The sequence below is a fragment of the Nelumbo lutea genome, chromosome 1, assembly GCF_056320005.1.
Source record: "Nelumbo lutea isolate HS-2025 chromosome 1, American lotus-T2T, whole genome shotgun sequence".
Lineage (NCBI taxonomy): Eukaryota > Viridiplantae > Streptophyta > Magnoliopsida > Proteales > Nelumbonaceae > Nelumbo > Nelumbo lutea.
The window spans coordinates 84,960,856-85,032,944 of record NC_142684.1 but is presented as its reverse complement, the minus strand read 5'-3'; the positions used below and the strand labels follow the sequence as shown (position 1 = coordinate 85,032,944).

Genomic DNA, 72,089 nt, shown 5'->3' with positions numbered 1-72,089 from the left:
TAGGTCGCAGGCACCGCAAATAGGGGAGCGTGTACGACCGTCGGTATAACCGTTCGTCTATTATGACATACTTGGCCGCCTGGCGCTGCACCCTTTTGGCGGCATTGCGTTCTACAGGGAGGGTTTCGTCTATCAGGAAGCTCGCGAGTGGATCGATCCAGCTCGGCTCTGCTTCTAAGATGGGAGCGACCTCCTCTGTCCCCCCGAGAATACTAGGCCGAGGTAAGTTATCTATGTACACGGTTCTCTTATTGTTGTGACTCGTGCTGGCTAACCGGGACAGGGCGTCGGCCTCAGTGTTTTCGAACCTCGGGATTTGCCTGATGATTTGTGACCGGAAGTTGAGCAGGGCTTCTTTTACTTTGGCCAAATATACGATCATGGAGAGATCGCGTGCTTCGTACTCGCCGGTAACTTGGTTTACCACGAGCTGAGAATCACTGCAGATGACCAAGTGTTTTGCCTTTAACTTTCACGCTAGGTCCAGCCCCGCGATTAGTGCTTCGTACTCTGCCTCGTTGTTGGATGTCGCGAACTCAAAGCGTAGCGCGTACTCTACTTATGTGCCGCTCGGGCCGCACAAGACTATTCCAGCTCCTCTGCCCTACCGGTTCGAGGAACCATCCACGTGAAGGATCCAGGGCTCCTCATCCCAATTCGCTCTTCGCCTGATCAGGAGAGATGCCACACTGGATGCTACTTCACGAGGTTCGAACTCTATGTGCTCAGGAGCTCTGGGTTCGCCGCAAATGGGGACCTCGGGCTCGACCTGCGGGGCTTCGTGGCTGAAAGTGCACTCGGCGATAAAATCTGCCAGAGCTTGGGCCTTGATAGCGGTTCTCGGTTTGTACTGGAGATCGTACCCGCTGAGTTCGATGGCCCATTTCGTCAGTCGACCGGAGACTTCGGGTTTGAGTAAAACTTGTCTGAGAGGCTTGTCAGTTAGGACGATGACTGTATGAGCCTGGAAGTACGGGCGGAGTTTCTGAGCTGCTATTACTAGGGCGTATGCTAGTTTTTCTATCTCCGGGTACCTTGCCTCTGCTCCTTGCAAAATCTTACTAACATAATATATGGGTTGTTGGACCCGGTCTGTTTCCTTTATTTGTACCGAACTGACCGCCTCGTCGCTCACCGAGAGGTACAGTTGTAAGACCTCGCCCACCTCGGGCCGGGCTAAGGTTGGTATACTAGCGAGGTAACCTTTTAGTTCGTCGAACGCGAACTGGCAGTCCTGGGTCCATTCGAACCCTTTGCCTTTGACTGCCTTGAAGAAGGGTAGGCAGCGGTCTGCTGACTTGGATAAGAAGCGGCTTAGAGCGGTTATGCGGCCGTTTAGCCTCTGGACCTCTTTTACTTTCCGAGGTGGTTTCATATCTAGAACGGCTTTTACTTTGTCCGGGTTGGTCTCAATACCGCGTCGATTGACAATGTAGCTTAGGAACTTGCCCGAGGTGACGCCGAAGACACACTTGTTGGGATTCAACTTCATTCTAAAGTGTCGCAGGATTTGGAAAACAGAATCTAAGTCTTGTATTAACTCTTGTGAAAACTGAGTTTTGACGACCATGTCGTGTACATAGCACTCTATCTTCGTACCAATCAGAAGCCGAAACAGCTTATTTACAAGTGTTTGGAAGGTTGCCCCGGCGTTTTTTAGTCCGAAGGGCATGACTTTGTAGCAATACAGGCCGAACTCGGTAATGAAGTTGGTTTTTTCCTCGTCGGATGGGTCCATCCTAACTTGGTTGTAGCCCGAGTAGGCGTCCAGGAAGCTTAGCAACTCGTTTCCCGAGGTCGCGTCCACTAGGCGGTCAATTCTAGGGAGGGGGAAGCAGTCTTTCGAGCAAGATCGGTTCAGGTCGGTATAGTCGACGCACATGCGCCACTTGCCGTTTACCTTTTTTACCAACACCGGGTTGGCCACCCAGCTCGGGTAGTGGACTTCCCTTATGAAGTTTGCTGCGAGGAGCTTCTCAACCTCCTCGTCAACCGCTCTCCAGCGTTCTGGGGCTAAGTTGTGTTTCTTCTGTTTAACGGGTCTGACAGTTCGGCTCGTAGGGGATCTTCGATGGAAGCTCCGATGCTTAGTGTGCGAGCTGGGTCCGTAGCTGAAGCCTGGATTGCGACTGTTTCCTCCGTGGGCGAAGCTCGCTCCTCACCTTGCTCCACCGGCCGCTCCAGCTCGAGGTCGTCGGCCGTCTTGGTTTTTCCCTTTAGGGCGGCAACGTAGCACTTGCGGGACTCGAGCTGGTCGCCTCACGCTACCCCTATACCGAAGTCCGTAGGGAACTTCATGGCCAAATAGTAGGTGGAGACCGCCGCCCGTAGGACATGCGTGATCGGGCGCCCTATTATGGCATTGTATGGGGAGGGGGTCGCGACTATCAGGAAATCATGGTTGAGTCTGACCGCACAAGGCCATGTGCCGACTTCCACAAGGACAGTTATTTTTCCGAGGGGCCTAACTTCCTCTCCGCTTACAAAATTTCTCAAGTATCCGCGACGGATGAGTCCCTCTATCTCGTCGCGGAGGTTATTACACTGTTCGGTGCTATGACCATGGTCTCTATGGAAACTACAATACAAATTCTTGTTTCTATCGTTCGGATTTCCCTTCAGGCGAGGTGGCCACCTAACGTACGGAGCGTCTTTGATCGTCATTAAGATATCTGTCCGCCTCGTGTTCAACGGCGTGTAGTCCGTCCGAACTGCAAAGGGGGCCCGGAAGGACTGGTTCGGCTTCGGCTCCCGGATCGGGTTTTTTCTACCCACTGGGTTGGGAAGCTCACCTTCTCCCTTTCTTTTCTCGTTCCCCTCTTCGGTTCGTTGGTTGATCTCTTCCTCAGTCCTCATGAACTTATCCGCGAGTTTGAGGAATTCGGCCACGGTCGCGGGCTGGTTGACCACCATGTGCCATTTGAACTCTTTGTGCGTCACCCCTCTTTTGGCCGCCGCGAGCTGCACTGCGGGGTCCAACCATGGTATTTGCAAGCATGCCTCGTTGAATCGCTTGATGTTGCCCCGAATAGACTCTCCTTCTCTTTGGACCACTCTGAAGATGCTTTCCTCTGTTCTGGGGCACCGTCGGCTGGTGACGAAGTGCGTGGTGAAGACTTGCACGAACTGGGCCCAGCACTTTATCGACCCGGGGGCCAGGTTCCTGTACCAAGTGCGGGCTACCCCCCTGAGGGTGGTGGTAAAGGCCACGCACATGCACGATTCGCTAGCCCTGGCGAGGTGCATTTGCGACTGAAAGGCGTCAACGTGGTCGTTGGGGTCGAAGGACCCGTTGTACTTGTCCAGAGGTGGGAGTTTGAAGTCTCTGGGTAAGGGGACCGCCAGGAGTTCCGATGCGAGGGGGGAAGGAATGGAGAGAGCCGGGGTAGCCCCTACCTCGTCCGAGCTCGTGGCTTTGCCTCTGACTTCCGACAAGGCGCGGGTGGCGGTCTGCGGCTTCGCCGGCGCCTTCGCCGTTGAGCGGGCCTTGTGCTGGCGCTGCTGGCCTCTGTGTTACCGACCTCGATGGGCCCGGAGTGCTGGTAGTCCGCCGCCAGGGCGCTGAATCGATTTTCGGTGAGCGGGAGCTCGAGCTTGGAGCGCCGGGGTGCCGACCTCGCGGGCGAGGTTCCCGACCCACCCGCGGGTTGCGAGGCGGGGATGACATTTCTCTCTCTTCGGCCTGGGGACGAGGCCTGACTGTTGGGGTGGTTTTGGGGCCGGGAGGCCTTCGCCTGGCGGGGGCGCCCATCCTGCGGGGAGGCCTTGACCGGCCTCGAAGCAGTGTGGCGAGGTGGAAGTAGTGGTTGGTTCAGTGGCAGTTGGGGGAACTGCTGTTGGTATTGATACTGGGAGATGTTGTGCAACACTTGGTGCTGGTGAAGCTGGTGTTGCTGGAACTGTTGCATTTGGGCTTGCATTGCCCGCATGCACTGCACCAGCTCCTCCAACCGGTCTTGGCTAGCTGCCAGGGGGACGGCAGTTGGTTCAGTGAAAGTTGTCTCAATGGGGAGATGAAAGGGGGCGTTTGTGGTAGGAGGGTTTACGGGTGCCACTGCTTGTGGCGTGTTCAGGATGGGGATCCCATCCACCGAAAGGGGGATGGTGAACTGTCCAATGCACACCACGGGGACCTGAAGTTGCTCACCAGTGGCGTTTGTCTCCGTGCCCCGTCCGGTGTTGCTGGAGGAGGCCATGAGTATTGGGATTTTTAAACAAGAAAGGGGGGTATCGAAGTTTGGAGGGAGGCTTTTTGAAGCGTGTTTCCACAGACGGCGCCAATTGATGGAGCGCGATCCGGCTGGTCTTAGTTGTCCGCTGCCTTGCTTTCGAACGAGGTAGCAGGGATCCTGAAACGGGAGAGATGGGAAAGCTCCGGGGGGAACCCGGTGTAGAGGCTCCGAAGCTCAAGTTAGAATCTTTCAAAAGCAAGGTAATACCAGATAGCGCAAAGTTTTTGCATACCTCTCTTATCGGGGGGGCAGGGGGCTCTTATAGTCGCTTCGCGTACTCGCCCCGAGGCCCTTGTCAGATCGGGTATGATTACTCTGGCGCTTGTCAACTCGGCTGTCGTCCCTTCTGTTGAGACAGAACCGTCACTGCCTAACCGTCACTGCTTAACCGTCCAACTGGAGATGGCGGCGTCAGTGGCGGTGGTAGGTGGCCGTTTAGAGTGCAGCTGCCAAACGTCAGATCCCAAGTCAGTCAGGCGTGGCACCCTCGGGCACGGAATTCCCTGGTGCCAGGCGTGGTACGACTTGTTTGGCTTTGGTGCCTAGAAGATGATGTGAAGTGCTGAGCGAGGCGGTCTTGAGCTCGGAGGTATCCCGAACTGTAACAAGGTGGGTCAGTTCGGCGAAGTCTGTCCCGAGCTGTTACAAGGTGTCAGTTCGGCGAAGTCTACCCCGAGCTGTTACAAGGTAGTTCGGCGAGGTCTATCCTGAGCTGTTACAAGGCACAGTTCGGCAAAGTCTACCTCGAGTTGTTACAAGGCGGTCAGTTCGGTAAAGTCTACCTCGAGCTGTTACAAGATGGTAGTTCGGCGAAGTCTACCCCGAGCTGTTACAAGGCGCAGTTCGGCGAAGTCTATCCCGAGCTGTTACAAGGTGGGTTAGTTCGGCAGAGTGTGCTCTTGCCGCTTAGGCTTGACCCCTTTTGCCGAGCTGTCGTTTCTGCCACGTGTCTCATAATAAAGAGGTCGGACCAAATTTTCCTTCATTAGAGACCATCAAGAGTTGGCCTCAAAATACCCCTCGTCAAATGTAATTTGCCTTTTTATTAGTGGAGCACGGTAGTTGAATCAGCAGTGGCCGTCTTTACAATCGTAGATAATAATAATTATAGTAGGGATGTCAATTGGATGGGATTTGGTCTAATCCAATATGGCCCAATATGAATCCATTACAAATAAATCAGGTTCAATCCAATTTAATGAATATTTTGGACTATTTTGGATTGATCCAATTTAATATCTGAACTATCCAATCTGTTCAAACTGATTTCAATCTATATCGTTTCCAACCCAAATTTGATCAATTGACACTTGTATTCTTAACTTCTATCAATAGACCAGATATTGATTCAATCTGGCCAAATCCAATATAAATTTATTACGGATGGACTAGGTTTAATCCAATCCAATAAATATTTTGAATCATTAAGTATCGACTGATCCAATTGATCTGTCCAATAATTTTGATTGGAACACTGTCCAACCAAAAACCAATTGCATTGGTACCCTATAATAGATTCGGTATTATATCCTCTCTATTGCATGTATGATGGGCTGCAACTATGCCAATGTTTAGATTTGGACAATCAAGGAGGATTCCTTAGGCCCAATAACATTTTACTCAAGTTGCAACTTCATTCCAAAATCCAAATCGACTTTGTGCCTTTTTCTTTCGGTAAGGCTTTTATTGGGCCAAGTGATAGTCATAAATGTAAATTAATCTAGCTTGGGTCAATCCTCAAGCCCCATGTTGGTCCAGCCATGCATGAGATGTATTTTACTTCCATAGTTCCATATGTTGATGGAGCTCGTGCATTCCTCGTGCTGACTCAAACCCGACCCACCCCTAAATTCAGGCAAATCGAGTCTATTTATTAAGGATCTGTTTGATTTTTAGTAAGAATCTGAATTGGAATTGAAATGGTCTGTTACTATAATTTGTTTGATTTACATAACAATCAAAATTTATTCCAAAATAAAAAAGAAAAAAAAATGATCATTTCCTCAAATGGGGGATGCCATTCTATAAGGAATGGAAATCGGATTCCGATTTCATCCATCCAAACAGTTGAGCCATTTCAATTTCAATTCCAGACCTCTATTATCGCAAACCAAACAGGTTCTAAGATAGGCAGCAATGACATGTGTCAGCAAAATGATCAGAATGATACAAAAGCCTAGGCTCCCACAGTCCCATTCCATCAACAATAGATTGGAACTCGGGTTTAGCCCAATACATTCTAGGGGCTAAACTTATTGGCGTGCATGACTAAACCGACATCAATCAAAGCCTAGCCCATTGACAGGATGCTCATGGAGTCATGGGTTCAATGTTCAAAGTAGGCCTGAATTTGGCCTATTCATTCTAAACAAGCCCAGTCTACTGTCAGCCAATGAGCCGAACCCATCCCCATGCCAATCGGCCCATCGGCCCAATCCTACTCTTGTATATAGAGTTAGAGTTCACTATCACAGAGGTTTTACAAGTACTCATGTAAGTTGGTGTAACTACAAAACAATTCATGTGATAATTGATGATTTAAGGCTGTATTTGGTTTGAAGGAAACGGTATAAGAAGTTAATGGGGTCGTTTTACCCTCCAATAATTGCTTTGACATGTGGCGTTGTGAGGAACATTTTATTGCGCCACATCACAACACATGGCAGTACAATGCTTGATAGCACCTTGGATCACTAGTGGCCGCCTGACCCGGGTATATTGATGACCGTCGACTTCTGACCTGGAACGCGCCCTAATAGTGTTGCTATTGGGAGATGTTCCCAATACATGGCGGAGATGTGCTGTGAGACGTTGTGGGGCACCTCCTTGTGGGGTGCAGATGTGAACTCTTCAGAAGGAAGTGGGTCCTAAGCAGTCTTCAAGAATTGCGAATGTTCCATTCCAACTGCTTGGACGTGCCTACTAAGACCTACCACATTGCTCACCCTTCACCCCCACGTTGCAGCTTAGGCATGACCGCATGAGTTCTATATAAAGGTAAGCAGTTGGTGCCAGAGACCATCTATTGCACTATGATTCTTGCTCTACCATTTTTACTTAGAGGTGTAAATTAGGCCATGCTGCCCGTGGCCCGGCACGATGGTCTGCAGACCATGCCAAGCCCGGCATGACCATGCGAGTCGTGTTGGGCCTAGGGTTTTAGGTCCATGGGCTAGCACGGCATGGCACGGTTGAGTAGGCTGCCCGTAGGCCGGCACAACTCATATATATTTTATATAATATTATATAAATTATAATTATATAATAATATATACTATATAATATATTAATAAAATAAATATTTTTTATTTTATTATACTAATTTATTTAATTATTATATATATAAGCAAATGTATACACAAAATTCATATAAGATTAAAATTTTAAATTTTTTGTCATTTTTTTAAATAAATAGCTTTGGCCTGACCTGGCCCAAGGCTCGGCCCATGGGCCAGCCCGGCCTATGGCATGGCACGGGCCTAGGCCATGGGTCGTGCCGAGCCAACCCTCAAAAGTTTCATCGGGGAGGGCGGCACAACCCACTTCACACCTCTATTTTTACTACCTTGGGCATCTCAATATACACTGACTTAAGTGTCGGGTCCATGGCCCAGGATCAAGGTTTGAAGTATCGGAACGCCAAGTGTATCGGAAAGACAATTTTAAGAGACGTATCGAGATACACCTTCGATACGCATGCGTATCGGAGAAAAACTAAGATACGCTTGAAAATACTATAAATACTTTAATAAATCATAAAAATATATCAATAGCACTAAATATAAGACCTCAATGAGGTGTATATACATTAAATTAATATATCTTAATGGTTTTATGAAGAAATATATTGCAGTTAATTATAATTTCATTAAACATATGCTTAACTAAAATTTATAAATTATAATTCTTAAGTTTTAATGTTTTATGGGATGGGAAAAACCCAACTCTCCTATCCAACCATAAAACATGCATTGGCACAACTTCTAAGTGAAAATATAATAATAATTATTTATTATTTATTTCCAAAAATTTTTAAAAATAAATAAACATGATATAATATATTCAAAAAATAGTTATTAAAGAAGAAATTTCAATTGCTTTGTGGATATGATAGACCATCCATAGAATTATAATATATTCAATCATTGTGATCAAATGATAAAATATAATTAATTAATTTTTTATTTTTTAATTCTAAAAATATAAAAACAAAAAATAATTAGTAAATAAGAAATTTCAGTTGGTCAGTGGATATGATAGATCATCCACATAGTTATAATATATTCAATTTTTGTGATCACATGATACATAATAATTAATTATTATTTATTTTTTAATTATAAAAATATAAAAATTAAAATATTAAAAAAAACTAAAAAAGAAATTTCAATTGCTCTATGGATATGATAGATAAAACCATAGATCTAAAACATATTTAGTCTTTATTTTTTTTTATTAATTTATATTTTTCGCAAATATCTTCGTGAAATTTTCATAAATTTATTAATAACACAAAAAAAATATGATTTTGAATGTAAGAAATGTAGATCAACATAAATTTAAACATTTAAGAAAAAAAATCACAAGATATTATAAAAATTTGAAAAAGCCTACCTATTTTTGCCATATTTTTTCAAATTTTGAAAAAAAATAAAAAAAAAATTAACGATTCACACTTGTTTCTTGCAATTTTTTTTGCAAATCTAGCACTCTAGGAATGAGGTTTGGAGTTTTAGAGTCATTTGGGGGTTAAAAAAGGCTTATTTCAGGGAAAAGAAGCTTGCTTTCTCCTCATTATTTTTTCTTTTTTTTTTTAGTTTTTGGACGTATTTTTTTCATCGATACGCTCCGATACACCCCCGATATGCCTCGACATGCCCCCAATATGCCTCGATATGGGTCTGATACGCATGAAAAAAGACGATATGTCCGGTTTCCATGCGTATCCTGTATCTGTTTTTCAAAGATACGATACGATATGCCCCATATCGGGAATATCGTATCAAAATTTTAAACCTTGTCTAGAATGCCTACTCGGGCCCTCTAATTGTTGTCTCTTTTGTATATTCTACCACCAAAGTCCACATCTTAGCTCAAGGGTCCCATTGCATAAGGGATCAAGTTCACTTTTGATCTTCATTAAAACTCGTAGAAGTTTTGTACAAATTTCCTACATTTTCCTTTAAACCAAACACGGTCTATTGACTTTGTTTTTATAATCATGTTGATAAACTTTTTGTTTCAAATATATATGATTTGATATTATGTTTCATAAAGCATGCAATTATTTAATTAACATTTTATTGTTTTATTTTTTATTTTCACTTGTGCAATAAACTTAAATCCATTTAAAATGTCATTCATAGGAGCAAGGTGCCAACCAACTAGTTGATAAGGTCTCCTACTGGTCTCGTAGTAGAGACTTTAGATCAAATCCCACCTGCACCTCAGTTAGGGGATGGGCTACCCCCCATTGTGTAGCCCTTCACAAGATATAAAAAAAAAAAAAAAAAAGTGCGACTATAGGAGCTTTCAGCCACACTTATGAGATGTTATATAGTAAATCTGAGTATGTGTGCAATTAGGGTACAACTTGAGGCCAGATTGACTCAACCGGAAATTTTACATGGATTGGGCTTGGATTTTTTGTCCTCGGGCAGGATTTGGGCCTAAGACTTTAGGCTTTTTCTTATTTGTTGGGTTAGACTCGGGTGTAGCACGTAGGTAATTTGAATCCAGCCCAACTATATGCATTCATAAAAATACATACATGTATTTACATATATATACACACATATTTGCATAAATGCATGCATAAATGCATGCATATATGTGTAATTTTAGAGTAGGTCCATTTACTAACCCGAGCCTGCCCCTGGCCCAAGCCCAACTAGAATGCATCAAATTACAATATGGGATAAAGTTTGAGTTAAGATGATTGGACTTGACCTTAGGCCTAAATCTTAGGGTGAAGGGATGAGAGATCCATCCCATGGACGCCCAAAGATTGCGGAATAAGGGGCGAATTTCAAAAATTTTTCTCTCTCTTCAACTGGGAATCACTTTCCCTATTTAGAAAATCATATTTTCAAGGATCAATCTTGAACCTTAAACTGAACCAGATCTGAACCAAAAGGAATAGGAGAGAATTATACCTGATACGGAGAAGTAATATCTCCCAACGAAGGTGTTCACACCCAAGGAAGGATCCAAAGACTGCTCCCACTGAAGATGGCGCAGTGCAGGATGGAGCAGAATCAGCAGTGTTCTTCCCTAAGAACTCTGTCATTCGCAAGAATCAGTAGAATGGTACGTGAGCACAACTTCCTCTTCAATCATTTCTCAAAGAACTGATGTCAAGATCCAATCTTGACTTCTCCCACAACTGGAGATTGAACTGGCAAACAGGGCGACAAGAACAGGGAAGCGGCAAGAGAGTATTCGCAGGGTGCAGAATTCTCTCTTCTTGATTTCAGCACTAAAGAGGATCTGATGTATCTCTTCTCAAGGCTGCCGCCCCCTCCTTCTTTTTGTTAACTTAAAAGATCAGCTCCTAATCCCATTAGGAGGTGCTTATCCAAATCATATTTGGATCAGTCTTCTCTTCTAGTGATAAGGATAAACCCTTATCTTATCTGCAGATTAGACCAGCTTTCTCCTAATCCCATTAGTAGGTTTCTAGATCTGAATCACATTCAGATCTGGACTCTCTGAGTAGATAGGATTAAGACCCTATCCTATCTGCTAATCCATCTCAGAATTCGCCCCTTTAATTAACTAAATAAATAGCCCAGTTCGAAATGGGCTTTAAGCCCATTAAGCTTATGTGCTCACTTAACCTTCCTAATTGCTGCCCAGTTGGGCTTCCTTGTATGGCGTGGGACTCAAGCATTGATCTACACATCAACCACATGGGTTCGGCCCAGCCTTTGTTACAAGGCCTGGTCGAATACACTGTTAAAGACAGTGCACCCCCTGAAACCCATCAAATGGGCTCTATGGGCCCAACACTTACTCTAAGTGGTCCCTGGGCCAAGCCACTTTGTAACACCCAGGGACTGTGGGCAGATGCAAGATTAGCCCATCAGGTATTATCCTCAATGGTCTTACACTTAACCTCTCAGCCCTTAATGATCATACACTGCCCGACAAGAGAGGACCTCTCCCTCGGCTGCAAGGAACAGTGTTGCACTCTCCACTTATATGGATCCCGGGAATTAAAACCTTTTTGCAAACATTTTAGAAACCATAATGTATATACTTTTATATCTCATATAAAATATACTTTGCAAAACAAATCTCAACGGTTGAAATCGACTGCTGGCAGTCTTGGTTTCCAACAGCGAGAGTGCATCCTCGATCATTACCTTTGTCCGACAAAGGGGCTGATCCTGTCACTATGATCACCCACTCAGATGAATTCTTGGATTGTCTCAACATACCCAGGTTTTGACCCCCGCTAAGGATCTCACTGATTGGTACATCAAAGACAGTCCAATCCGACACCTAGTGCAGTATCATAATCGAGTCTAAGGGTCGGGTGTAACTTTCCAGTTTTGCCCATCAATCTCCAAGGTCCAGGGCAATACTGGAAATCTGGTCCAGTTCAAAAATTCAATTGATCCCACACTGTATGTGCCTAGGGTCTCACCCCGGTAGTTAAGACAAGCCACCCTAACCGACTTGGTGGCACCACAGTGTCAGCCTTGTCAGGATAGGTCTCCCCAGACCGACCCACTGGCTGTGAACATTCTAAACTAACACGAGTCTCAATAAGTGTCCAATTTAAGGGTATTACACAGAAACATAACAAGGGAACATGAATCAAATATGCACTTTTATTCATTTACAATAAACTCATAAAGTACATCAATTTTGATTGAAACTAAGGGCATACAAAACTGTCTAACATAGGGTTGGGCCTAGGTTGACCATAAACTTGACCCAATCCACCCGACTTGCACCCTTGCATGCAATACATGAGGGCCTTGTTTGTGTGTTATGGGTTTTTGTTCTCCACTATCACTAGATCCCATGCTAAATGAAATTACCTGATCCTCCCCTGACTTTGGATGGTCACATATTACTTATATTGATATAATGTGTATAGTATTTACCACGGGATAGAAAACTCTACCTTTCACTATGTGGAAGTTGACATAAGCAAGTCATAAAGTGGAAGGCATGCCAATTCAACATTACAAGGGATTATGGGGGTGGGGATTAGAAGTGGATTAGAGTCGAGTTGAGTAGAATATTTGGCTATTCAAGCTGGACTCACTAGAAAGCCATGAGGCTCGAGCTCGATCAAGCTAGGGAGTTGAGCTCGAGTTTGGTTCAATTCAAAAGCTCGTAAGCTCGAACTCGACTATGAGTCAAGCTTCTCATAAAATAAAAAAATTATAAATACAAACAAATTAATTTTTTATTTTACATATAAAAACATAAAAAATGTATATTTAGGTTCGAGCTTGGCTCGATTAGAAACAAACCTATATATTGGGCTCGAGTTTGGCTCGAAGCTAAATTTAGATTGAACCAAATCTAGCTTTTTCATAAGCCAAGTTTGAATAATTTGTGAAAGGCTTGATTCATTTCCACCCCTAGTAGGGATAGGGCAATTTGTAGGCACTTTAGATATACTACCCACAAACTGCTCTCACATACCTACTAATGGAACACCATCATTGTTTATTGAGAACATTTCCCCATGATGACGAAAGAGATATTCCCAATGTGCAATTGTAATGTTTTGTGAGTAAGAATGTCGGAACAACTTGTGGGTAACATATTCAAGACTGGGTGGAGGAGATGCTATGACTATATTCAGAGGGATGCTAAGTGTTCAACGCAGCTATTGGGTCAATGGAAAACATGTTTTTGTTTTAAAAAATATATATTTTTATTGATTAATAAAGCTTAAAAGTATAGATACTTATAGTTTGACATTGAATTTCTACATATACCTCCATGGGGCCATGATGTGTGGCAATTAAAAATATTTACTATATTTCAACTTTTTGGGATAACGTGGATTTTAGTTTATTTTATAGCCAATTCAATTCACAAAAGTGGTTACTGTTTCAAACAGCTGGCATCTTATTTTTTTTTTAAAGAAATAGCCTCTCAAAGGTGTTTACTCGTACTTTCAAACAAAAGCTTCATTCTCATGGCACGTGTTTACATACTAAAAAAAAGCATAAACTTCAAATTTTAGTTACCTACACCCTTAAAAAAGGCTACTAGTAATTACTTCCAGTAAAAATAAAAACAAAAAACAAAAACAAAAACACAAACAAAAACAAAAAACAAAAGAAAAAGAAAAACTCATTTCAAATAATGGGGGATTCATAAAAGTGGGTTATTATTTAGAAATGAAGCTTGATTTAATTTCTTAAATTAAATAACAAATTTACATATAAAAAATATAAAATAAAATAATAACCTAAATTTACAATATAAAAGATATGTGTCAAACAAAATTTATGAGAATACATGAATAAAAAGGGGGAAAGCATAAGATAAAAAGACATGTTTTTATGAGGGTTAAATTTCCTTGATTATCAAAATTTACATTGATTTTTTATGGTTATTTACCTTTCATCCAAACGACTACGAAATTGGACTGAAGTGTAAAATTCCTCGGATACGGTATTTACACCTTAAACAAACACAAGGTTTTTGTTTCGAATCACTTGAATGGGAATGTGGCCAATGTAGACTTGTTCATGGGTCGGGTAGCCCGATGGGCTGGCCCAACCCAACTCATTCTAGGTCGGGATTGAACATGACTTTAGGCCTGTGGATTCGGGCCTAAAACACCAATCTGACATTTTTTTTAGGGATGGGCTCAAATTTTCTCAAAAAAGCTTGTCTTGAGCTCAAACCCTACTTGATAATATATTATATAATAAAATATATTTTATTTAATAAAATATATATACTATATATATATTTTTGTTCCTCTTATGTTTTTTTTTTCAAATAATAGTGATCATTTATTATTTTTGGGTTTTGAGAACTTTTAATAAAAATAAAACATTTTTATTGAATAAAAAAAAATGTTTTCAAATTTATGGCTGTACTTGGACTCAGGCCCGTGCTTCAAACTTTTATACGAGGACCGGGCTCGAACTCAAGACCTAGGCCCAATAGTCGGGCGATGCTCGGGCTTGGGCCTGCATGTATTCGAGTCGGCCCGGCCTGTAAACTGGTATAATCGTCTAGACTCTAGACCAACGGCCCGCAATGGGAGGATGCCTGCATGTGAGCAAGCGTCTCGTGTTAGGAGACAGGTGTCATCAGATCATAATGTGGAGAGGGTTGTGGGTAGTGTCTCAACCACTTTGAGTAGCCTCGAAACAGTCTTCGGTGGACGTACTTACCTACTTGCTTACCCCCTTCAAACCCTTAAAACGCCATTAGTATTTTTCTCCATTGCAGGCGCTCGACAAATGTCCAGGTAGATGGGGGCGAAGCAGAGACCAAACAGGCGGAAATTGAAAAAACCGACACAATTTCATCGGGTTGTTACAGTAGTTTAAGACTTAGGGTTAAAGTTCCAACATTGCACTTCCTATTGCAATAAGAATCCGAATTTCAGGGTTACGGTTTGGGATTCTCGCTGGGATGTCTGATTACGATAGTCGATATGATGGTAATGGCGACGCCTATAGACCATCCGGTTCTTCTGCAGAGAACAAGTGGGCTGATCATGGAGGATCCTCTCCTTACGATGTATTCGATGATCCGGACTCGCTAAATAAGGTTGGTTTCGCCTGCCCTTTCATTTTCAATTTTATGTTTTCGTTTATTATTATTATTTTTTTATTTTTCTTAATCATGCTTGTTTCTTGCTGCGAGTCAACAGAAAACTCAGCAATAGGTAGAGTAGCATCACGCAAATAATATAATACCTTACAATACTCCAGAACGAACAAGAATTGTAGAACTACATAGTTATTTCTATCTTGTATACTTCATTTGGTTGTATATTCAATTTCGTTGAGTAAATACTAATGTTGTTGATTCCGCAACCGCAAGATGATGAGTTTGGGTTGGGTCCAAGTACAAAGGGAAAATTCTCCATAAAACAACAACTAACTTCTGCACTATAACTCAAGTGAGGATCAAACTATAGTGATGCTAAGGAAGAAGATACGAGAAAAAAAAAATAATAATAACAGTAAAAGGTCAAGCCCAGCAAGAATTATCAATAGAACCTCTTCTATAATATCAGGATTTAATAAGGCACTGGGGTCTTCCATTATGAATAAAGAAAGGTAAAAGAAATAATTATTTTAATTTGATGGGAAGCCCCAAGGAGCATAAAGTCTGCTTCAGTCATTGTGGTAAGAGCAGCATCTGCAGGGTGTTTGGATAGTCATTTACTTAGCATATTAGTTTGCATAAGAACAAGAAGTTTAGGTGCAACAAACATCAGTTTTTACTAGAGGCCTCGACAGCAATAGAAGAAGTCCTTTTGTTTTTTGTTTCTTTTTAATTTCTTATACTTCCTAGAAATTCAATTCTAGTTATTTCTTCCTTCAGTTCCAAAATCCCTGTTTAACTCCCTTTAGCCGTCTTTGTAAGCTCTGGTTTCTTCATGAAATTCAACAACTCTTAATAACTTCTGCTGTTCTTTCCAGGTCACCCCATTTAACTGATTTCTTGAAAAATTAGTAAGTTTAGTTTACTCGAGGGGTGTCTTGTATCAAACTGGTAATTTTAATTGGTGTTTTAAGCCTAGAATCCAGCCATGCAATCTGGTTTGGAGGATTCTTGCTTTACTCAGCTTGTCCTACTCCTTCATGTACTTGGGAGCACTGTACCTGTTCCAAGTCTCTCCATGTATTCCCCTTTCCTTTTGAAGTGCATTAATGAGTGCTGTTCTATACTAATAATTGATTTGTGCCAACATAACGTGGTAATATGATAAGGCCCAGCCTAACATGAGCAGCTTGGCCCAGGTAGATAGATACCAGGGGAGGTTCCAATAGCAAACAAGTTAACAGCAAAGGAGCTCCAAACCTGATAGCAGGCCTGATGGGAGAAGGGCCTATGTTATAATTGTGATGAGAAATTTGCACTGGGTCATTGGTGCAAAGCCCAACAAGCTCACCTCTTACAAGTGGAGGAGCTGACAACAGTGTTGGACCCAACTCGCCCTAGAAGAGTTGGACAGACCACCGGAAGATAGAGAACCGGGATAGTATGAAATTTCCTTGCAAGCTCTAACAGGACTTCCTTTGCCCCAAACATGTGTTTTGGGCTCATTATGGGCTGGGAAATCTCTATATTGATTGATAGTGGGAGCACTTCAAATTTTATAACTGCTGACCTGGCCAAGAAACTGGGCCTAGCTGTTTTCAACCCACTACCCCATTCTCAGTTCATGTAGCAGATGGTAACCAGATTGCTCCACCGGATGTGTTTTCAGAACCCTCCAACCTTCCACCACACCAGGTCCATGACCACCAGATACCTATTACAACCAGGGGCACACCTGCTAATGTCTGCCCGTATAGATATTCGCCTTATCAATAGACTGAAATAGACAAAATGGTCCAAGACTTGTTGGATAAGGGTTTATACAACCCAGTAGAAGCCCCTAATCTTCCCCAATTTTGTTGGTGAAAAAGAAGGATGGATCTTAGATGTTCTGTGTTGACTATCGGGTGCTGAACTAGATTACTATCAAGGATAGATTTCCCATCCCTTTGATAGAAGAATTGTTTGATGAGTTGGGACAGGCCCATTTCTTCTCCAAACTAGACCTACAATCTGGGTATCATTAGATCCGAGTTTATGGGCCTGACATACACAAGACGACCTTTTGGACTGCAGATGGTCATTATGAGTTTGTGGTTATGCGATTCAGCTTAACCAATGCACCATCAACATCCCAAAGCCTAATGAATGATATTTTTTGTCTGTTCCTAAGGAAGTACATCCTGGGTTTCTTTGATGATATACTAGTGTACAACGCAAATTGGACCCCTTCACATGGAACATTTGAGAAGCACTCTTGAACTACTACGATGCCATAAGTTGTTTGCCAAGCCCACTAAGTGTTCATTTGGCCAGACTCAAATTCAGTACCTGGGCCATATCATGTAGGCCGGAAGAGTGATGACAGATCCAGAGAATGTTGAGTGCATGTTACAGTGGCCCGGACCCACTACAATTAAAGGCCTAAGGGGGTTTTTAGGTCTTTCAGGTTATTAACAGAGGAGATATGGAGTGTTAGCTGAGCCCTTAACTCGCCTTCTCAAGAACAACAGTTTCACTTGGGATGACCAGGTTGAGAGAGCATTCCCTGATATGAAGGTAGTCATCACCTCACCTCCAATGCTAGTCCTTCCTGATTTTAACAAGGAACTCACTGTGGAGAGTGATGCTTTGGGCAAGGGTATTAGGGCTGCGCTGATGCAGCAAGGCCAGCCCATTTCTCTTCTTTAGTAAGGCCTTAACACACCAGGCCCAACAAAAATCTACTCATGAGAAGGAATTAATGGCCTTGGTGCTGGCCATTCAGAAGTGGAGGGCCTATTTAGTGGGTCAGCGGCTCATAGTCAAGATCGACCATCAGAGTTTGAAATACCTCCTCAATCAGCATGTTTTATGTCCAGACCAGCAGCATTGGGTCACCGAACTCTTGGGGTATGATTTTGTGATTGAATATAGGCCTGCCATTCTAATCAAGCTGCAGATGCTCTATATAGAAAAGAACTGTAGACAATGGCAATCTCTAAGCCAACTTATCTCTTATTTGAGCTGATTAGACAAGAGCCACAGCAAGACCCAAAGCTGATGAGCATCAGGTCCAAGCTGGAAGTGGACCTAGCTTCAGTACCAGGGAATGCAAGCGTGGGCCTTGACTTATTCTTTCATGTCCGAATGGTAGTGGCTCAACCCTTGGCCCATATACAACAAATCATTGCATTATTTCATGACTTGGCTATAGGGGGGCATTCAGGCATTTTGAAAATATGTAAGAGAATAGCTGCCCATTATTATTGGCCATGAATGATGAAGGGAAGGGAGATCCATCATATGGATGGCCGAACCTTGCAGGGAGGTTGGGCGAAATTTCAAAAATTTTCTTTCTCTCTTATGGGAATCTTATTCCCTAATTTAGAAAACTACATTTTCAAGGCTCATTCTTGAAACAAACTGGACCAAATTTGAAACCAAAAGGAAGCAAGTAGGGATGTACCTAATACGGAATAACAATAACTCCCAACGTAGGTGTTCACGTCTAAAGAAGTGACCAAAACCCGCCTCCACTGAATATGACACAACTTATGGTGAGGCGGGATCAACAAAGTGGTTCTTCAACAAGAACCCTAATTCTTCAGCAAGAATCATGCAAGGGGTTGGTGAGCACGATTTTAATTTGTTTCTTCTAGCAAGAAACAATATCAAGAACTATTCTTGATCAGATCCAAAAGTGGAAATCGAACTGGGTAGGGGCGGCAAGAACTGGAGGAGAATTATGCAGATTGCTGAGTGCATAAACCGATGAATTCGCCCCCTATTTATAGCCTTCTTTGGATCAGCTTCCTAATCCAATTAGGAAAGAGTTTCTTGATCCAAATCTGATATTTGGATCTGGACTCTTAAATGGATACGACTTATCTTATCCTTTAGCTAATCTTGATCAGATTATAAATCAGAATTTGCCCCCTTTTAATTAACTCACTTAAACCTAGTTCGAAATGGGCTTTAGTCCCATTTAGTCACATAGCTCACTTTCCCTTTAAATGCTGACTAGCTTGGCTCTCTTTGTATGGCGTGGGACCCTAGCATTGATCTACACATCAGCCACATGGGTTCAACCTAGCCTTTGTTATAAGGCCTGACCGAATTCACTACTGAATACAGTGGACCCCTGAGTCCATCAGTATGTGCTCTTAATGGGCCCAACATTTACACTAAATGTCCTTGGGTCCAGCCACCTTATGAAGGCCCAAGGACTATGGGTAGATGCAAGATTAGCCCATTAGGTATAACCCTCAATGGTCTTACACTTAACCTCTTAGCCCTTAATGATCAAACACTGCCCGACAGGAGAGGACCTCTCCCTTGGTTGCAAGGTACAGTGTTGCACTCTCTATTCACATGGATTCCGAGAATTAAAACATTTTGTGAAACTATAATATATATGTATATCTCTATATAAATATATTTTGCAAAAACAAATCTCAACAATTTGAAATCAACTGCCGGCAATTTAGGTTTCCATCAGAGAGAGTACATTCCCTGATCATTCACTTTGTCTAACAAAGGGGCTGATCCTGTCACTATGATCACCCACACAGGTGAAGTCTCGGACTACCCCAACATACTCAGTTATTGACCCCCTTTAAGGATCTCACTGATTGGCATATCAAAGACAATCCAATCCAACACCTAGTGCAGTACCATAATTGAGTCTTGGGGTCCGGTGTAACATTCTAGTTTTACCCATCTATCTCCAAAGTCTAGGGCAATACTGGAATTTGGTCCAGTTCAGGGTTTCAAGCAAACCCACACTGCATGTGCCTCAGGTCTCACCCTAACAGTTGAGACAAGCCACCCCAACTCACTTGGTAGCACATCAGTGTCAGCCTTGGCAGGATAAATCTCCCCAGATCTATCCAACAACAGTGAAGATTCTAAACTAACACGAGTCTTATGAGTGTCCAGTTTAAGGGTATTATACAGAGACACACCAATATAACATGAATCAAATATGTACTTTATTCATTTACAATAAATGTCATAATGTACATCAAGCTGATTGGAGCTAAGGGCATACATTGTCTAACAAATGAAGAGGGTCATTTCCTCTTATATAGCTTCTTGTGCCACCCACCAACAACAAAAATATTCCACCCAATCTCTAGCCGACGCAACTATTGCTAATTCTAGGTTGTATATGGGATGAGATCATCATGGGTTTTGTGGCTGGCCTTCCTAAGTCTAATGGTAAGTCCGTAATTCTAGTTATAATAGACAGATTGAGCAAGTATGCTCATTTTGTGGCTCTCTTTCAGCCTTATTCAGCATCCACAGTGGCTAAGGCCTACATACAAGATGTGGCCAAGCTTCATCGTATACCCACCACTATAGTAATAGATAGAGATCCTATGTTTATGAGCTATTTCTGGGATGCCTTTTTTTTCAGCCTTGGGGATAGACCTCCATCACTCTACCAATTACCATCCACAAACCGATGGACAGTCGAAGTGGTGAATCGATGTCCTGAGACTTATATTTCAGGTGTTTTGTGGGGGACAAACCCAAAACTTGGGCCCAGTGGCTTTCCTGGGCAGAGTTCTGGTATAATACATCCTATCATGTTTCAGCGGGCACTATGATGTGGGTGCCGGCAGCATCAACAGTAATTTAGCGCAGCAACAACAGTAATTTAGTGTTCTCAGCAGCAACAATTTAGTGTTCTCATCCTATCTTATCTATTCAGTATTCTTACCTTATCTGCTTTCAGTAGCAGGGATTAGTAGGGAGTCTTATCTTATCTAATTACAGTTCTTATCTTATCTTATCAGTTCAGTAGGATAGATTAAGAAAGTTTTATCTTATCTTATCAGTTCAGTCTTATCTTATCAGTTTAATAGGATAGAGTAGTAGATTAGCAAGGAGTCTTCCTAAAAGTAGGATTCTACCTCTTGTAATCTCCTATTTAAGGAGCTGATATTATTCAATAAAGATATCGAAAATTTCAGTCAAGAAAGAGAGCAAGGAGAGTTGGGTGATCTCTTGGGAAAATCACCATTAGGGTGCCAAGATAGGTTCATCAAGAGCAGGGAGGAACAAGGGAAAATAGGTGGTTTTCCCCGTGGACCGACCCGTGACGAGATCCTATTCTCGGGCCCATAACAATTTGGTATCAGAGCAAGGCGTCATTGGTGACCTTGAGCGATTGACGTCTAGGGTTCATGATCTGGAGCACAAACTCATGGAAAACAGCAAGGAGGTGCGTGAGATCAAGGATGACGCTCGAGAATTAAGGCGCTTGATGGAGTTGTACTTTTCCAGCAAGGAAAGGAACCCGGAAGGGGCTGCAACCACAACCGGCCGCCGACCAGACATGGAAGAATTGTCCGGTGAGCAGTAGGTTGTTGCCCTAGCGCAGGTTAGCAACACCCAGAATGTTCCGATTAAGTAGGAATCCGGTGTCATCGAGGATTCCATCGACGAGAGTTCAAGGAAGAATAAGAGCAACTACTCCAAGGTCGTCATCGCTGGTAAATGAGCTTGTATGCCTCATGTTGCGGCTGCAAATGTTGCAAAAGAGTGTTTGTTAGCTGCAGTTAGATCAGATCCTAGGGCTGCAAATATCTGGGTGAATCTTGCTAATGCATACTATTTGGCTGGTGATCATAGAAGTGCTGGAAAGTGCCTGGAGAAGGCAGCAAAATTGGAGCCTAATTGCATGTCAACTTGATATGCTGTTGCGCTTCATCGTATCAAGGATGCAGAAAGGTCTCAGGATCCCACTGAACAACTTTCATGGGCTGCGAATGAAATGGCTTCAATACTCAGAGAAGGGGACTCTGCAACTATTGAGCTTCAGATAGCATGGGCAGGACTTGCCATGGTTCACAAGGCTCAACGAGCTCTGTACGCACTAAAGCAGGCAATAGAAGAGGATCTAGATGACGCTGTTCAGTGGCACTAGCTTGGCCTTCACAATTTTTGTACTCTACAGTTCAAGACATCTCAGAAGTACCTTAAGGCTGCAGTTGCCCGCGGCAAAGAATGCAACTATGCATGGTCAAATCTTGGTATCTCATTGCAGCTGTCTGAGGATGAACCCTCTTCATTGGAACCCGATCCAGGAGGGCAAAATCATCCCACCTATCCGGGATTCCTTTGACTGGATTTCAAGACACCCATCCTGAATTCGAGCTTGAGGACAAGCTCGTAGTCCAGGAGGGGAGTAATGATGTGGGTGCCGGCAGCAGCAACAGTAATTTAGTGTTCTCAGCAGCAGCAATTTAGTGTTCTCATCCTATCTTATCTATTCAGTATTCTTACCTTATATGCTTTCAGTAGCAGGGATTAGTAGGGAGTCTTATCTTATCTAATTACAGTTCTTATCTTATCTTATCAGTTCAGTAGGATAGATTAAGGAAGTCTTATCTTATCAGTTTAATAGGATAGAGTAGTAGATTAGCAAGGAGTCTTCCTAAAAGTAGGATTCTATCTCTTGTAATCTCCTATTTAAGGAGCTGATATTATTCAATAAAGATATCGAAAATTTCAGTCAAGAAAGAGAGCAAGGAGAGTTGGGTGATCTCTTGGACAAATCACCATTAGGGCACCAAGATAGCTTCATCAAGAGCAGGGAGGAACAAGGGAAAATAGGTGGTTTTCCCCGTGGACCGACCCGTGACGAGATCCTATTCCCGGGCCCATAACACACTACACCCTTTCAGATCATGTACGGGAGAGAACCACCAGCTATTTTTCTGTATGAGAAAGGATCAGCTGTCATTGTAGAAGTAGATGCCTAGTTATCAGCCTGTGATGATGTTCTCAAAGCTCTCAAGGCTCACCTGCGCAAAGCCCAACAGCGAATGAAGTTCATTTATATGAAAACTTGGCATGAGTGAATTGTGTTGTATGAAGATTGTTGTTTGGGGACTGTGAGTTGAGAAATCTTACCAGATAACGAAGGGAGAAGAAACTAGGTTCGGTACGACAACGAGGTGGAGACAAGAGTTAAAGCTTGAAGCAAAGAGGTTTGTCTTCGAGGAAAACAGAACCGGAGGACAGGGCTCTTTGAAGATCAGGGAAGAGAAGAAAGACAGTGTTTTTAGTGGGAGAAGCTACACTATGGCTGAAGGGTTTCATAGAGGGAGCAACTTTTTCAGTAAAAAGAAATGGCTGGAAGACACAGTTGATGTAGTCAAAGAAAAGCTATGAAGCTGTTTTGAGGTGTAATAGCAAGGGCTAGTTTGTTATAGTTACAGAAAACTTTGGAGATGGGAAGAGGCAGATAGTTTGTATACCGGAGGGGAAGAAGAATGAAGGTTGGAATAAGTTTGCTGATAAGCTTTAACCATACCTGATTCTTATGGAAGAAAGTGTGTTGTGTAAACACTGTGATGGTCCATAGTTTGGTGAAGCTCGACTAAGAGGAAAACATTGAGGAGGATGGAGACTTAAAAAGCCCTAGTGCTGCCATTGAAGCCAAGGAGCAGGACATAGCTATTGCTAGTTCGTTGAAGGTTAAAAAGTTGGAAATGGACGTTGAAAAAGGGAGATTTGTTCTTGCAACAAGATAGGAAATTGTAGATTGGAGGCCAATCGTGGAGTTGATAGTTGAGAAATTGCAGATCAAATCCTCAGCAATGGTGGTTCCTTTTGGTAAATTGAGGGCACTGCTCTCAATATTGGAGATGAGTCGGTGGAGTTATCTTTGGTTAAAACTGATGAGGGGCCCATACCGATAGAGAAGTGGCATATGTCGTGTAATGAACATGAGATTACAACGGGAAGCTTCACAGTAAAGCTAATTGGGCTCCCATTCAGCTATTGGAATGAAAAAAGCCTTGATATGATCGTTAGATTTCTGGGAGGGAGAATGGAAGGGTACAATATCAACAACTTATAGGCGACATGTCTAAAAATCTCGGGGGTTAAGCGAAAGGAAATTCCATGATTATTGGCTCTATTCATCGACAAACGATAGAGGAAGTGGAAGCTCTGTTGTTGAAGGAATGCACTGGGGAGAACAACAATGTTGAGGTGGAGGTAATGTGCTCATGTGGCAGGAGAAGACAGGTTGAAAGAGGAAAAGACGTCGGTTCTCCAAATGGGGAAGGAGAATAGTCAGCATTTGGAAGTCGAACCATCACCTACGAAGAAGAAGAAAATATTTCAAAAACTTTTGAAAATAATAAAGAAAGAGGGAAAGGGCCATCCTTTGTTGAGGTAGTTAAAAGGGGGGGGGGGAACTGAGCCACTGTAGGGTCCACCAAAAATTAAAAAGAATGCAAAATATTGGTCTGAACTAGTTGGAGACTGGGTCAAGCCAACCTCCTTTGTAAACCAACCGTAGGGAGAAAGAGAACCAGACCATGTGACTTTGCTAATAGTATCGTGGGTGGGAAAGAAAGGGGGGCACTGTTAGATAATAACTCAGGTCTATCTTCATCCCCAAAACAAAGTCTCTCAAAGAATCTGTCCAGGACTTCTGCCACACGAACATTGCAGTAGATTCCAATAAAAAAAAGGCAAAGATTTGGATGCTGTTGACAGGATCAAAGATCGCCCGAATCCTCGTTATACAAGGGGACATACAAATAATAATGAAATGGAGGACAGTGGTAGGGTGGACTTGGAATTGTCAGACGAAGAGGTTAATGATGCCAAAATGGAATCTGTGGATTGGAGTTTGGAGGATGAACATGAACAAGAAGATGAGGGTGGAATAATGTGTCATATTGCCTCACTTTTTGCGGAGGAGATAAACAAAGAGACTTTTACCCAAAACCTGAATCTGCTTGGGATCGGAAAAAGGTGCAATGAGATGAGAATGAGTGCAGCTTGGAAGTTGGGGAAGAAACTCTAAACCTTAACAAGGGGAAACCAGACCAAATATTGGAAGGTCTACAGGATGGTTGTAAGGAAATAGTGGATGATCACCAACGGTCTGTCAAGGAGAATCCTAATGGGGATAAGCGGCAGAGTTATGGGAGGAACTACGAGTGTACATTAGAAGCAGAGGGTGCCTTCCAACAAGTACCTAATTTTGGGACGATTGGTGAGCCCTAAATTGCAGAATGTGGCATCACAAACCGAGCTCTTTGTGCCTCTCTTGTGCTTTTCTCCCTTTCTAAACCAGATCTCTGTGTAAATTCTGTTTTGGGTACTAATAGTTGCTTTAGATCTATTGCTTGTTCTCTAAGGTCCTAGGTTGCCATCGAGTCACAAGCCTGAAGTCTAAATTGTTGATGATGGAGGAGAGGTGGGGTCGAGGGACATGGGAGGGGAAGATGGAATAAGCTTAAAAATTTGGGAATTAATAGAAGATTTTCTTGTAGAATTAAAAAGAAGAAATGCAAAAGGAAGAAAGAGACAATGTAGAGCCACATGGTGAATCCTCTTCTGTAAAGTTAAAGAAGGTGGAGGAAAACAATGAGAGGAATCAATTAGGGGTAGAACTTAGGGGGTGATATACAGCCACTTTGGAGTCTAAGTTAACAAATTTTGATATAAGGTGATATAAGTGTTTGGAGGGCTAGGGGAATAAGCTGGGCAATGAGTCCATCTTGGGGCTCTTCAGGAGGTATAGTGACATTAAGAATGAGGTATTAGAAGGGGTGGGTGAACTTGTTGGTAGGTTTACGTTGTTTGTTAAATTGTGACAGTTGGTAGATGAATTTGAGTGGGCTCTGACAAACATTTATGGTCCAATGGCTACAGAGAAAGAGAGGAGTTGTGGAAGGAATTGGGAGATATTAGAGGGCTATGGGAATGGCCTTGGTGCATAGGTAGGGATTTCAATGTAATCAGATTTGTAAGGGAGACAAATAACCTGAGGCAAATAACTACAATAAATATGAGGAACTTTAATGAGTTCATTAATTCTTTTGAACCAAAAGAATTGCCTTTGTTGCATACCAATTTCACTTGGGCAAACCTTCAGACAAACCCTATTTGCTCCAAACTAGATAGATTTTTGTTTATTGTGGATTGGGAGGAGCATTGGGGAAACCTAGTATCCAGGTAACTTCTGACCATTGGCCTATTTCCATTGCCAAAGAAGGTTTGGGTGGTTGGGGTCCAACACCATTCAGATTTGAAAACGTGTCTAGGTCACCCGGGATTTGTTAGAAAGATAAAGGATTGGTGGGATGAAAGTAACCCAAATGTGAATTGGGAAGGGATGAAATTTCATTGGAAGTTAAAGGAGCTGAAATCTAAGATTGAGGAGTGGAATATTCAACAATTTGGAAGGATTGAAGAGAGAAAACAGGAAGTGATAGATAGAATTGAGGAGCTGGACAGCAAAGAGAATGAAGGGACTTTTGAGGAAAGGGATGTGGAGGAAAGATGGATTTTAAGGAAGCGATTAGAAGATCTGTTATACAGGGAAGAAGTTAGTTGGAGGCAAAATTCCAAACACAAATGGGTGAAGGAAAGAGATAGGAATACAAGATTCTTTCATGCTATGGCAAATAATAGAAGAAAGAAGAACTTAATCTCTAAATTAGTTGTTGATGATGTAACACTCACCCAACAATCTGAGATAGTTGGGGCCTTTGTAGATAATTTCAAATCTATTTATAGGAGACCCCTAAATGGAAGAATTTGGCTAGAAGGGTTGGATTGGCCTAAGGTACCTGAGGAGCTTAAGGTGTGGCTTGAAAGAAGTTTTGAGTTGGAGGAAATAAAGGAAACTGTTTTCTCAATGGATAGAACTAAAGCACCAGGACCAGATGGTTTTATAATGGCTTTTTACCAAGATTACTGGGACATTTTGAAACATGACCTTCAGAGAGTCTTCAATGAATTTTTTTAGAGGGGTGTGATAAACCCAGGATGGTGCTACTCGTCCTAAGAGTTTAGACCTATCAATTTGGTAAACATAGTGTTTTAAAAGTGCAAGGCGTAGGGGCCAATTTGCACTCGAGGCGCAAGGCATAAAGCAAGACGAATGCCTTTTTGAAGCAAGGCACAAATTATACAAATAAAAAGCTAAAAAAAGTCAGAAAATTAAAAAAATGCCAAAAAATCAAAAAATCAAAAAAATTAAACATAATATTAATAAAAAAATATAAACTTAAATTTCAAATTAAATGTTTTAAAAAACCTATTATCTAAAATTAAAATACATAAACATGACATATAAAGCGTATTCAAATGAAAATTTAAAAATAAAATCAAACATATAGAACATTTTCAAGCATGTAACACCCACAATCTCTTTTTTACCTCAATTGAATTACTTCAAGGAGCTAATGTGATGTAAAACATATTACATTCTTGATTCTACAAGCCACCTTTGTGTTACGCCCCTTGAGGCAAGCCCAAACAAGTCCATGTTATGGTCTTAAATTCTTAGTTCTTTCACAAAAATAATGATTTTATATTTTTAATTGCGTTTTATGTAGATATTTTAGTAGGATGAATGAATGAACAACATTAGCAAATAGGGGGTTGTCGGAGAAAAAAAGCGTGAAATTTTCAAAAGGTGCACGCTTGGGTTGAGGCGCAAGGTGCATCAGGAAAGGGCTGCGCTTAGGACCTAGGCGAGGCGCATACCCTAAAATGTGCCTTGCTTGTGCGCCTAGGCACGCCTTATAAATCACTGGAAACAACCTTTACAAAATCATTGCTAAGGTGCTCTCAAGGAGAATTAGGGTTGTGCTTCTCACCTCATTTCCCAAAATCAAGGTGCCTTTGTTAGTGATCAGCAAATAGCGGATCAGATCTTAATAGCCAATGAGAGTGTGGAGGACTTGAAAAGAAGTAGGAGAAAAGGAATGTGTGTATGTCGGATCTAGAGAAGGCTTATGACTTGGTGGATTGGTCCTTCTTACCGGTCTTGAAAAATTTTGGGTTTGGGGTTAAATGGTGTAAGTGGATGCAAGGCTCTATAGATTCTAGTCGGCTGTGCCTCCTCACCTCATTTCCCAAAATCAAGGTGCTTTTGTTAGTAATCGGAAAATAATGGATCAGATCTTAATAGCCGATGAGAGTGTGGAGGACTTGAAAAGAAGTGGGAGAAAAGGAATTGTGTGTAAGCTAGATCTAGAGAAGGCTTATGACTTGGTGGATTGGTCCTTCCTACTACAAGTCTTGCCTTCTTGGAAAATTTTGGGTTTGGGGTTAAATGGTGTAAGTGGATTCAAGGCTGTATAGATTCTTGCCACTACTCTATTTTGGTGAGTGGAGTAGTGATAGATCATTTCCCTGCAATTAGGGGCCTTATTGCAAGGGGACCCCTTCTCCCCATTTCTGTTTACATTAATTGCTGAAGTTTTGGGCAGACTAACTAGGGCAGATTCTAGACACCTAGTGAGGGGATGGAGACTGGGCAGAGATAGGGTACCAATCACCCACCTACAGTTTGCTGATGATACCATTTTGTTTTGTGAAGGTGAGGAGCTTAGATGGGTTAGGAATTTGAAATTGGTGGTGCAACTCTTTGAAAAAATGTCAAACTTAAGAATGAATTTTGACAAAAGTTGTGTGGTGGGGATCAATATGGATGAGAGTGATTTGGCTGATAGGGCGGAAATTCTAGGATGTGTAACCTCTGAATGGCCTATAAATTATTTGGGTTTGCCTTTAGGAGATAATTCGAGAAATAATAGTTTTTGAAACCCTATGGTGGATAGGTTCACTAAGAGGCCATATAATTGGAATTCTAGAAGGAATAATAGTTTTTGAAACCCTTTGATTAAGTCTACCTTGACCAACTTTCCAATTACTTCTTATCTGTATTTAGGATTTTGGGAGGAGTGAGCATGGTGTTGGAAAAATTGTTGAAAGATTTCTTGTGGGAACTAGGGGAAGAAAAAAGAGACCATATAGTTGGGTGGGAGGTGGTCACCATAAGTAAGGAGGTGGGTGGATTAGGGATAGGAAGTACTCAAAGGAGAAACGAGGGTTTGCTTGGAAAATGGTTATGGAGGCTGCCAAGGGAGGACGATGTTGGTGGAAATGTCGGTCATCCAAATATAAGAAACATATCAGAAATATCATATGGAAATATTGTAAAAATTATAGATATGGTGGAAACATTGTAAAATATGCAAAATATAGAATGGTATTTTATGAAATGATAAGAAGCATAAGCACACCTTTTTAAATAATTATCATATTCCAAATCATTAAACAAATCTAAGAAACTAAGGTTATAGACAAAATAATGTGTTTTGAAGTTGCCCTGTAAACCTCAAGATTCAGAGATTCATGATAGAATGAGTTAAAGAAAAATTTAAACTCATAGAAAATGTAAATGGTTGTAATAGATCAACTAAATAATCTATTACACAAACAAAAACTAATACTTCATATTTGAAATGAATATTGAGTTGGCTCAAAGTGGTAATCATTATAAGTTAGGTGGGCAATAACTTGCTAATTCACATACCTACAATATTGTCACCAACTTATGTTATAATACTATCTCTTGTACTCCATATAGTATTGGAAGTGAAAATGGAAATATGTTATAGAAACTATCTCTTATACTCCACATAGTGTTGGTAGTGTTCATTGGGGAAATGTCGACTCCGGTAAAATTTCGTGTCACTACCCATGGAAGTGACTTAATTGACATCCCTTTACTGGTGCATCCTTTGTAAGGCAAATGGTGAGAGTTGCTATCACTTACTAATATCTTGCTCTCTTGGGAATGGTTTCTCTCTTTATTTGGTTGTAGATGGACGCCCCCACTATATGTACAAAGCTTGTACGCCTCTTCCTTTTTCAGGTGGCCAAAGAAGAGGGGTAGAATTCTTTGGAGATGTGTCAGAGTTGCCATATGTTGGACAATGTGGGAGGAAAGAAATTCAAGGATTTTTAATGAAAAGGAGAGGAATAAGGACATTATTGAAATAGTTACTAACTTACTATTAGAGTGGTGCCTAGATTTGTTTGAGAATATCTCCACAGATATGATAAGAAGAAATTGGAAGGAAGTGGCTAACTCAGCACCTGCTAAAACCAAGATTAGTCCCAATTGGTCTCCCCCGGCGTTTGGCTTTACTAAGATGAACTTTGATGGGAGTAGTGAAGGTAATCCGGGGCCTTTTGGAATTGGAAGAACCTTCAGGGATGAAGATGGGAAAGTCATTTCTCTATTCTCTGGCCCTATTGGTGCAGGCGATTCTCTTTGAGCTGTGATGGAAGGAATGAAGAAGGCACATGAGCTGGGCTGCCACAAGCTCATTATTGAAGGGGATTCAAAATTGGTTATAGAATGGTTGCAAGAAGACAAGAGGGCTCTTTGGAAGTTTGCCAATGAAAAAAGAATGTTCAACTGGCTAGAACAAGGAGTGGAGATTCAGTTTGAATGGGTAAAAAGGTGTGCTAACTCTTTTTGCGGATACCCTTGCTAAGCAAGGGGTGGGAAGGGAACAACTGTTTCTGGCCATTTTGTAATTGAATTATATTTCTTATTGGGGAGGGTTAGGACAGTTTACCCCTCCCTAGTCCTTTGTACTTCTTTCTCTATTGAAAGTTTAATGAAAGATTATGTTATTGATCGAAAAATGAAGTTCATTTATGATAAAAAGCACCGTGAGGTCACTTATGCAGTTGGGGATTTTGTATACCTGAAGCTACAGTTACTTGTCAAAAAATAAAAAACCTGAAGCTACCTTACAAGCAATCTTCACTTGCCCAAAGACCCCTAAATTCCCGGCTGCATCCTGTATTCCATGTAAGCTTGCTGAAGCCAAGTGTCTCTCTGGCTACCACAGTCAGTCCTTCACTTCCCCAGTTCACTGAAGATGGGAAACTAAAAGTTGAACCCCATCTAATAAAGGATTGGTGATGGATTAAAATTGGCTGCAAAATTGTGAAGCAATCTCTAGTTATTTGGTCCAACCTACCAGTAGATGATTCCACATTGGAAGGATTTGAGAAGCTTCAGCAGCAGTTCCCTCGTATAATCCTTGAGGACAATGTTTCTCTCATTGGGAGGGAGTTGATAAGGCTCAGCCCAATATGAACAGCTGCACACAAGCTAACAGCAAAGGAGCTCCGAACCTGATAGCACCTCTGAAGTTTGTTTACACTAGAAGGCCACATCAGCCTTAATCTCTGATGGTTGTAACTGTCTAACAAACTGAAATGAGTGAGTATATAATACTACCTCTGCATTTTTTTTGATAGGAAACGATAACTTTCATTGATTGGAGGTAGATCTGAATTTTCCCCAACTTCCCTCTTCCTCTCTTTCCCTCTTCCCCTTCCCCAAGCAACAATTCAAGAGGTTGAGCTCCCTCAAAGCAGCTCAGTTCTATCATAATATGTGAGACTAGTGGAGTCTCAATTGGTTGTAACTTGTAAGTAGCTCAAAAATCGACCAGAAAGTCCACCTGCTGTGGTCGTGTTTTGTTGACATTCTTACCTTTTTCATTGATTGATCTCCGCAAACTACTTTTGGAATTTCTACAAGTTTTGTATTGTTTGATCTCTGTAGTGTGTAGGACCAGTCTTCTTGCATCATGACACAAGATTAACTGTAGCATTGCTGTCTTTTGGAGATCTGTTTACTTGAAGGGGGTTTTCCTCCTAATTGCTACATCAAAGGTATTCTCTTCCTAACCTTCTGTCTTCATGTCAATCTGGTGCTTCAATAAGTCCACAACCTTCAGCTTAGGGAAATTCTCTGATACAAGAAAGTAAGAATTCAAGAAGATCTGAAAAGGAATTGCATAGAGAGGGTCTTGCAGGGGGAAACCTCCTAATGAAGAGCATTAATGTTCTTTTTATAAAATTTGTTCTGTTCTATAAACTACTTATTTGCCACTAATGATATGTACTCTTATTGTTACTTTCCTATGCAACTTATACTATGAAATAAATGAAGGATTTTCTTGCTTAAATGACATTACTCCAACAACTAAAATTACAACATGCATTATACATCTTAGTTCTTTAGCATCTTCTCAAAATCAGTACTCCAAAATTCAAATTATTTGGTGGTGTTCAGGTGTTTAACTGACTAACCACCTGACCTATGAAAAAGCAAAATTTACTTGATTGGCTTGTATGGTGATGTTGTTTCAAGATCTGGTGAATATTCTTAGAACATCCAGCATCTTTTGTCCTTCAGGTTTCATTTTAGCTAGTTGATCCATAGTTTCTATGGAATACTCATTTTTTGAAGCCTTTCCAGTGTCCTACTCCTACCTAGATAGAGTTTGTATATGTATTTAGTATTTACTTGCAAAACAACTAATCCATGTTTAAACTATCCCAGCACACTTATCGTGGATCAGATCATGATAGATCAAGGAATAGAGAGTGGGATCGCGATAGGGAAAGAGATCGAGATCGTCATCATAGAGATTACAAGGATAGAAGCGTGAGGGATGAAAGAGGAAGGGACAAATATGATGATTATGACCGTCATCGGAGCCGTGATTATGACAGGTAAAGTACAAACTTGGTTTTGATGATAGCACTGCTTTTAGTTTTATCACATTTTTAGCAATAATTAAATAGTTGGCTGTAAAACTTCAAGATAGCTTTATCTTGATAACAATAGAAAAGAAAAAAAGGAAAAAAAACTTTTAGGAAGCTCTACTGCATCTTTTTTCAACTGCTTTTTGGAATAATCTAAGATGTTTATTCATTGATAAGCTAATAAGATGTTTCCTTCCCTTTCTTCCTCCTAACTGAATGGAGTAATAATTAAACCAAAGTTATGCAGTGCTTTTGTTTTTGTTTTGCAGGGGAATGCCACTTTTCATTTTTTTTGATAAGTAAAAAGATTGTATATTAATAGTCGCAAGTAGTAAACAATACAAGCATCCTATGGAGAGGCATGGGATGCTACCTCTCACTTAGACATTAGAAAAACAGAAATCAATTACAACTGTCCCTGTTTACCCCTTCTTTAGCTAACCCATCTGCTATAGCATTATCTGTTCACTTTTCATTTATTTCCTAAACAATACAAGCATCCTATGGAGAGGCATGGGATGCTACCTCTCACTTAGACATTAGAAAAACAGAAATCAATTACAACTGTCCCTACCCCTTCTTTAGCTAACCCATCTGCTATAGCATTATCTGTTCACTTTTCATTTATTTCCTTCTTTCTTTTTGGGTTAAAGCTTATGTGATTGTCTTTTTCCTGTACAGGCACCGAGATTATGATCGAGATAGAAGTAGGAGGCATAAACATAGGTCACCCTCTCGTTCAAGAGGTAGATCTAGGAACAGATCTAGATCACGTTCTCGTTCTCGTTCAAAAAGGTAGAAAATTGCATGTTCTTGTTGTTATTTATTTTTGGCTGGATAAATAAATGGAATTTCTTTGCTGATGATCCATTTCTCTTAGACTAAAGAAAATCCGATAGATTGTCTTGTGGATAATCACCCTTGTAATATTCAAAAAGTTCTAAATGTTAATGGTATCACAAAGTTGTCTTTGAATCTTTGAATCGGCTTCAAAAAATTAATGACGAGCTGTGGTTGTATCTTCCCTACAGCAAAAGGCAAAGTGGTTTTGACATGGCACCACCAGGTGCTGCAATGCTGCCCGGTGCTGCTGCTCCAGGTCTGTATATGGCTTTTCTGCCATTTTTTTTTTGCTAGGTTTGCCTATACTTGACTAACCAAATGTGTTTTTTTTTTTTTTTAATGTCATAGAATAGTGGCAATTTATTTCCTAACGGCACTTCCTATTTTCAGCAATTGTTGCTATTAAATATGATTTATTTTTATTCTTTACGGTGCATTATTCTATTTTAATTAGTCATCTTACACTGAAACTGAGAGCCATTGTTGTGTTGTTTGGCTGTTGTTTGTGGTGCTTTGTTTGTCTTTTGTGTTTACCATTTGGGTAAGAAGGCAATGTTGGACTACATGTCCCACTGTGCTACCCATGGGCGTGATCACTGTAGATTTTATGTTCAACGAGGAACCAATGCACCGATTTGCTGGATCTTGTTCGCCTTCAACCGGCAACTTTTGCCATTTTGGTAGACTTACGAATATTTCCCGAACATTTGCAATGATGGATTTCTTTCTTATTTTTTTATTGATTGGCATTTATTATATGAGATATCAATAAAGGTTGTTAAGCCAGAAGCTAAGGTTATATGCTTAGTTACTTCTAGCTGTGTTGTTGTTGCTCAACTCATGGTAGCAACACATTTCAATTTTGTGGTTGTTTGATGCTATATTCCATATTTACTTCTTTTCTTTCTGTCAACTGCATAGGAGCACAATTGGGTGTTCCTCAGACAACGCCAGGAATGCTCCCCAACATGTTTCCTTTTGGGACCACTCAGGTAGCATATATATATATATATATTAATATTCTTATATAGCATTATCTTTATTTTTATAACTATTTTTTGTTATCTAATTGAGTTATTTTGGGATTCTAATGTTAACTGCAATGTCTGAATTAGCTTGGGACTATTCCACTTGTGCCCCCCCAAGCTATGACTCAGCAGGTATGTTCTCTATGTTTCCTTGTTTCCTCTTCAGCTTTTCCTCCAGATGCTTCTATCATTACCATTTTTCCCATCTTCCATTCTTGTAGGCCACAAGGCATGCACGCCGAGTATATGTTGGTGGTCTCCCTCCTATGGCAAATGAGCAGGTAATTTTTTATCTTCTTCTTGCTTTCATCTTTTCCGAGGTTGGATTTATGTAGTTGTTTTCATGGTATCAGTAGAAAAGAAACTTATATCTTCATCCCCCTTCCCATGTTCCTCTGGTGCTACTTCTTCACAAAGAGCTGTGGTCCTGAAGATGTTCTTCTGGTTGCCAATATTTTTGTCTTTTATATAATCATTCAATGAAGAAATATGCTGTCTCTGGAAACTATGTTGGACTTTTATTCACTGGTGCTCTTATTTCTTCCACCCAAATGGAAAACCATGCTTACTGCCTTTTCTTTCTAGAGCCTGTATCAATGGTAGCCCTTCCAAAAATGCCACTTCATGTCTTTTCCTTATATGAACTCTGTAAAGCTAAATGGAAAGCATCCTCCTGTAAATATTTATGTTTACAGGAAGATCTTTAAGACATATGAGGCTACAGTATTGACTTGTACAATACAAAGTCACTAAGAGTTCTTTGCAGTCATGTTCAGCATATTGGATGTCCATAGATTAATGTTTACAGCAACATAAAAAATTTTTATGCAAACATATTGTCTCATCAACATCTTTGAAAATAGCATATTGAAATCAGTTTTCTAAAAGGCGTGGGAGGCATTCTCCTGGAGGTGCGCCTCTAGGCGAGGCGCTCCCAAAACACCCTAAGGCGTATGCCAAAGGCGCTGACCCCTCTGAGGCGTATGCCTCTTGTGCTTTTTTCATGAGGCGTGCTAGAGGCATATGCCTCATGCGCCTCATGCACATTTGATATAAAAAGACAGAAAAAAAGAAAAAAGAAAAAATAAAGGTAAGGAAAGGGAAGGGAAAGAAAAAGAGAGAAGAAAACAAGAGAAAAGGAAAGAAAAGGAAAGGGAAGGGAAGGGAAGAAAAGATAAGGGGAAAGAAAGTGGTTTGCCCCCTGCCCCTTCGGCTGGGGGGCGAAATCCCCCACCCCCTTTTCAATGCAGCCCAATTTGTTTTTTTTTTTTTGGAGTTAGGGGGGTCTTGCTCCGCTTCGGCGATGTTATGCATCTTTATTCTTCTTAATATAAAAGTTTTTTATTAAAAATAAAGAAAAAATGAGATCCCCCCTTCCTCTTCATCCTCCTCCTAACCCCCCTCCCCTTAAGGAGGCTTAAGCCTCCTTGTGTTCGGGAGGCTTACGCCTCTTGCTTTCTGAACTATGCTTCACGCCTCGCGTCACACCTCCGCATTTTAAAACATTGATTGAAATGTTGCCAATATAACAGAATCTCACTGTGTAGGTGCTATCTTGTACTTTTTTTTGGTTTTATGAATAAAATACTTTACCTTACAATTTCAAAAAGAAAAAAAATGTTGCCAATATTTTTTTTGATGAGTAACTGAAAATTGATTAAATGAGATAAAGAAGAAAGAATGCTTTACATACAAAATGCCAATCATCCCTAAAGTTACAACTTACAATTGCTTACGCTTTGAGATCCCTTAACTGTTCCCAAAAAGGTTGAGTTCTATTCATACACTGTCTCAACAAGGCGTCAGCCACACAGTTAGCCGAATGATGTACCTATTGAATAGTAATAAATCTCACTCCTCCAAGTTCCCTTATTTCCCTCAAGATGCTTCAGTACTGCCAAGAAGTTTTGCTGATGTTTCTTAGCCTGCCCACAACCCTGAGTCTCCTACCACGATTAAATTCCTGAGATTCAGATATCTTTCTAGTCTCAAGCTTTGTGGTGCTATTCTCAATTCAGCCCTAGTAGAGATATTAAAGTCCTGGAGGATGAGAAACCTGCTATCCATTGCCAACCTCTGAAGAAGTTTTCCCTGGATAAAATATAAAAGACTTGCATTTTCTTAACCCAATGAACCACCTTAATTGTAACATTTCTTTCTTCCCAACTTGACTAAAGTATTGCTGCCCTTGTGCATTTCTACATGGTCCTCCCTTTTGATCTTTGGTAGAATGAAGAAAAGGCTTTCTAAACCAATACGAATCCATCTAAGGCTGAAGAGAGTAAAAAACCACCCCCAAATTCGAAAATTCCCACAACAAACAACAGGAGATTGACAAATGTCATGTAGCTTCACTTCTATTACATATGAGAAAACAGATATTTGGAGATAGAAACCAATTATGTCTTTTTCCTCTGAAGAGTTTCACATGTTTAATATTAACATTCTCCCAAGCTTCACAACTCTGCCTTCCTCTATGATCTGCTTCTGGGTAGATGCCATATCGAGTTGGTGCTTTGTCTGAAGCATATCTAACCATAATAGAACTTCTATTAAAAAGGAAAAAAAATCTAACTATAATACAATTTGCCTTGATTGCTATTTGCTCTTCAAGTAAAACCAATGCTCTATCATGAGAATTATTATTTTTTTGATCAATAACACCATCTTCATTAAATTAAAAGAAGAGAAGGAATAAGGATACAAAGGGGGAGATAAAATAACTTAGCTTCCCAAAAACAGAAAACAAAGGGAATGCAAAGAAAAAGATTAAAAACTAGCCCAAAAAACAAACTCCCTATTCACTCCTTGCTTGGCCAACCCATCCGCAAATGAGTTGGCACTCTTCACCCAGCTGTACTGAATCTCAATGTCCCTACCCAGCCATAAGAACTGTTTTTTTTTTTCATTGTTAAAGTTTTACAAACCACTGTTCTCTGTCTTCAACCAACTAACCACTGCCTTCGAATCACCCTCTAGAATCAAACGGCTGATATTTAATTCTTTTGCTCTTCAAATTCCTTCAAGCGCTACAAGGATCTCAGCCCAAAGAGAGTCACCTTCTCCAATAGGGCCAGAGAATAAAGCAGTAACAATCCCTTCCTCATTCCTGAAGACTCCTCCAATCCCAGAGGGCCTTGGATTCCTTACACTACTGCCATCAAAATTCAGCTTTATAAAGCCAGGGGGGGAGGGGACCAAAACGGACAAAGAGTCCTCTTGCATCTAGCAATGGAAGCAATCTCTTTCCAGTTTCTTAGCAAGTCATCCATAGGAAAATCTGAAAACAACTTCAAAGATTTTAGCCAGTGGACAACTCTTAAAAGGATTCGATCTAACAATTCTTCCAAAGCTCTTTCCTTGTCAGAAAAAATGCGTGAGTTTCTTTCTTCCCACCAAGACCAGCATATCGCTGCCCTAATACACCTCCACATAGTCCTCCCTCGCTTCTTAGCCAACTGAAAAAAGAAGGAGAAAACAAACCTTGGACAGTCTCCGGAGGATACCAAGAACACCCAAAACGGGAGAAAACCCACTCTCAAACAGTTTTAGTTGCCTTACAAGAGACTATGAGGTGGTAGCCAAATTCCTCATCAGCTTTACAAAGAGCACATCTGTTAGGAAGTAGACAATAGTTGGGTCTCTTTCTCTAAAGTAAGTCTAAAGTGTTGATTCTTTCCAGGAAAATTTCCCAACAAAAAAAAACCAACCCGAGGAGGAATAGGCTTGCTCCAAATTTCCTTAATTGGAAAGGACAACCCCAAGGGGCTACGAGGCTGAGTTAAGGTTTCAAAGAATGAAGCACAAGAAAAGGTACCAGAGTAGAAAGGGTCCAAAATCTGGTGTCTTCCTTAGCAGGGTTTAGGAAGACACCCTCAAGGGAGGCTAGCAGAGGTACCATGCTATCCAAGTCTGTATTCTTAATTGCCCTATGCAGGCCAAGGTTCCATCCAAAGCCAGAAGTGGAGGCTGAAGGGACCAAGAAAGAAGATATGGGTTCATTTTTCAAGTCTGATAGAGCATACAAGGAAGGAAACTGGTCTTTCAGAGGAGAATCCCCGACCTAAAGTTGTTCTCAGAATTTTATTCGGTTACCAGAGTTTAGACCATACTTGATCCAGGGGAGAAAACTGGAAGCAGATTGTGAATGGAATTCCAAGGAGAAGCTGCTGAAGCCCTTGTCAAGATTCCATGATCCCAGCCATTGTCTTCCAGCCCGTGAATGCTAGCCACAATCTTAGTCCACAATTTATCCCTTTCCAATGAAAACCTCCACAACCACTTCCCCAGTAGAGCCATATTCCTTTTCTTAAAATTACCAATCCCAAGACCTCCTAGTTTTTACACCTAGTGACCACCTCCCAACTCAGCCTATGATCTTTCTTCTCCTCTCCAGGCTCCCAGAGAAAGTTCCTTATTAATTTTTCCAAAAGATTTGAAACCTTTGAGGGGATCTTAAACACTGACAGATAGTAAACAGGTAGGTTAGCTAGGGTAGACTTAATGAGAGAGACTCTCCCACCTAAAGAAAGATAATTTCTCTTCCAGGCCGCTAGCCTCTTCTCAAACCTCTCCACTACCGGAGCCCAAAAGCTAACACTCTTAGGATTATCTCCTAAAGGGAGGCCCAAATATGTCAGGGGCTAGTCCGTAATTGCACAACCTAGCTCACCTGCAAATTTCCTTAGGTCCCTTTTGTTCACATTCATTCCCGCCACACAACTCTTATCGAAGTTTACCTTGAGGTTAGATATCTGCTCAAAGAGTTGTATTGTCAACTTTAGATTCCGGATCCAATTGAAGTTCCCTCCTTCACAGAAAAGGATAGTATCATATGCAAACTGTAGAAGTGTTAAAGGAACCTCCTTCCTTCCTACTCTCCACCCTCTTATCAAATTCCTCGAGTCTGCTCTATGGATCAATCTCCCAAACACATCAACAATCAAGGTGAAAAGAAAAGGGGAAAGAGGATCTCCTTGTCTTAGACATCTCAATGTAGGAAAGAAGTCAACCACAGTCCCATTCACCAAGATAGAATAATGGCAAGTCCTAACACAACCCCAGATCCACTTACACCACCTGTCTCCAAAACCAAAACTCCTCAACACCTCCATCAAGAAAGACCAATCAACCAAGTCATAAGCCTTCTCCAAATCCAATTTGCAAACCACTTCCTTCTTTTTTGACTTCCTAAAGCTCAAGCTTTCATTTGCAATGAGAATCTGATCGGTGATCTGTCTTCCCTCCACAAAAGCACCTTGGTTGGGTGCAATAATAGAGGGGAGCACCTTCTTTATCTTGATAGACAACACCTTTGCAATGGTTTTGTACAAGCTAGTCACCAGACTAATAGGTCTAAAATCCTTTGGTTGAGAAGCATCTTTCTTCTTTGGGACTAAGGCAATGAAAGTTGAGTTCAAGCCCGAGTTTATTACACCCCTCCTGTGGAACTCCTCAAAAACATATCTAAGATCATTCTCCAAAATATCCCAACAATCATGGTAAAAGGCCATTGTGAACCCATATGGACCCGGAGCTTTTGTCCTATCCATAGAGAATACTGCTTCCTTTACCTCCACCATATCAAACCTTTTTTCTAACCACTCTCTCTTCTTTGCACTTAGAGTCGGCCTATCCAAATCCTCCAACCACACTCTCCCATTCATAGGCCTTCTAAAAATAGATTTGAGATGGTTTACTAGAGCTTCAGCAATTTCTGCCAGGTGGGACAACACTGCTCCATCAACTTCCAAATTAGAGATGAAATTCTTCTTTCTCCTCCCATTTGTCATTGAATGGAAAAACCTTGTGTTTCTGTCTCCCTCCTTTAGCCACTTACACCTGGATTTTTGCCTCCAACTGATTTCCTCCTTAACCAAGATGTCATCCATCTACCTCCTCAAAACCCATCTCAACTTCCTTTCTTCCTCTTCAAAGGAGCCTCTCTCTTCCTTCAGGTCCAAATCCTCGATTTGCTCCACCAGAACTTGTTTTCTTTCTTCTAATCTTCCAAACTCTTGCGTATTCCACTCCTTTAATTGTGATTTTAAGTAATTGAGTTTCTTGTGGAATCTCATTCCCTCCCAATCAACTACCGGATTCGCTTGCTCCCACCACTCTCTGATCTTCTCAATGAAACCCGGATGAGTCAACCACATGTCTTCAAACTTGAAAGGGGTAGGCCCAACTCCTCTTATTTCCTCCTTGACCAACACTATAGGCCAATGATCTTAAGTAAGTCTAGGGAGAGCCCTAGAAGTATTATTGCCCCAATGTTCCTTTCAATCTGTTTAGAACAAAAATCTGTCTAACTTAGAGCAAATTGGCCTTGATTGAAGGTTGGACCAAGTGAAGTTATTATTTAGGAAAAGAAGTTCTTTGAGTTCAAAAGAGTCCACAAATTGGTTGAACTTCCTCATACTTGTTGTCACTCTCTATCTGGGGTTGTTGGTTTTCTCCGTAAATCTCATCACATTAAAATCCCCTCCCACACACCAAGGTCCATCCCAGAGGCCTCTAATGTCACTCAATTCTTCCCATAATTTCTCCCTGTGCCTATAGTCATTGGGGCCATACACATTTGTTAGTACCCCATTCATATCCATCGTCCATCTATCATGAGAATTTGTGCACCTTCTTTTGAAGAAAGAGGGCTGGATGACCATGCCCAGGAAGCTCTATTTCGAAGTATTAAAAAAGCGGCCTATCCTATGGTAAGGTTTGTTTATTGCTGTTGATTACAAGAGAGTGTCTCTAGGCGCTACATAGGAGAAGACGCCTTAGACAACATCCCCTTGAGCAGGAAACGCCTGAATGGTGTTTCCTCTAAAAGTGACTTCCACATAACCTGAGACAAAAGGCAGTATAAAACATTTGTACCTGATGAGCCCAACCAAACAGGATTATGGTCTAGTGAAGCCTAATAGCCTGTGGTGCTGATGTGGCAAAACACCCTTAAAAAATACTTGAATTAAATAGTTTAGACTGTTTAGTTGAGGCAGCTGGGCACCGTCTGGGGTTTTTGGCTTGGCAAGGTGAGTTGACATCTCTGCAGCAAATATATGTATTTATATAATGTATATAATAGTTATATCATATTTGCATTTATAATGTAATCGATTTGTTATAAAATTAGAACTACAAATTAAATCCTAAATGATAAAATGTTAACTATAGTACAACTGATCCTCAGAACAATAAGATTTTTGAGTATCCTCCAAAGTAACAGAGAGAGATTAAAAGCCCTATCAAAAAATGGATTCTACACTAGTATAAATATATAAAATGGGGGAAAATTACTTCCTGCTTAATTGTTCATATCTTTACTACTTGTCTAGTCGGTTTCCTAGATGATGGGCCTCCAAAATGCATGGTCAGTCATCTAGTCAATGCCTAGGTGATGTTTTAACTACATTGAACAAAATAAAATCTACACCTTATAACTAAGGCCTAGTTTGTTTGCAGTGCAATTTTACTTGCACTGGTAGGAAAGTGCAAATGAGTTGAGAGAAAATTATGATTACCAGAAATTGCACTACCATGCATTTGCACTGCAAACAGAGCCTACATCACACAAGATAGAAGTCAAACTGGGCATCTTAAACTCAACTAAGAGAACTTGCAGAATACAAAAAAAAAAAGAAGCAACTTGCAGAATACAAAATGGTGAGTACACAAGCCACTCTATCTAAACTTTAGCTTAACATACCTTTGAAATGACCCAAGAATTAGAAGCTGTCACAACCTCTGGAATCTCTAAATATGTTGAAATAGAGCCACATAGTTCTTGGTCTGTAGGTGCAGACTCCAGACCCCGTGACTGCATCATTTATGGCTGTGCTCTTCTCTAAATCAAATTTACTGGCCTTCTCTTGTGGATGTATATTTCAAGGTTCTGTTTTCTTCAGGAAGCTGAACCTTGATGGCTGCTACAGTAGATATCTTATCACAATATTTCAAAGCACACACTATTCCTGAAAAAGTTATGGTGTTTTTTAAGTTATTGCAGGCATTTAGATCTTGATATTATATTTAATTCAAAATCTTACTAAATTGCAAGATTAATCTCTATGAACCTCTCGTGCTGAGTTTGTTCTTTGTCATTTGGAACAGACTATTGCAACCTTCTTCAGCCGGATAATGGCAGCTATTGGAGGAAATACTGCTGGTCCTGGTCAGTTTGGACTTTTAGTGTTCCTGCAAATTTATGCATTTTATCTATGTTTGTGTGTTTGTTTATATTTTTACTTTCATTTTTCATATTTGCATCTTTACCATTCAAAAAAAAAGGAATTTATCCCAACACTTATATTTGTAGGTGATTCTGTGGTTAATGTGTATATCAACCATGAAAAGAAGTTTGCTTTTGTCGAAATGAGATCTGTTGAAGAAGCAAGTAATGCGATGGCACTGGATGGGATTATATTTGAGGTATTGCCAATTTTTTTTTTGATAAATAAGATAAGATAAATTTCATTAATAGAAAACTAATGCAGTTACAAGCTTCCCACGGAGAGGCATGACCTGCGTCCTCTCCTAACAGCAGGAAGAAAGACAAAAGATAGAAAACAGATTTAGTCTACAATTGAGCTCAATACAAACATTCCCGTTTACCCCTTGCTTTGCAAGACCATCAGCTATAGAGATTGCTGATCTCCCCACTCATTGTATTCTCACTGTCAAGCTCCTTGTCAGGCAGTTGAATTTTTTAATTTCATTCTTAAAACACCACACTATAGAGTCTGGGTTTTGTAGCCAGCCCACTACCACCTTGGAGTCCTTTTCTGTTATCAACTGTTCCACGCCTATCTGCACTGCTAGCTGTACTCCCTGGATAGTGGCTGCAAGTTCCGCCCTATTTGAGTTTCCAACTCCTATGGGTCCCGAGTAAATAAGAACCACATTCCCAGCCTCATTCCTCAGTACCCCTTCCACCCCTGACGGACCTGGATTACCAAGACTACTGCCATCGAAATTCAGCTTCAAGAAGCTTTCAGAGGGGGTTCCCAAGCCATACTCACTTTAGTCTTTATGGATGAACAATTAGCCACTGCTAACCAATTCCTCCAAATATCATTAAATGAGAATTGATGGAATAGGTCCAGTGATTTTAGCCATAGGATCACCCTATTTTGAATGCAGTCCTTCTTCTCTTCTAGTCTTCTCTCCTTCTCTTGGAAAATTCTGGTTATTCCATTCTTCCCACACGGACCAGATCAGCACTTCTCTTTCACACCTCCACATAAATCTTCCTCTTCTGTGACGCCAAGGGAAGAAAGCAGGATAAAAAATCAAACTTGCATCTGCTGGCCTAACCAACCTGCACCAATGAGAAGAGCTACTCCCATAAATCTGCAGTAAATGAACAAGATATTAGTAGATGGTTACAGTCCTCACCATGTGACCTGCAAAGAATACACCAATCAGGTGAGAGACTCAGAGACAGAGAAAAGGTCTTCTCTTTTGTAGAATGTCTAAGGTGTTTATTTTCCCATAATGCACTTCCCAGCAAAAAACCATAATCTTAGGGGGGACAGGCCTACACTAGATTTCCTTAATAGGGAAAGGCTGGTTGGGGGTAGACTGAGTAATGGATTTAAAGAAAGAAGCGCATGAGAAGGATCCATTCGGCTTGGGTGTCCAAATCCGTTTATCAGGTTCAGAAGGGTCCAAACACACTGTATCAAGTAGGCTTAGCAGATTTGTTAGGGACACAATTTCCTCTTCCCTTAAACCTTTACAAAACCCAAAGTCCCAATTTGGTGTTAATGGATTATTAATAATGGAAAAAAACTTTGGCACAAGCTCCTTTTGATACCTTGAAATAGAGAACAAAGAAGGGAAAATGTCCTTCAATGGAGCCTCTCCAACCCAAGTATCCTCCCAAAATAGGACAGAGTTACCATTGCAAACATCATACGTGACAAAACTGAGAAACTGAAGAAGAATGCCATGAATAGCTTTCCATGGTGTTGCCAAGGTTGCCCACCGTGATACTCTAGCATCCCACCCATTTTCTTTTTCTCTTTTTTGATCAATAACGCATTCATTAGCAATTTCATTAATTCAGGATAAAGGTGATTACAAAGAAAAAGACAAGCACTCTTGTCTTCCACATACAGCTAGAGAACTTAAGAAAAGAAGAAGAAATGGAAGCAGTAGTTTACAAATTGGCCAAAAACATTGAGTCCCTTTCTACCCCTTGTTTAGCTAATCCATCAGCCAAGGAATTAGCCGATCTTTGAACCCACCTCATCTTCACTTCCATCTCCCTCACCAGCCACTTAAACCTTTTCCTCTCATTACTGTAATTTCATAGGCTACTGTTATCTTTATTCAGCCACCCTATTACCACCTCCGAATCCCCTTCAATTATGATTTTTCTGATACTCATCTCCTTAGCTTTCTGTATCCCTTCCATATCTGCATAAATCTTAGCTCTAAGGGAGTCCCCACTCCAATTGGACCCAAGTATAATGCAGAAATGACCCCATTCTCATCCCTGAAAACACCTCCAATCCCTGACTGTCCAGGGTTCGTTCTACTACTGCCATCAAAATTCAGTTTTAAGAATCCAGCAGGTGGGGGGTCCAAGGCACACTCATTGCTGATTTGCTCTGTGAACAGTTTGCAATTTCTCCCTTCTTCAGCATATCTTCCACTGTGTAATCTGTAAATAGCGCTATGGATTTCAGCCACTATACGACCCTAATATGAATTGTGGCCCTTAGTTCATCTAACCCCCTCTCGACTTCTGAGAAGATCCTGGAGTTTCTTTCTTCCCATAGTGACCAACATACTGCAGCCCTCAGTCCCTTCCACATAATCTTTCATCTTTTCACTGTCTACTTGAAAAAAGAAGGGGAGAATAGACTCAACATGTTTGATGGGGGATTCCAGCTTCACCCAAAGAGAGAAAAGGCCCACTCCCAAACAGACTTTGCATATTGGCAAGATACCAGTAAGTGGAAACCAGTTTCCCCCTCTGCTTTGCAGAGAACACACCAATGAGGAGACAAGCAAGTATTGGGTCTCCTTTTTTTGGAGCAAATCACTAGTATTAATTCTTTCCAAATAGGCTTCCCAACAAAAGCTACCAACCCTGGGAGGAATTAGTCTGCACCAAACCTCCTTAACTGGGAAAGGGGGGGTAACAGGATCAGTGGATTGGCTTAAAACTTTAAAGAAGGAAGCACAAGAAAAAGATGCAGTTGGGGTAGGGGTTCAAATTCTAGAGTCCATGTTTGAGGGGTCTAAGAAGACATTATCAAGGAGATCAAGGAGGCCCGAGATATTGTCTAGGTCAGAGTCCCTCACAGCCCTTCTCAGATCCAAGTTCCACCCAGGCCCAGAATTGGAAGAGGAAGGGGTGATGAAAAAAGAAACTGGCTCATTCTTGAGGTCCGAAAGAGCATACAAAGAAGGAAACTGATCTTTTAAAGGTATAGACCCCACCCAAATCTGTTCCCAAAATTTTATGGAATTACCTGAATTCAAGTCATACCTGATGTAAGGGGAGAAAATTGGTAGCAGTCATGAATTGCTTTCCAAGGAGAGGAACTTGTGGTCCTAGCTCTGATTCCAACATCCCATCCATTTTGCTCCCGCCCATGTATGCTTGCCACTATCCTAGCCCACAACTTCTCCTGCTCCAAAGGAAATCTCCACAGCCACTTCCCCAAAAGAGCCATATTTCTTTTTCTAATGTTCCCAAGCCCAACCCACCACAACTTTTACTCCTGGTCACCATCTCCCATCTAACTCTATGATCCCTCTTCTCCTCTCCTGGCTCCTAAAGGAAGTCTCTCATCATCCTCTCCAACCTGCTAGACACCTTTAGTGGGACTTTAGATACTGACATGAAGTAGATGGGTAAGTTTGCTAGCGTGGCCTTAATCAGTGTAATCCTTCCACCAAGGGAGAGGTAATTCTTTTTCCAGGATGCAAGTCTCTTTTCAAATCTTTCCACCACTGGATTCCGAAAGCTCTCTCTCTTAGGGTTATCACCTAGAGGCAACTCAAGGTAATTTAAAGGCCATTCCGAAACTTCACACCCAAGCACTTCTACACACTCTCTAATCTCTCCCTCTTCCAAATTCACCCACTACACAACTTTTCCCAAAGTTCACCTTCAAATTTGACATTTGCTCAAAAAGTTGTATCACCAACTTCATGTTCTTGATAAAACCTACATTACCTCCTTCACAGAATAGGATTGTGTCATCAACAAACTGTAACTAGGTGAGGGGTGTTTCCTCCCTTCCAACCCTCCATCCTCTGATAAGATCCCTAGAATTTGCCCTGTGTATCAACTTCCCAAAAACATCAGCCCCACCCATTTTCTGGCATGAATACTACCCACCACCTCATGCCAAAGTTTCTCTCTCTCTCTCTCTCTCTCTCTCTCTCTCTCTCTCTCTCTCACTGGCCACCTCCAATAGCTACTTCCCTAGTAGTGCTTTATTTTTTTAATCAAATTCCCTAACCCCAATCCCCCCTTTTTATTTTGGCATACCACCTCCCATTTTATCAAGTGATACTTCTTACTTACCCCTGGCTCCCAGAGGAAATCTCTCATCAACTTCTCTTGCTTCTTAGCTTCCCTAGGTGGTATCCGAACACAGACAGGAAATAGGTTGGTAGGTTAGCAAGTGTGGCTCTTATCAACGTGATTTTACCCCTGAGGATATATAGTTTGAGGTTAACTTCTTTTGGAACCTCTCTTCCACTAGACACCAAAAGCTACTCTCCCTAGGGTTTGTCCCTAACGGAAGCCCCAAGTAGGTCATAGGCCAGGACGAGATAGAACACCCTAAACTTCTTGCTATAGCCTCCACCTCACTGTCCTCCAAGTTAAAACCAGCTACACAACTCTTTCCAAAGTTGATACTCAAATTTGACAATCTCTCAAACCCTCTAACTAGATCCTTGAGATTTCTCACTTTCTCAATATCATCCCTGTCACAGAAAATTAGAATATCATTTGCAAATTGGAGATGGGTGACCGGAATTCTCCACCCTTTAATCACATCTTCTCTGTCAGCCTTTGAGATCATTCTACTAAGCACCTTTGCTATTAGAGTGAAGAGGAAAGGTGATAGAGGGTCCCCTTGCATGATACCTCTACAAGTTGGGAAGAAGTCCTTCGCCACTCCATTAACTAGGACAGAGTAATGGAAAGAACTAACACATCCAAAAATCCAACTGCATCACTTATTCCTGAAGCCACAATTTCTCAATACTTGTACCAAGAAGTGCCAGTCCACCAAACAAAGCCTTTTCTTTTAGATCTTCTCATATCCTCTACACACTCACCGGAAATTAGAATCTGATTTACTATTTGTCTCCCTTGTACAAAGGCCCCTTGGGCTTAGCTTATTAGAGATGGGAGAACTACTTTAAGCCTCAAAGACAACACCTTAGCCAAGATTTTGTAAATGCTAGTTACCAAACTAATTGGCCTGAAATCCTTAGTTGGATAGCATCTGGTTTCTTAGGGACTAAGGCCAAAAAAGTGGCATTGACTCCCGGACTTAATATATGATTCTCAGCAAATTCCTTAACAGCATCACACAAATCCTCTTTCAAAATGTCCCAACAATCTTGGTAGAAATCCATAGTAAAACCATCCGGACCTGGTGCCTTAGATCTATCCATCATGAACACTGCCCTTCTAATCTCCTCTTCTTCAATATTCCTTTCTAACCACCTTGCTTTACAAAGGTCCTAGCTAGTTCCTCTTGATTGGTAATTACCTGCCCTTCTAACTCTAATCTAGCCACTAAGTTCTTCCTCCTTCTACCATTTGCCAAATCATGAAAGAATCTAGTATTCCCATCCCCCTCCTTAATCCACTTGTGCCTTGACTTCTGCCTCCAACAAATCTCTTCTCTGAGTAAACCCTCTTCTAGATCCTTTTTCAATTGCCTTCTTGATTCTCTATCCTGCACACAACAACCCTTGGGCTTCAGCTTTTCAATTTTTGTGAATAGGTTCAGCTTTTGTTCCTTTACCCTACCAAAGTGATCTTTATTCCACTCCTTCAACTTGACTGCACCATCTCTAACACAATATTATTGGACATAACAGTTCTTATTACTCTACTCTCTGCTCTTTTTTCTTATTACTCTACACTGCCTGCCCCCAGGTCGGGACCCCAGTACATGACAACTCTACGTTCTTCTCCTCTAGCTAGGGAATCAACAAGAAGTTAGCTGACCTGGGATCCACATGAATGTGGTGGTCAATCTGTAGATGAAAACCTAGGTTTTCTTATTATGGGTAAAACCTTGTATGATGTTGTTAAGCCAATGAATTCATTACTCACCTTTTAACTATCCTTTTACAACTTGTGAATCTCCTTCCATTTCCAATCTTCCACGTTCCAATGACACAGTTAATCTCAACCCTTGTAAGAGTGAAAATGATTCAGCTTGAATGGAGTTGCCTACAATCTTGTCTTGAATTTGGAACTCTTTGGTGCAAAACTTAGAAGCACTTATGCCTTCTGCTGATTATGCCAGCCAATTTACATGGTTAGTGATTTCTGGGAGCACCATGTTTTGGTGATCTTGTTGCCGGTTTTTTATTTTGTTTTAGTTTCAAAGGAACATGTAGTTACTGCCATGAAGTAAATTTTAACCACATTGGATGATGTCAGTTTTTCTATGGAGCGATGGTCGTTTTGCATTTCACTGGAGCTTTTCTTCTCTTAATAGGGTGTCTCTGTGAGGGTTCGAAGGCCTACTGACTACAACCCTTCATTGGCTGCAGCTCTTGGGTCTAGCCAACCAAGCCCTTATCTTAACTTAGCTGCAGTTGGTCTTACACCTGGGTAAGTTGATAATATCAATAATTTGTGAACTATTGATCAAAGTCATTTTTTACTTGAATCTACTTTTCTGAGTAATTTTAGTTTCTCTAATTCCAAAAGCCTTTATTTTAAGGGCTGTAGTCAACTTGAATTTCTTTATGGATTACTAACAGAATTTTATTAAAATGTTTTAAAGTAGCAGTACACCTGTTGGGGTTGTTAACCTCAGCTAACACAACCAAAATACAAAGACAGGAAAACACCAAAGTAGTGTTACAATTACATCACTTTGACCCTCAATACAAACTATCCCTTGTGGCCCCTTGTTTTTCTAATCCATCAGCCAACCCATTAGCAGATCTTGGAATCCATGAAATATTTGCTGGGCTGCATATATTGTTTTTTTATCTGTTTTATAGCATATTTGTACTTTCAAGGAGGCCCTTGGTTTCCCCTTATCCAACCAATTACTACTTTAGAGTCCTCTTTGACAGCCAGGCTTCTAAGATTCATTGTTTTGGCCTGTCTTACCCCATGTAGAATTGCCCACATTTCTTCCTTAAATGAGTTTCCAACTCTATGGGTCCCAGAACAAAGCTACAATAATTTCATCACCATTTCTGAAGATCCCCCCTACTTGAAATTTGGTAAAAAAAAAATTGGGTGTCTTTAGAGTTTGTAGGAATGATTATATAATCTGCTTTCTTGAGGTCCCATGTTCCTAACTTCCTACTGGATTGGAATGTAGGCATTTAATTGAGTTTTTTCCTTGTAAGATTATTGTCATTGCATATTGTATATATTACTCTTACAGTTACCCACTAGCATTTTTAACTTGCTGATTCATGTACTGTTGACAGTGCAATTGGTGGAGCAGAAGGACCGGATCGTATATTTGTTGGTGGGTTACCATATTATTTTACAGAAGCACAGATAAGAGAACTGTTAGAGTCCTTTGGGTATGAGACTGAGCCAAATTTCTGGTGATTCTGTATTTAAGTTATTATTTATCCCACTAGGCTTCCTTGCTAAGTTGTTAGTGGTTGTACCTTGTTCTTTTTTCTTTGGCTCTGATAAGATCTCACAAGCATCTGTAGGCGAACCACACTTTTTTTCTTACTTGTATAGCCTTTCTCCAAAAAATTACATGCTCTTGCTGCCTTTATTGGTATGATTTTGACCTATTTTGCAGACCTTTGCGTGGATTTGATCTTGTTAAGGATAGGGACACAGGAAACTCAAAAGGTTATGGATTCTGTGTGTATCAGGTATGTGAAATCAAGTATCAGAATCTCAAATGCTTGACTTGTATTGCATTGAAGATTATAAAGAAGCAAATAAGACTGGAGGGAGAGGTTTCCTCAACAGCCTAGTACAATGAGTCAAAAGAAATATCAAAGGCATTATAAAGTAAAGCTATCATCCCACAAAATACAGTCCCAATAATTAGCAAAGTGGTTGAATTTCAGATCCCTCAAAACTTTCAAAACTGACTGTTAATAGAGGCCCATTTGAAAAGAACTCCTTCAAAATTTCCACACAGCTTCATACTGGGCTGAGAACTACCTTCTAAGGTTTGGTCGCTCTCTATCCATAAGCACCAGCAGATTGTAAAAGGGGTCATATTCCATAGATTTTAACCAGTCTATTTTACTTGAGCCAACAATTGTTTGTAATAAACCAACCAATGAGAGTTCTGATTACTCAATCGGGAAATAATTCTTCATTCTTTTTCTTGCCTCATGCTCAACTTGCTACCATAGTTGTCAAGGTGAAGCCTAGGCGCTCTTGGAGGGTTGCCTCACCTAATCGCTAATCAGATTTGTACATGGTGTTATGAAATACTTTTATATTCTTAAGCTTTTTAGATTATAATTATAGAACAGACATTATTAAACTAAAACACTCATTTATGTGTTTATATACTAGTTTCTTTGTTATTAACTTCTTATTTGTTAGGGCTTGATAAACACAAATGCTACATGCTGTCTTGAAAACCAATAAGGAAGAACTTAAAATTTTGTCTAATTAACACATTTTCTTCTTCTTCCACCTTTTCTTTTCTTCTTTTCCTATAAAAAATAGAGGTGACACCTATATTTTCTGAGTTTTCTGTTATTTCTTCTTTTTCTTCTCATGAATATGTTGATTTTCATAAGAGAAGTGTAAATTCTTTTGCATATGGCTTAGCTAGACAAGGGGTGAATAGGAGCTTTGTTTTTTGGGCTCAACTGTAACTGTGTATTTTGGGTGTCTAGTGACAGTTTTGGGGAGTTAAGCTATTTTAGCTCCCTTTCTATGTATTTTCAATCTTTAATCAATTAATGAAATCTCTGTTATTGATAAAAAAAAGAATATGTTGATTTCCATACTTAACATGAAGTTCATACTTTTCTTATGGAAATTATAGATAATTATTAAGGAAATATGGTCGCCAGTTTTTATGGAACCTAGGGAATTACCCTAAGATATATGATTTTTTTACTTGAAAAAAATCCATTGCCTAGACTAGGCAACAAGGACCCCCCCCCCCCCCCCCCCCCCCTTGCCTGTCTAGCCTTGTCTTGGCATCTTGAAAACTATGCTTGCTAGTTTACATCTTTACTTTTGGACGACTGTTGATATGTCACATATGTGCATGTATTTCAGGATCCTGCGGTGACAGATGTTGCTTGTGCTGCACTTAATGGTCTAAAAATGGGTGACAAAACTTTAACTGTCCGACGGGCTACTGCTAGGTTGGTGTTCTTTAACTAACTAAATAGGGAAACAATAAAGAATTCTTAGTGTTTCCTCTTTCAATTGACATATATTGTTTTTTCATAATGAGTTCTTCAATTTATTTCTCCACACCATCTCACCATCTTCCTTTGATATCATCCTCCTGGATGAGATGACAGGCTGAACTCTGGGGTTTATAGACTGCTTTATCATCTCTACGATATTTCCAAGAATTCAAATATTGATAAAAATGCTTACTTTATTGGGAGGAATTTTGCAGTAAATTCGCATCGACTTTCCCTATCTAGAATTCTGGGAACTTTTGGGATCAGATATCCTGGTATTCAAAATTTTTTCATGCAGTTTTCCTTCAATCCAGGCCGCCCTCCTAGGGTGGGCAAGTGGTATTTCAAAAAACATTTAGGGTCTGTTTGGTTTTTTTTTTTGATCAATAACATCAACTTCATTAAATTAAGAGAAGAGAGGGAAAAGAATACAAGGGGAGATAAAATAACTTAGCTCCCCCAAAACAAAAAACACAGGGAATGCAAAGAAAATTAAAAACTAGCCCAAAAAACAGCCTCCCTATTCACTCCTTGCTTGGCCAACCCATCCGCAAATGAGTTGGCACTCCTCTTCACCCAGCTGTATTGAATCTCAGTGTCCCTACCCAGCCATAAGAACTGTTTTTTCTCATTGTTAAAGTTCCACAAACCACCGTCCTCTGTCTTCAACCAATTAACCACCACCTTCGAGTCACCTTCCAGAATCAAACGGCTAATATTTAGATCTTTTGCTCTTCGAATTCCTTCAAGCACTGCAAGGATCTCAGCCCTAAGAGAGTCACCTTCTCCAATAGGGCCAGAGAATAAAGCAGTAACAATCCCTTCCTCATTCCTGAAGACTCCTCCAATCCCAGAGGGCCCTGGATTCCTTACACTGCTGCCATCAAAATTCAGCTTTATAAAGCCCGAGGGGGGAGGGGACCAGAACGGACAAAGAGTCCTCTTGCATCTAGCAGTGAAAGCAATATCTTTCCAGTTTCTTAGCAAGTCATCCATAGGACAATTAGGGTCTGTTTGGTTTGCAGTTAGAAGCGGAGTTGGAATTGAAATCCCTTGGAATTGGAGTGGTCTATCCCCCCACCTGTTTAGTTCAGACTGCATTTGGAAGCGGAATCAGAATAGGCTGGAATGGATTCTCATTCCCAAGTGAGGGGACGTGAATGGCCATTCCCTGAAATGGGGGAATGCCATTCCACCAGTAATGAAAATTGAGTTACGATAACTATACGGTTGGAATTGGAATGGACCATTCCGGTGTCGATTCCAGACCCCTTTTCCTGTGAACCAAATGGACCCTTAAATTTTTTTATATAATATATTTTGTTGGGCATCCTATATGGAAGCCTCTTAAAGCCCCCCCCCCTTCCCCCCCCTTGAGGTTGTATGCAAGGTTCAAAATGTTGATTCGCCCAATACACCGGTAGGGGCGTATAGGGCGTGTATCGGGCGATTTTGATACTGTTTTTATACTTTATTTATTTATTTTTTTCAAAACCGGTTCAAGGGGGCCGGTTTAAGGCTCCTCCACCCCCTGAACCGGTCAGAACCCCGATACACCCACTGTAGGGGCGTATCGGAGGTCCCGGAATGATACGTATTGGCCGATACGTGTTGATACTTTGAACCTTGGTTGTATGATGTACATGACCATATATGTAGTCAGAAATCTGTATTACAGCCTCCTCCCCCAAATCTACTTCAATGAACTTTTGTGTTTGATTTTTGTGAAACTTTGAATAGGCCTGGCCTTAAGCCCAAGCCTGAAGCAGTGTCAATGTTCTGGTTAGCACATTGTGCAAGTTGCACTCCTAGTACATAGGCCTTTATAATAATTGTATTATGTAATATGCTGGGGTTTTGGGGCTCACACAACCCTGGCATATTCATCAGTCATTGGTTCAAAGGTTTCATCAATGACACATGTTATTGACTTTCTCTTCCAATGAAGAGATGGAAGGTCTCATGGAGATGCACTAGGGCAGCAGTTTTATGTATGGTTTTGGAAGAGAGAACACTAGAATATTCGTAGAAGAGATCCATACCAAGGAAGTCGTAATTGCAAATATCATGGTAAAGGTGGCACATTGGGCTAAATCCTCCATCAATGGGCTTTTATAAAATTAAACTTTGACGTTTGTAGTTTGGACAAACCCGGTGATTCAGGTGTTGGAGTTTTTAGGGATGACTGTGGTAACATAATGGCTATTTTCTTGGGATTCATTGGCCAAGGAAATTCAATCAGAGATGAATTATTAGCAGTTCTTCAAGACTTGAGATTAGGGGAACCCCTAATTGCAGGGATATTATAGTGGAAGTGGATTCAAGGGTATTTGTTGATTAGCTCAAAAACAACAAACCAGGTACGTCAAGCATGCTAGTACAGACATAAATTGAGAGAGAGGAAAAATCTGGCTTAGGGTTCCAAGGGCTTTCTTTCACATGGAGTTAGAAATCTGCAAATAGCATGGAAGATGCACTGACAAAGCAAGGAGAGAACCACTTATATTGGGAACATGCTAATTTGGGGAGTATGGGAACATAAATGTGAATGGCCAAAAGTTGGGTTAGATAGCTAGTGCTAGATTAAAACCTAAAGGGTAGGCACATTTCTTATCTTGCACTCTTATCAGGTTCTTTTTACGTGTACTAAGACATTACACATTTAACATTCCAAGAAAAAAAGTTTTGAAACTTTTGAAACTTTTGAAACTTTCAAGCCAATGAGTGAGGAATAAGAGATGGCTCACATGGCTTTTACCATGTAAGGACTCTCAACTGGAAAAGACTCAAAGAGCAATGTAATTGACTATTAACAGTTATTTATAAAAAAAAAAATCAGGTATTTAAGTACAATTTGGAATGAGGGCATATGGCTTAGACTGGCCATCCTATGGGATGCTTGGCATCTTTGTAAATACTTCTTGTACTTTATATAATTCAATAGAGTTCTTTACCAATCAAGAAAAAAATATGTAATCACTTCATTTTACTATTTGGTGGACCAATAGGTCTCTATATGTGATCGTAAATGCCAACACAATACCTTTTGCAGTTTTGCTATGTGGCAGAAGTGATCCTCCTTGTCTAAGCTCTTTCCCACTAGAACTTTGAAACAACAGTGGACATTATAGAAGGGAATGGTCCACTATATGATGTGCCCAAAAGCTGATGCCCATATATGGAAATAAGACACATAACTACCATACAAGGTCTCAGTCTAGTGCAGGGCACATTATTCCTCCACTTAGTGAAGAGATTACCTTACCCTGTAAACATTTCATACATGGCCAGCTCCACTGCTACAGAGCCCCAAAATGTTGCTGTGGCAGGTCCAAGCCCATCAGCAACTGATATCGGTCTACCCACAAAGAAGCCACCCATTCACTATGTCTATCACAGGCAGCTACATCAGATTGTTAGTTGAGATTTCAGAAGGCCCTAAGGGATTGAGGTGATAAAAGCATGTTCTTGTTTTTTCTTTTTGTTAAACTACATTGTTATCCTTTATGCTAAATTGTGTTGCTTTTTTTTTTTTTTCTAGATATTGTTATGCTGGTATTCTATATAGGCATGCTTTAGCATAAGTTATAAGATTGCATGAAAACGAAAAAATTGTCTTGTTTAAGAAAAGGAAGAAATTTCATGATGGTGATATATTGCCTGATATTATTTAGTTGACTCCTACAGCAGTGGCCAGACAAAAACGGACCAGGAAAACATATTAGCACAGGCTCAACAGCATATAGCTATGGTCCTCCAGGCTGGCACTGGAAATTTTCCTGGAGCTATGGCAGCAGATAAAACTGCTGAGTTTCCAACTAAAGTTGTCTGCTTGACTGAGGTATTTAATTTAATTTTCTAACTTTCTTCTTTATCTTATAATTATTTAAATTATATTCACAAATCCCATTGTCTTGGTATTTTTGCAACTTGGGCATATAAATCTGAATTGGGCTACAGATCTTTAGGTTGAGTTGGGCTGGCATCTCAAGACCTTTTTGTTCTTGGGTTCGGAGGTCATGGTCAATTGGGCTTTAGGTTGTCAGACAATTTGAGCCTGGCATATGTTTTGTATTATATTGTGCACATTGTCTGCTTCATGTTTGGTTGGATTACAGGGGTTATTGGTGTTTATGTTGCTATGTAGTGGGTACACTTTATATCATAATTTCTTAGTTTTACTATTTTTTCTACATTATTTTTTGAAAGGGGGGAAGGGGGGGTCCTAAGGTATTCATAAATTAATTGCAGTCTCTGATCTATTTGTTTGTGGACAATTATAATGCCCTTTCCTGATGGTGCTATAACAAAAAGGTTGTTGGTGCTGATGAGCTGAGGGATGATGAAGAATATGAAGAAATATTAGAGGACATGAGGGAAGAAGGCAGGAAGTATGGTATGTCTAACTTGATCCTTGCTAAAAGCCTAAAACTGGTATATATTTTTTCAACTAAAATAATGTTTTAGCTGATTTTGTACATGTTTATATCTAATTTTATATCTCATAAGTTTGAGGTGGAACATGCCATAGCACCTATGCCTGCTATGCAGTTCATAAAATGACATCAGAAATAAAGGGTACTCCAAATTTGTCTGAAAAGCTGTTTAAACTGATTGAACTAGATGAATAATTTTGAAAACCTAATAGAACTGGTCTCCAAAGCTGGTTGAAATTTGAAGATGATACCCTTCTATCTAAACAATTTTTTTAATACATTCAGTATATCAGTGATTAAAATTATTTGACCTGACTGGACTAAACAGGTTCCTTGGTGAATGTTGTTATCCCTCGCCCAAGTCCAAATGGAGAACCAACCCCAGGAGTTGGAAAGGTACTCTTCTTTCCTTTGGTTTTACATCTAATATTTCGCTTGGTTTCCAGATGTTTCAGTATATGATTGTGGGCATTTTAACTTCACAATTCTGGAAATGTTAACTGTTAATGAAACCTATATGACCTTGATACAAGAAAGTTTGTTGATGTTGGCCACATGTGGTGAACTCAACTTGCTTGCATCTTGGCCACCTTGATACAACAATTGATTATTTTGTTTAACCTCTCCTTGGGGAATCCACCATAAAGTGAAAAGTTGCTTAAGTGCTGGCAAAACAAATAATAAGGATTTGTAAGGAGATATATATGGACTCTTCCAAATGGATAAAGTGTCCATTAGGGGGTTTTCATGGGTTGGGCCAGGCCTGCAACTTTAAATTGTCATATTTAATATTTTATATGTACATATGTACATATATGTGTTTATATCACCCCTACAACTTTAAATATGAAAATATGTAGTTATGTACATTATGTCATATTTTGATATTATATATACTGGGCCGGGCCGGGCCGGGCCTGAGCTAGATGATCACCCCTAGTCCATGTTGAAATGCATTGGATTCTGACACTTTAGGGATAATTGAGGGACACTTCAACATGACATTTTCATTCTCTCCTTGCTCGTTTAACATAATTGAACAACTAACGTATACAATGGATGTCAAATTTCCTATAAAACACTATTTCATAACAAGCATAAGTTTTTAGGGTTGTCCTTGTGATTTTTCTTTTCAAAATTTGGGACTACCCATGTACTTTTATTTAGTTAGGGACTGCTTAATACCTTCATAACATCTATGCAAATTCTGTGGTTTTGCTACAATCGGCTCAATAATGTGATTGGACATTGATTCAGGTGTTTTTGGAGTATTCAGACATTGGTGGTTCTTCCACGGCGAAGAATGCGCTGAATGGTAGGAAATTTGGGGGAAATACGGTCACTGCCATTTACTGTCCTGAAGATAATTATTCTAACAGAGACTACGTGAGATAAATTGATTAGGGATCACAGGTACAGTAATTGCTATGTAGCTTGAATTGCAAAAAGTATATCCTAAAAATCTCGGTAATTGTAGAAATTTTCCGAGCTAATTGTTATTGTTGTCATCTTAAATATATCACAAATATAGCATGTTTGTCTCTGAACAAGAAACATTTTCTTGTGAAGACAAGTTTTCGGGTTTGGCCATCTTTTTGGCCTTCGGTTGGAGTTCTCAACGGTGTTGAAGACTATTGTGCTTGTAATTTTGGGCAGTTGGAAATTGGGATGGTTCACTTCTCCTTTGTTGAATCGGGATTCAAGAGTCCATTTAATGGAAAGCTCTCATCTGAGGGCCACTGGCCCAGTATGGTTGAATTATATAGGAGCATGATCGGGCCATCCGGAAGGTGACTCCTGGCTGGATGATCCATGGGATCTGGAGGTGCTATATATGACAGCACCACACAATTATCTTTAGGATGACCTAGTATAGGGGTCAAGTGCTTTTCGGGCATTGACATTAAGGGTACAAATTGATTCGGGTTAGTGGGCTGAAGTTCGGGTTCGGGTTGAAACCATGAATTCGACTTTTCAGTTGGGTAAGGTTTGAACTTTCAAGGTAGCAATTTTCTAATCTATTTCAAGTATGATACTCTTAATACCACCGTAACATTGTGCATGTACATTATAAACCTTAATCCGTTGATATTAAACCTAAAAAAAAATAAAAAATGAAGTGGAGACTGAGCCAACCCAACCCAACCCAACTCGAGTCCAACCCTTCTTATTGGGAGTTCAACAATTCCGGTTGGGTACTTGGGTAAAGGTTCATATCGACACCCTCATTTATACTGCAAAAAAAAGAGTAACGAATTTTTCAAAGCCTCGGTATGATGCTATACTTTCTTCGGTAGTCCATTCCAGAAATGGTTACTATACAATATTATACTTCACCAATGGATGCCGAATGCTGGGCAATCCTGAGGTGTAACTTGTAAGAAAGCTCCACAAACTCAACCTCAGCTCTTTCGCTTTGAAGCACAAACCACCTTTTAGCAAGTTGGCATTACGAGGAGACTTAATCGATGGCATCAGACAGGACCTCTATTTTTTTGCTAGTTTCTTTGTTATGCATGTAAAGAACTGAAAACCAAATAGATCACTATCTGGCTAATAGAGCCTGTAACAGATAAGACTCCTTTTTGAATCCTCTTTAATGTCTAGGCATGCCTTGATCCTGAGAAGGCTCTTCTCTTGGTTGTTTGTTCGTTTTTTCTTTAGTTCTTAATAAAATCCTTTGCTTACCCACCCCCCCCCCCCCTCAAAAAAAAAAAAAAAAAAAAATCTTGGACCGATTTGCACCCCTAATTGACATGGCAAGAGAAGATCAAGAAAGGGCATGGTTTGGCTGAAATGGTATGTAAGCGTTGTTTGCAGTGCATGTTTTGTTTGCATTATTGGTGTAAATGCATGGGAGTGCAAATGGACTGATTGTAAATACTGGTTTATTTTGGGTTTGGTTGTTTGGCTTGTTTGGAAGTAAACCTGTTCATGGCTAGGCTTTGGGATTGGTCCATGAACATTTTACACTGTTGCAGGCTTGGGCTTCAGGCCAGGCATATTTAAAATATGGCAAAATTTCAAAATGGTACCAGCCCATGACAGGTTTGGGAGGAGTAAGATAGGAAACAAAATAGTTGCACTCCCATGAGAGAGAAGCAAGGTGTGAAGTGAAATTTTACATCGATTTTTTATATACAAAATTTGCATTATCAATGAGTGCAAATTTTGTATGAGGTAACAATGCAAATCATGGTTATAGTAAATAAATGCATCTGGTTCACATTTATGCTGCAAACATGGCCTTAAAGCTACCAAACAGTGGAACTAGAGCTGTAATGTATGCTGGGCTGGTTGCGGGTCGGCACAGCCCTGATGCTACAGTACCGTGCAGGGTACGGCATGGGAATCCAGGTTGTGTCTGGCCAAGGCTGCGGAGTGGACTGGGCCTCCAAAGCATGACCCAGCATGGACCCAACATGTGAGCCGGCATGGCATGGCACATGCGTGGCCCGTGACAGAATATAGCTGTTCGGGGGTCCCAACAGCTATATTTGCTTTTTACAGCTATAAATTGCCATTAGGGGCATTTATGCATTTTTATAATTAGGGGCAAAAAACGACTTAAATGCCTATATAACAGCTAGCTTAGTGGGGTATTTAAGTCAAGTAACATAAACAACTAGTTTTGAAAGTTATTTTGGTCAAATTAACCCCTCAGGCCCCAATTCCTATGAAAACTCCTACCCTCCCTCATTTTCATTACAACAACTGTCATTCTCTCACATTTCATTATATACTCTCATACTCTATTACTCTATAAAAGCTCAATCCAGCAATGCCAAATCTCTGGAAAGGGGAGAAGAAGAATAGTTTGTGAAAAATGCAAACATGATTTTAACTGCTACAGCAGTGGTGGCACTGGCCATTTGTATAGACACATGACATCTCACCTAAAATAGGGAAGACGAGGAGAGCAACTTTTTTTTTTTTTTTGAAAATCCGAGGAGAGCAACTTGAATAAATGAATGATCAACTCCATTGTATTAATTTTTTAATATATTTTTTGTACACATTAAATTTTAAATGACAATTCTTTCCAAATTATTGTTGATTATTCATGTTAATTTTATGTTATTATATACTTTTGTTCTAATTTTTCTTAGTTTAGGAAAAGTGGAAAACATCACTGGAAATCTAGAACCTATAACTGGAAGGAAAGGAATTAAAGAAATAATGGTCTGGCCCAGGCTCAGCCTGCCATTTCCCGGCTCCTCAGGCCCAACACAGCACGGCCCAGCATGGCTGGAAACCAGGCTATGCCGGGCCTGACCTGGTAGGGTACCATGCTACCCAAGCATGGCCCGCCAAGGCCCGAGGCCCAGCCCAGCCTGGCATGGATGGCATCCGGGCCACCTTCAATCCGTGCCATTCTGGCTCAACACAACACACATTACAAGTTTAAATGGAACAATAGGGGTGTCATATGTGTCAAAAAACAAAAAGGGTTTTTTACTGTTCAGTCCATCTCTATAAATCTTAGCTCCACCATAAGGTGGAATGAATTCTGACTGTGGATCGATACCAAATCGACGGGCAGGATGCGGTTTATAAGGGGTTAATAGTAGATTAGGAAGGAACTGTAATTTCAGATTTGTGAGGTGGAGTACAGTCTATTTATCCCAAAACAAAATACGTCGAATCCATGAGTTCTTTTTGGTTGAGGATAATCTGAGATGATGATGATGATCCCCTCTATCCAAGAATGTTAAGATGCTTGTTGGGTCGTGGGTGGATTTATTGTTCAAGCTGAACCATTCTCATCGTGAGAGGCTTGATCTTTGAAGAAGCTGGCACCCCCTCAGCCTCCGAGATGAACTGAACGAGTGTTGCAGCTCCTATGTGACCATACTATCACTCTACTCGATTTATGATTCAGCAGCATGGATAAAATGCTCGGCACGATATCACAGTCGAAAAGACCAAATCGACCCAATTATGGTAATGAGCTGGGGTTGTCAGCGGATGACGCCCTATCTACTACGGTCCATTATGTGCTTTTGTCCATTCAATTACCCTTTACCATATTCTGTTTGATAAGGTCTGTCTGCTGTGCCCATCCACATCTCTATTTCATACAAATCCTTTCACGATTTTTGAAGCAAAAATGTATGATGCCCATCTGATTTACCTGTACCACTTATTTATTGGGAGAATGATCGATCAGCTCAGGTTCAAAATTTATAGGCTCAAAGTACTGTCGGAGTATGTTTCAGCTCGGAATTGATGTTAATTTACGGGTGGGCATTAGTGTATAGAGTGTGGGTTGTGGATCCTTTGAATGTTTATAACTCTGCAATGTAAATCAGAAATCTGCATTGGGTAAATCCATACTTCTCCGCTTATTTCTTTCTTTTCTTTTTTATTTTTCTATAAGAAAGGTATCGTTTTAAGCAAAACATATATGAATTTATGTTTCTAATTAAAAATTTATTGTTTTACAATATTTTGATTTTTTATCAAATTAAAAGTTAAAATTACTTTTACAGAATAAAAACTTATTCAGCAGCGAAAATGAGATAGGAATAGAAGTATGGTTTGGGGAAAATGGATTAAGAAGTAGGGTTTATTATAGATTAAAGAAAAAAATAAATATATATTTTTTAATTTTGAGAGTTGGAGGAGTAGAGAGTGATCTTTTACATTTAGTTCAAGTTTTTTCTTTCTTTCTTTCTTTCTTTGAAGGGTTACATTATTCCTTAAGATGGTATTACAGTTTGTTTGACTAAGTCGTCTAATTCCATTATAATTAATTAAATTTTCGCACAAGGTATGAATGGTGCTTTGCTTTTCCAAGTCCAATGGGCTTTTTGTGTGAAAGGCATGCTAAAGAACAAAAACCTATTCATGGGATCTCACCTAACAGCTTAAGCTCTTAGGTTGAACGATTCTTTGAGAATTCTGAACAAACTTTACTTTTCTTTTAGACTGTGTATGGGTTTTCCTACCTTTTTCCTTTAAACCAAATACAGCTTTTAAGGTTTTTCATTTCCCATTTGAAATTTGAAATGCCTATTTTCCTGTTTTATTAAATGAAGTTTTAATTCCAACCTGATACTGGTTTAGTTTGGTTACAGAAGTCATGCTTTTCATAATATGGTTAGTCAATTTCTAATTAGATTTCTTGCCAAGTTAGGTTGGTTACAGAAATCTACCTTTCATTATTCACTTGTTCTATGTGGTGGAATTATTATTTTATACCTAATATAAAACAAACAATCTCAGTTGACTTGTCATTTTCTTCCTTTTTCGATGTTTTGCTTCTCATCAATATACATTCATTTTTAATCTTATCCCTGATATTGCCATTCTGTGAACATCCTAATCCTGGATTTTTCTTATTTGTTTATTTTGAAAACCTAATCCTGGTTATCTTCATTCAATAGATACAATCATTTTCCTTTTCTTAGGTCAACCAAATATGTCTTGTTTGATTTGTTTGGTTATGTCCATTCAATTCCTGCAAAAGAACAAAAGAAGCCATCCTCTTTAAAAGCTTCTAAGTTTTCATTTTTCACCCACATCCATAAATAAATAAATAAAAAGAATGGCTAAATATTTGGATACCGTCCTTGAACCCGGATCTCCTTAAGTTAAAAATCATGTAAACATTTTTGAAAGCACAACATCCAATTAGACATCGGGAATATCTTTCATACATGTATGTTAAATTTATAAGAAAATATTTTCGATGTGTACATCAGAAAGATATGATATCTGAAAAATTTTAACCAACTGGTATTATAAACCTGGTAGCCAATAAGATATTATTTATCAAAATTCCAATACCATATCTTTTTCAATCATAAATTTTCCCTTCAGAAAATCCCATCTCACTACGGTTGAGAATTGAGTGGGTGGAACTAGGATTGTGAAACCACAACAATTATGAATTATATGGGTATGGCGGCTAAATCATTTGGTCCATCGCTCAAGCCCTAAATTGACTTGGATCAATTTTCGGTCTAACATGCACGATTTTAGCTAATAAAGTTTCAATAGTCAAATTGGTTTCGCGACTATTTTTGCATCGTTTGAATTGTAGAGGTTTCTCAAACTATTATCTACCAGTACTCATTATTATCGTCTATTGTATTCTTTGAGAATTTTATTAATGAATCCTACCTCGTGGCTTAAAAGAAAAAAATAAAAAACGAATATCCAAAAAAATTGGTCGAACCGCTTAGGCCGTGAACAGCCCAGCTTTAGGCTTACCATCTGATGTCCCAAATCCCAATGGTCCAATGGGATTTATGACTGAGTTCATTTTGCTACCACAGTGTCTCAGCACAGGGTTAAAATAGAAAATCAAGGCCTTTGGTTTATGGCTTTGTCTATGGCCCCGCTAAAACGTTATTTTATCTAACGCTGTTCACGGGTCGGTTTATTGAGATTTTTTTAATCGATTTGACCTGATCAGGTTACCTAAAATTGAAATCGAAATTGACCCTGTGTTAAGCAAAATTGACCTGGCCGGTTTGTTTAGGTTGGATCGGTTTGGACCGGTTTTAGTTCTCAGTTCAACCATGCTTGAGAGTCAAATTGTATTAGAGATTGTACTTGAGTTGATGGGCTAATGGGGGCAGACCAAGTTAGAATAGAAGTTATCAAGAAAATAGAAAGTCAAAATGTATTAGAGAAAGAAGACTGAAATTTGTATATTTCAAGAAACCTTCTAATCTAAGTAAAAAATGACACCTAATTATAATTATAATTGGTTGCCTATTTGGTGTAAAAGACCATAGAAATTAGGATCCTTTGATTCTTTTTTTTTTTAACTTTTCTAAAAAAAAAATTATTGTCTAATTGTTTTACAATACTTGCCATTAATGTCATTTCTAACTAGAAGACTAGAAATTAAGTTAGGTTGTAAATAGGATAGAGACAACTTAGTTAAGTAGGAACTAAGTATGTTGTAACTATTAACTAGGAATTAACTACTAACTACTAAGTCGGTTTGGTTCGGGTCGGTTTCAGTTTTCACACATGAAAATCGAAGCCAACCCGAACCATCAGTTTATAATTTTTTACAACCCAAAACCGACCAGTATTGAAGAAAGCCCGGCCAACTTGGATTGGGTCAGTCTGGGTTGGTCGGTTTGGTCGGGCTAGGTCTTCTTATGAACAACCCTAATTTTATCTATTTCAAGATATGGTTGTCAATGGGTCGGGTCTACCCAATAGACCCAAACCGTTTGAACCATATTTATCCGTTCTGATTCTATGATTCATTCCGATGGGTTAGTTCTGATTTTAATTTATGTGTCTCGATTAATATCGGTTTGGGATTGGTTTTGAATGTCCCAAACTGATTATATATAGAGTTATGCGTATGCCTAAAATTGTAATTTTACTTTTTACACTTAACCCTCGACTTTTGTTTTGCTTTTGTCCGTTGAGGTTTTAGCTTCTCTCGTCACTTTCTCTTTCTTTGAGAAAGTTTCTCATCATTATCTTTGTGTCTCACCGATTCTCATTCACCACCGTCTCCTATACACCAAACTCTACGATGGAGAAAGAAAAAGAGAAGACGGAAAAAAAAAAGCTTATCACAGTTTAAATGCCACCAATGTGGACTTGGGTCCAGGAGTAACAGATAAATGGATTGGGCTCTAGATGATCACTGGATATTTCAATTCTTGAATAAGTAGGCAGTCTAATTTTAGGATCACTCGATATATGCAGGTTTGCTTAATTTTTTCTCATTAGTTTCAATTTAATTGCTATTATTTTGATTTTAGTAAGGTTAAACTGAAATTAAATAAGACTATAGGCTGCTGATTTTTAGAAAAATTATATAACAGGTTTTTTTTACAAATATCCTGCTGATATTCTGATAACAAGTTATTGAATACAATGTTATTTTCTTATCAAATTAGCATCAAGTAAGCCCTTTGTTGCTTTGTATTCATTAGTAATATTAATTAATTAATTAATTAATATAGAATATTTTATCAAAAACTACAGGTCTCACCATCTTAAATATGGGTTTTTATTTACAGGGTGTTTGGTTCTGTGGGGGTTTATTCAATAAATGCTGTCACATAGGCGTTACTTTAGCAATTTTCCTCTCTTCCTCTTCTATGAGAATGACAAAAGTGGATTTCGATTTTTGTGCATGCCTACCATTTGGGGAAGTTATTTTTTAAAGCTTCCATAAACAGTCAGGTGTTTTTCAATTGTTGCGTTGATGTAGAGCCTAGTGGCGCCTAATTGTCATAAATGGTTGTAATTATCACATTTCTCAGTTTTGCAAGTAAATAAAGTACAAACATTGAATGAAAAAACGTAAATAGAACCAAACACATACTTAATCGAGCTAGACCTGATTATTCCGATTGGCCCATTGGTTTGGTACCGGTTGTGAAATAATAAAACTGATCAGGTTTGGTTCGATTATGATACTATCGATTTTAGCAATTGGTTCGGAACCGTTCTACCCTATCCCAAACCAAACCCAAACCGTTGACAGCCCTAATTCAAGATAGTGCCACATCAAAAAAGCTTTAGGCCCCATTTAGTTCGCAAGAATAAAGGTCTAGAATTGGGACCAAAATAGGTTATTCCCATTCATGTTAGAATGGCATTCCCCCATTTGTGGGAATGGTAGTGGTGCAAATGGATCCAAGATCCGATCCTATTTGGTCAAATTTGGATAACTCCCATATCCAATCCGATGTATTATATATTTATAAATATAAATATATATAGTACATATATATGTTATTTATTTAATTATAAATATATTGTTTATATTATATTTTTATAAATTTATTATATTATTTATTTTTTTATAAAACATATATATATATATGATGAAAATAATTAAAAAAATACTTATATAATGTTTTTTGTTTTTTATTTAAATTAACATATATATTTTTTTCTTTTAATAATATATTAATTTATATAAAAAACAAGTCGGATCAAATCAGATCCAAAGATCCGATAGGATTCGAATTCAAATAGAATCATCAGATCTGAATACACCTTGATTCAAATCTAAATGGATCCATTTGCATCCCTAGGGAATGGCCATTTCCTCCCCCTCCCTTGGAATGAATTTCCATTCCTGTCTGAATGGACCATTTCAATTCCAATTCAGACTGCGAACAAAACGGACCCTTAGTTTTGTTTCTGTCAACGCTACGATGGCAAAATGTGATTATTCACCACATCAGTTCGAAGTTGTCTTACGGAAAATAGACCAGATGAGGTGGAACCCAGTCATCTGTGGCTGATGATCCTTTGCGCTCGCTCTGGATATCCGTTGCTTACGTTGCGTGTCTTGAGTCAAACCTGCACGTCCTTATATCTCCACGTTTCCCTTTTCTCTTTCAATTTTTTCGCTTCTCGATTCCCATTCATTCCAAAGGTAGAATGGGACCCACCGCACACCACTTTGAACTCTTACTAATCAAATACGGTTGGCGCAATTTGCAGAGACCGGGCGCCTAACACTGATGCAGCATCTCCCGTACGTATACGTTAATATTCACGGGAGATGTTCTCAATGCATATGCATGGTGAGATGTACCTGTGACGCGCCCGGTGTGAAGAGCAGATTTTAATTTGCAATTTCAGGAGGATTTGTCAGGGCCTATACTTTTTCCACCTTACCCTCGTACTTTTCACTTTTCTAGGACAAGTAAATCTCAACCGTTAGGTTAATCGACCGAAAACATACCATCATCGATTCACCATAATTCGTGATCTACATATGGCCCACAAATAATGGTACGGTCTAGATGATGTCTTACGCGGCGTACCGTCTGCTTTTATTTGATTTGACGCGTAGAATTGTAGAAAGCTCTTTCTAGCCACGTGGCGTACATGCAGTTTTCTACTCAGTAATGTCGTGTAAAGTGCGGCCAGAGAGGGGAGAAAGTGTTGTAAATAAAGGGAAGAAGACATCGTAAAGATTCTGGGTTGGTCACGTGGTATTGTCGGACGTCTGACGTGGCAATTTCAGCGAACACCCGCGTCCCATCTATCCATTCCATCCACAGATTAGTCCACATACGGTGAGTCCCTTTGAGTAAAGCGTGGGCTGTGCTGACTCGGTGCATCGTCACAGTGCTTCCCTCGGTTGCCGGTTCTGGATAAGTCTCCCGTCTCCAACACCTAATTCTTATCCACTCTTTTCTAAAATTAGAAAAAACCTGAAAGGGTAAGCAGCCTGTATTATCCTTAATCAATAGCATTGAAAGAAATCTCGTGTAGGGACCACTCGGCAGATTGGGTGGGTACGGAGTGCTGGAGTAATAATTCATACACGAGAGAGCATCAGAGGCTCAGAGCAACGTGTCGTGATAATGATGGATTAGTTCTATCAAAAGAAACGAAAACAGAAAAAATTAGAAGAAAGAATGTCGAGAAATCGTTAATCCTATCTCTCTACTCACAGTGAGACATCAGTTTAATAATTTTGCCACACCATAGCTTTACTCTATCACCCTCCAACTATATATATACTCCAGGACGACTCTTCTTTCCATTCTTCATTGCTTGCTTGCAGGAGAAGTTAAAAGGCAAAGAAATTCAATTCTCTGGATTGTTATATTGTGTTTGCTTAGTGAGAAAGAAGAAGAAATGTTGGCGATATTTCACAAGGCGTTTGCTCATCCTCCACAGGAGCTGAACAGCCCTGCCTCATGCAGGGTGGCTAGAAAGCTTAAGACACCAGAGGAGACTCTCAAGGAGTTCCTCTCCTCTCACCCCCATAATAACTTCTACATGAGCTTTGCTGACGCAGCGGTGTTGGCGTACGCTCGCCCCGGCCGCTCCTACTCCATTTACCAGAGGTACGTACGACGTCTCTGGTCTCTGTTTGGTTTAGTTTGATCTAATGGTGAAGCTACTAATGAATGAGATATCTTGAGGAATTAATGGGTTGGAAAACTAATTAACTAAGGGAGTATTTATTTGCAGGTTGTTCTGTGGATTTGATGACATATACTGCCTGTTTCTGGGGAGCTTGAACAATCTATGCACCCTCATCAGGCAGTATGGCCTGTCCAAGAATACCAACGAGGCGATGTTCGTCATCGAGGCCTACCGCACTCTCCGAGACCGTGGGCCTTATCCGGCCGACCAGGTCGTCAAGGATCTCGAAGGCAGCTTCGCTTTCGTCATCTACGATAGCAAGGCCGGAACCGTCTTTGCTGCACTGGTACGATCTGCCACCATTCTTCTCTCTCTTTCTCTCTCTCTCTCTCTCTCTCTCTCTGACAAAAACACAAGCACATTGATAACGGCTTGATTTGCGGTTGTGGTGAATGGTGATGTGCAGGGGTCGGATGGAGGGGTCAAGCTGTTCTGGGGCATTGCAGCGGATGGGTCGGTAGTAATTTCAGACGATGTGGAGGTCATTAAAGGAAGCTGCGCCAAATCCTTTGCGCCTTTCCCCACAGGTACGTGACGTGAGGGGCATTTTGGTCATAACATTTATAAAGGTCGGGGCTGTAGCTCACAAATTACATCTTTGTTTACATAATAAGATACTACAACTTCAACTTGCTTAATTATTAAATTAATTTTCGATAAAATAAGAAAGTAATGGCAAAATTACTAAAATAGCCCTTAAGTTTTAATGGTGGGTGGGACCGTGTGTAGGATGCATGTTCCACAGCGAGGGAGGGCTGATGAGCTTCGAGCATCCGATGAACGAGATGAAGGCAATGCCAAGGGTGGATAGTGAAGGAGTCATGTGTGGGGCCAACTTCAAGGTTGATGTATGTTCCAAGATCTACAGCATTCCACGTGTCGGAAGCGAAGCCAACTGGATGCTATGGGAATCACATTGACATAGATGGCAGACATTGCTGTATTATTTGTAGTTGTGTGGCATGTTTATGCGTAAAGTGTAATGTGTATGGGGGGTTTGGGTGGATGTGTAATTTCTAGTATAAATATGAAATAACATTTCTTTTCTCTTTGATTAATGGTTGAAACTGGAAATTGTTAAGGAAAGAAGTAGGTTTGCATTGCAAATGACGACGATTACTTTTTTAAATCCTGAATTGTAACAATAAAACAGCAAGTGCTCCCTCTTTTGCATCGGATGCGTCGATGTGACACTGAATTGATTCGCCCATTAATTACCGACCATTCTTACACCGGTGGAATTCATTGAGGGCGCTATATCCTTTTTTTTTTTTTTTTGCGTTTGGTAAGAATATACATGTAAATATGCATGGTTCCTAAAAGGTCTAGATTAGTGATCAGAATCTTAATTTTTTTTTACATTGATCAATTTTGAGTGTAAAGTTTGCATTTATTTCGTGGAATTCAAATTTGCATTCATTTTGATTGCGAACATATTAGAAAAAACAAATTGTTGTCATTTTTAGTATAGAAACGACTCTTTCGCTCAGTTTCGAAAGAGTACAAATACAAATATATAAGAGTGCAAAATCTTATATTTTGTATCTATTTGCAATGTATATATAGCCTTTCATTAAGACTAAATTATAATTTGTTTTTCTTCAGATTTGGCTTTATCTTATTTGTTCATCATTGGTAAAATAATGATCGTAAGAAAAGATGCAAATTTTGTATCAGTTTTTGAGAGTCAAAATTTACTTTTTCAATGAATATAAATGAGAAAAAAATACAAATTTTATATGATAAGAATGCGAATCATAATTATAAACAAACATATTCAAAACTGAACTAAGTTAAAAATTTATATCCAGTTCAGATGCAAGCGGCTTAAAGGAAAAAGTAATAAATTCCAAGTTTTCAACACAGACCAAAATGTACAAAGCAAGCCTGAACTCCTGATGATTTGAAATTTTCAAGTTTTCAAACAAACAAAGAGAAAAATAAAAGAAAAGGAAAAAGAAAGAAAGTTGGCTCATTGAGTCGTTGCAGGGTGTGACTTGTGAGCAATCAGCTAAGTGACGCTGGGCACCCGTAGAAAACGTAGTAATCAACTCCGCATTGGACATTTGGAGATAAGACAAGATAAAGCTTTAGGATTAAGGAAATCGAACTTAACTGAAATACTAAATAGGCAATAATTAAGTGGCCGTTAAGTGCAGTGGCTTTTGGCTTTCTGAGATTGGTCCTACGCAGACAATAGATATTCATGGTCGGGCTCGGGTTTGGGTTTTGCCAACATTTGAACGGGCCCGTCCCGAAGCCTGAAGCCCAACCCAAAAACAGGTCTAGCGGACAGTTTTAAGTATGCTCATTTTTTGGACTGTCCGTTCGGCCTCTTTAGGTAGCTTACTTGAATGCCTCAATAACAGCTGAAACAGCTTAGCTCTGATTGTTCAGCTCAGCCCTGCCAAACGGGCACTATCCATCTTCCAATCCGGATGATGGTGGCTTGATGAATACAGATTAAGGTACGATCACAAAAGTGCGTTTTGGTTTTGCTACAAATTTTTGGATCGTATATCCTAAAAAATTTTAGCTTTCTTGATAAAGCACCTTTTCGATCATTAAGAAGTGCCTAAATCACCATTCCTAAACATAATAGATTTTGGTTTTCGAATCTGGAGTTTTTTATTTTTATTTTTTAATTGTTTCTTTCAAGGTTTTAAAAACCGGATCGGACACGGAACCGTTCTGGGACCAGTTCCTGAGTTGAATAGTCCGGCCATCTAGTTCATAAGGGTTGAACAGTCCGACCATCTGCTTCGAATCGACAGCCTATTTTGACTTAAAAAGAATAAATAAAATAAAGCTGACAAAACCCGTTGTTTGGGTCAATGGGTCAATGGGTCATGGGTTGGTCGCTTGGATCAGCGAGTCACTGACAAGATCAACAATTTTTTAGACAAAAAAGTGGTTTTAAGGTGAAATAGAACCGGTTACCTAACCAGTTCCTGGGTCAACTGATCTGACCAACTAATCCAGTTTTCAAAACCATGGTTTCTTTGGTCTATACGCTTTTTTTTTAACGTCTAATTTGCTTCTAATACAATTTCATTTACACTGCTTTAAAAACGTATGAAATCAAATGGGCTGAAGAGAAACTCTATTTTACTTTTGTTCTAAATTCTATTTTGTTTTGTTTATTTACATTTTACACGGTGAATGAAGTAGAATAAAAACTGATGAAGGGTGATTTAGCCCTCTAATGACATTATGACACATGGCATGATAGGATTGCCGCATGATACCTCAGCGTCAAACGAACAGTCGCGAGTCCCACTAAATCAAGGAGGCACATCCCTGACCAATCTGAGCATCTCGTATACAGCTCGGGCACCTTGAGAGAGCGGTTAGCAACACTTCGTCCAAGGTCGACTTGTGGTACCTCGTTAGTATTGGTTTGAGGGAGGGACCTCGACAGGAGGAGCGACCTCCCCCGATACACGTACCGGACTAACTGAGATCCAAGTGGTGACCTACGAGACGTGCTCACCGACCTCCTCTACGTGAATCTTATCACTCATGGGTCCTTTGAAAATCAGCTTCCACACCAATCATTCCAGAGGCAACTGGATAAGGCACGAAAGCCTAGTCCATGTGCGAAACTACCTCCAAGGACTTTGGACCGATAAATTATATCCTCCTGGGGATCTCAGACGTAGTGCTTGAAGCTCACACCATTTTCTGAGAAAGGTATGCACAATTTAGCATTCACAGCACTCTAGTTCTTTTGCTTTTAGCTCTGTCAATACTCTCCGCTAACTTAAGCATCGGAGTGCCTATCCTGACTATAACAATCTGAACACTCTGATTTCTCTCTCTTACAGCTAAACCAGACAACCTACTCAATATAACATCCAAGCTATCCACCACCAGAAAATACTAGATCGTGCATC

The 72,089-nt window shown here is 40.1% G+C and overlaps 2 protein-coding genes across 5 annotated transcripts; both read left to right on the top strand.

Moving 5' to 3' along the window:
• Positions 1 to 14,477: 14,477 nt before the first annotated feature.
• Positions 14,478 to 57,858, top strand: LOC148875829 (splicing factor U2af large subunit B-like). Of its 4 annotated transcripts, none has more exons than XM_088965456.1 (18): positions 14,610 to 14,999; positions 32,194 to 32,366; positions 33,081 to 33,194; positions 33,431 to 33,498; positions 33,792 to 33,922; positions 34,164 to 34,234; positions 34,358 to 34,402; positions 34,492 to 34,551; positions 42,383 to 42,443; positions 42,588 to 42,700; positions 48,988 to 49,103; positions 49,943 to 50,041; positions 50,275 to 50,350; positions 51,732 to 51,820; positions 55,559 to 55,709; positions 56,183 to 56,264; positions 56,633 to 56,700; positions 57,562 to 57,858. In XM_088965456.1, exons 5-18 carry the CDS (start codon positions 33,826 to 33,828, stop codon positions 57,697 to 57,699), a joined length of 1,266 nt encoding a protein of 421 aa, XP_088821582.1. In that variant the 5' UTR covers positions 14,610 to 14,999; positions 32,194 to 32,366; positions 33,081 to 33,194; positions 33,431 to 33,498; positions 33,792 to 33,825; the 3' UTR covers positions 57,700 to 57,858. The 4 variants fall into 4 exon arrangements, with proteins under 4 accessions (XP_088821579.1, XP_088821580.1, XP_088821582.1 ...); XM_088965455.1 differs by having other exon boundaries at positions 55,556 to 55,709; XM_088965453.1 differs by lacking the exon at positions 33,792 to 33,922 and having other exon boundaries at positions 14,478 to 14,999; positions 55,556 to 55,709.
• Positions 57,859 to 67,348: 9,490 nt separating this feature from the next.
• LOC148875828 (stem-specific protein TSJT1-like) lies at positions 67,349 to 69,251 on the top strand. Its single transcript, XM_088965419.1, has 4 exons — positions 67,349 to 68,111; positions 68,239 to 68,479; positions 68,600 to 68,720; positions 68,923 to 69,251. The coding sequence occupies exons 1-4, from the start codon at positions 67,900 to 67,902 to the stop codon at positions 69,111 to 69,113; spliced, it is 765 nt and encodes a 254-aa protein (XP_088821545.1). The 5' UTR covers positions 67,349 to 67,899; the 3' UTR covers positions 69,114 to 69,251.
• Positions 69,252 to 72,089: the final 2,838 nt, after the last annotated feature.

What these genes read in the sequence shown, in the direction of transcription:
- LOC148875829 (XM_088965453.1), top strand. Translation starts at nt 14,862, where the DNA reads ATGTCTGATTACGATAGTCGATATGATGGTAATGGCGACGCCTATAGA. An exon ending in TGGATGGGATTATATTTGAG is followed by an intron (nt 42,701 to 48,987) that starts GTATTGCCAATT and finishes TTCTCTTAATAG; the next exon opens with GGTGTCTCTGTGAGGGTTCG. An exon ending in CAACCCCAGGAGTTGGAAAG is followed by an intron (nt 56,701 to 57,561) that starts GTACTCTTCTTT and finishes ACATTGATTCAG; the next exon opens with GTGTTTTTGGAGTATTCAGA.
- LOC148875828 (XM_088965419.1), top strand. Translation starts at nt 67,900, where the DNA reads ATGTTGGCGATATTTCACAAGGCGTTTGCTCATCCTCCACAGGAGCTG. An exon ending in GAACCGTCTTTGCTGCACTG is followed by an intron (nt 68,480 to 68,599) that starts GTACGATCTGCC and finishes GGTGATGTGCAG; the next exon opens with GGGTCGGATGGAGGGGTCAA. An exon ending in CTTTGCGCCTTTCCCCACAG is followed by an intron (nt 68,721 to 68,922) that starts GTACGTGACGTG and finishes GACCGTGTGTAG; the next exon opens with GATGCATGTTCCACAGCGAG.